Here is a 72,089-nt window from a genome sequence, read left to right as displayed (position 1 = left end):
AATAATTCCAGAAGGTACAATAAGTTAAACCACATTCCCTTGACTGTTCTAATCTTTAAATATAAAGACTTGGAGCAGAAAAATGAAGCAGAATCAGACCTAAGTAGTTAAGTGAGTAAAAAGACTACCTCTTTCATGTTAGAGTCTGGGTCCCTATAACTTAGCACTTTGAGCAGAGAGAATGTTAAATGGGTAGGAGTGACCACACCCGTACAACGCCATAGAAGATCACAGAGGACTGTGACACTGGCAAAATTGTACACATGTAAGCTTCACTCTGTTTCACCCTTCAGTAGCTATTCTAATCATTATGAGACTCGAGTCCTTGCATTTTCATTTGATACGATTTCTTCTTCTAAGAATTCCCATTTTTCATATACTGGAAAAATAAATATTTCAGATAATCAACAGAAATTCCAGTTCTCTTTTAGGGCAAAGAACTGCTTAATATACCACTTTCAAATGGTTAAGGGAGGGAAACAGAATTTAAGTTGATTCATTTTAGATGTGAATAATATGTACAGTGACAAGGACACATTAAGTAGGAGACAGTTCTTGCAAATGTATCACTCCAAAGAGAAGACTCAGAGGCTTAAAGTTAGGCTGCTCTTCAACTGCTTTGCTAAGCCACAGCCACAAATCATAGCATGCATAGTTGCGACCTCTTCACCTTTACATACTGACAGGTTCATGACAGCTTCCTTTTTACAGAGTTTACCACCTTTTCTACCCTCCAGCAAAAAAAAAAAAAAAAAGAAAAAAAAAGAAAAAAGTATAATGGATAAGAGAGAAAAATGATACTGAAACATGAGAAACTTCACTTGGACAAGACTATGGGCTACACTGAATTTTCACAGTGGAGAAGCACATATGGCTTTCACAGGAAAGTGAATTTCTCATTTTGTTTCACCAGTGCTTGATCTATGTGCCTTCTTCCATACATAAATGTACTTTTGTCAAACAGGGCTGCCTTCAGTAGGACCCGACTTATTTTCATCTCAAAGAAGGGGAAAAATGTTTTTTATATGCAGATCATCCTAGCACAGGCCAATTAGAACCTCTAAATAAACCACTTAAAATAACTGAGACTGTCTCCGCAGCTCTGTAGAATCATAGAATATCTCAGGTTGAAAGGGACTGATAAGGATCATCAGTTCCAACTCCCTGGTCCTTAGTTTTACCTAAAACTAAATCAGACAACTAAGACCATTGTCCAGACACTCCTTGAACTCTGACAGGCCTGGTGTTGTGACCACTTCCCTGGGGAGCCTGTTCCAGTAACCGACCACCCTTGTCCTAATGCCCAACCTGAACTTCTCCTTCATGCCATTTCCACATGTCCTATCACTGGTCACCAGAGACAAGAGAGAAGCACCACCACCCCCACCCCACCCCCCTTGAGGAGGTTGCTGAGTGCCCTGAGGTCACCCCTCAGCCTTCTCTTCTCCCAGCTGAACAAACCAATGACCTCAGCTGCTCCTCACGCATCCTTCCCTTGAGACCTTTCACCAGCTTGGTCACCCTCCTCTTGGACTCTGACAGTTTGATGTCCTCCCTGCGCTGGGGTGCCCAAAGCTACACACCGTACTCGAGGTGGGACAGTCGCCCCCCGACTGGCTTGCTGTGCCACACCTGATGCACCCCAGGGCACTCCGGCCCTTTCGGCTGCCAGGGCACACTGTTGACTCCTATTCAACTTGCCATCAACCCAACCCCCCATCCCTTTCCACAGGGCTGCTTTCCAGCCTCCCGCCCCCCAGTCTGTATGTCTAACCACAATTACTCCATCCAAGGTGGAGAACCTGGCATTGTTCTTGGTAAATTTCATACAGTTGGTGACTGCCCAGCTCTCGAGTCTATCCAGATCTGCCTGTAAACCTCTACCTTCAAGAGAGTCCACAGTTCCTCCTAATTTAGTACCATCAATCAATAGTTTATTTCTAGTTCTACTCTATTAGAGCCCTCCTAGCTCCTTGTTATGAGATATATTGTTTGCAATTGCAGTCCACCTGCTCATAAAATGTTAAAAAACAAAAACAAAAAAAAGGAAAAAACCAAAAGATGCACTGAAGTTCTCTATGGACTCATCTCACATGTTCCTCCATCTCTTGCTATGAGAGGTAGATGATGAGGTGGACAATTAATGAGGATTTAGTGAAAATATACTTCCATTGCTAGAACTAAGTTTCCTCACATTTTCTGCATAATAGGTTTTCGTATTCTGTTAACGTGCTGAATCGTTCATTGCCTTACAATTTGATTTCAGCAAGAGAACGCAGAATGGTTGCTCCCCACTATTTATGAGCATGAATAAACAAGCTTGGCAAGGTGGCATGAGGCAGGAACACAAACCTTACATCACAGGCTATGTTATCTTCTGCCTTAACTTGGCCACAGCTTTCCTTTCAGCACAGCTATGCTTCCTACCATGTGACTCCCTCTCTTTGGCCTGTAAATCACACTGTGTCTCTGAATGGAACTTCTATAACCTCTGCACTGCACAGGGTCTTCTGTAGTACAAAGCAGAGTTCAGGATCTGGCCCTTAAAGCTCTGTGCTTCCATTTCCCTTACCTGTAAATTAGATCCAAAGTAGGTGGTTGCTGTGAAATTGAATTTGTTAAGTATTTCCAGTGTGCTTTAAATCTGGCAAAGTTTTTATACTGTCATTTATTTAGTATCCTTGCCAGCCACCAGCGTGCTGTTTTCCAGTAGCCATGCCTTTATGCTCCGTGTAGACACACACGGTAGAAAAAGAAGGCAGTGCTTCACCCACTTCTGAACACCTTGCTGGAGAAATCAGCAATAAGATCATTGTAATGAACCTTCTTCCTCCACCCTCCATTTCTCTGCCAGTGAGCAGTTAAGATTTACTTGGGAGAAGAATTATATTTGTCCTTCATACCCTACAACATGCTAATTTATTTTTTTGTAAATCAAATAACTCACCTTTTACCCTTGAACATTCCCTGGTCCTGACCCAGATAATCTTGCAAAACAGTCCAGTCAACCATGTTCTCCTTCTCGTTGCATAGGGTGGTAGTGAGAGAATAGAAAAACCCTCTGTCACTAAATCCTTTCCACCCACAGGCAAAAAGTCTTCACCCAATTAACTAACACCAGGTGCACACTTGAATGCATCTGAGGTATGTGGAATACGTCTTGGCTCGGTTCCTAGCTTGGCAGACAGGCATGAAACCTGCCCCTGATTAGCCTATTCCGCTGGAGCTGCAGTGAAGGGTGTCTCCCCTCTCAAGACAAAATCTTGGTGTTTCTGTGTAAATAATGAGTGTCTTGACCATGCAAGACCCAGAGTACACCGTGCATTAAAAGGACTATCCTTTTTATGAACCAATTTGTCAAGATGGACAAGTGGCAGCAGTTCACTGCAAAATAAAAACCATTAGAAGTGCCTGACCAGCACTCTGTGCAAATGCTGTATGTGCAGAGCATCCCAGTCCCTCTCCATGGTGGGGTTCCTACCTTTCTGGGTACAGTGATACGTAAAACCCTCTGGTTGAAGTCAGGTTTGCCTTCTCCCACTTATAGCTTGGCTTTGCCACCTGTAGCTAGCAGAGAAAATATTTTTAAATGTCTGTGGCCAAAATCAGTCCAGGCGCATATACATTTCAACCTCTGAATACAAGTGGTGTGGCTTTTAGGGAGCCTGAACCTCCATCAGTTCCATTTTTGACTTAGAGGATTTCAAAACACCAAGCATCCCTGAAAATCAGATGGTATAATTTGTAAACTTAGCCTGAGTACAAAGAAACTGAGACATCCAGTATTTGCAAAAGACTTTAAATATTTTCCCTGGAATGTTCTTGTTCTTTGTTAATATTCCATAAACGAGGTGAAAGCTGACAAAATTTGTGAGGTCCTTGCCTGATTTGTGTGATGGCCAAATTCTTTCATGTTGGTTTATTTTCTTACAGCAAAGCAGCTTAACCTATAACTGCTGCAACAAGCCATATTCAAGGCTTTGCAGTTACTACATATGACTAACACACTTAAATAGCTAAAATCTTGTAACCCAGGGATTCTGCCTAATATTGGTAATACGCACTTTTTTATTCTTCTAAGGCACTTACAGAGTATAGCTAATCAATACATAAACTAGACAAAAAATCAGGGTTTTAAGTGATAAAATGATCACAGCTGTGAAGTTGCATTAAGTTGTCCCATTCTGTGGATACAAAATTATTATGTTATGATCAAGTTATTCTTGGAACTATTTTCTCTGCTACTTTATGATAGCTTGGAACATCTAGGACAAAACACAAGCCAAAATCTTTATTCTTGGATTTGGCCACTTGACAGGGATATGAATCTATACTTGAAGGTAACTTGAGCCTGGCCTTCCTACAGGTCTACCACCTCTCTTAAATCATCAGCTTCCCCTTTTTTCTAACTAGGAGATATTGAGGACTATGTTTTAAAGTCTGAGAGACTTAAATTCACATTTAACGGTCTTTAAAAGAATGTTTTTTTCCAGACAAATTGTGTCTGATACAACCCAGTCTACTGTGCTGTCTGAAATTAAGTACAAAGCACATTGCATGCATATCCGTCCCACTGCAGAGTCTCCTAAAGAGCTGGGATTCAAATCCTGGTCTGTAGAAAAACAGAAGAGCACAGGATCTCAGGTCACAGATCCATTCAGCCTAGAACACCACTAGCCACTGAAGATAGGTGTGTGGCCTCAGGAAAGATATTAGAAATAGGGTGATTATAGAGTAACCCTTCCCTGGCATAAGCTTCCACTCTGTAGAGACCATAATTTCAGAGAGTTGCTGTATAGGAAAGATGCAATGGGATCATCCTATTTAATATAGCCAAGGCTGGGTCTGTTTCCATTAATTTATCTTCTTTTTTTTTTTTTTTTTTTTTTTTTAATAATACGAAAAATCCACAATATTCTTACAAAGAGTTCCACAGTTTAGTTACCTATTTATGTGAAAAAAACCCTCTTCCTTTGTTTTACCTTACATTTGCTGACAAACTAGGCCAGTTTGTGTTCCCTGCACTTTTCCTATTGTGAGATAATGATTTCCCTTGTTTATCTTATCCACACCTTCCTCTTTTTATATGTCTCTATCATATCCTTCTTCATCTTCTTCTATGCCAGGGTGATAAATCTGAACCAGTTCAGTCTTTCCTTTTCTTTAGTGTTGCCCTGGAACTGTGTGTTCACTGTGTCTTTGTTAATTCTTCTGTAGCAGTTTTGAGATGCAGTGGAATTTGGCTTATGTTCCTTAGAAATGAGTTAACAATTCTTCACAAAATAAAATGTTAAATTTTGTATCCAAACATATAATGTCATATTTACTAAGCTTTTTGTTTATCAGCTAGAATGTTTCCACGCATTAAGAGATTTCCACCTATTGTCTGCCTAGGACAGACATGAAGAGATGTTCTTGCTCAGCTATAGAGTAACTACAATTTTTTAATGTCACCACAGTGTTCACCAAGACTGAGACTTTTTAAGGGACATACTCCCTATTACTTAGTATTTGAAAGTGTAAATATTCCTTTTAGTTCTTATCTATCTTCCCTACCATAATCCCATATTGGAATTTGTCCCGATATTACCAAGTGCTTCTGGCCTACAATCAGTATTTGAATCGGCACTGGTCATTTCTGAAAATCTTCACTAGTGTCAGACTTTCTAATATGTGTCTTCTTATTTTGTCTTTAAGAAAAATGAATTGTTATGGGTAACTAGTTGTAACCCGGGCGTAGAGGTTAGGAAAATCCAGAGAAAATATTTTCTCTGAGGTTTGGTTGGCATAATTATTGTCTTAATCTCAACAACCTGCAGTTTTCTAGTTTTTCTCTGTGTAGTGACACAGCCTGAGAGCCGTTAACACAGCTAAGGGCCACAAGCAAGTCCAGAGAATGAATGTTCTCATTCAGTTTATGTTCCAGGGCAACATGAGCTCTATCCCTAAATGACTATTTAAGAATTTTACACCAGGATTAGTTATCCAGGAGCTGGAGAATACATCACAAAATAAAATTATTTTTTCAGCGAGCCACCCTGTAGTGATTTTTGGTGGTGGAGGAAGTGATCATACAGATCAGACAAATGCCAAGTGAAAAGCAGTAATTAAATTTTTGGCCGCATGCTTACTGGTACACATTGTCTTATTTCAGTAAACCCAGGCTAGTTTATACTAAAAGCCATTAGGAATTCAAATGGACACCAAACTCTTCCACCTCCCCCTACAACAACATCCATATGGCTTTCTACATATTGTTGCAAACTCACATCACTGAGGAATTCCATGCAGTGCTTTTATCCTCTCACCTAACAAATCATCTGTAAAGCTAAGTACCCTTCACATGTTATTTGTATTAAGAGGTCATCTACTGTTTTCACAGACAGCTATTTGTTATTGGCATGTTTAGGTTCTGCATATAAATAGCGCAGATTTATAATCAAATATTTTTTTGCGAAGTCAAAACATTTAGAGGAACTGGATGAAAAAGTGACTGGAGGCAAGTCTTTGCCATCTACTTTCCCACTTTTCCATGGCCTCTTCTTAATGGTAGCAGGCCGTCTACAGATTTCTAGGAATTAAGTACACATCTACCCTGCCCGCAGGGCAGATAAATCAGAGTTTATGCAGTGTTGTTTGAAGATTTTTTTATATGCTTATTAGCAGAGGTAGAGGAAACTGAGCGGGAGGGAAGGGATAAAAGCCTGCTGACTCTGCAGGTTCCATCCTGCAAGTTCAGGCAGTTTGCATGACCCACCCCCCCCCACCACCACCACTGCATGTCAAAGGTGACGTCTTTGCAATAGTTAAGAGTACCTTTTTTCTGTGCCTTGTGAAAAACGTTAGTGCAGATGAATGAGTGAACCAGTCAGGGAAAAGATAATTCTAGATTTGTCTCTTAAAATGAACAACAGGAGATGTTTTTGTAAGACTGTAAAAACAGGACAGGCATGTACCAATACTTCCCCCAGTGCTACATCAGATGCCAGCAACCTGGAATTCAAGGATTCTCAGAGCAAGATGCATTTCCATTTTCAATTCAGTTGCTCTCCTTTGAGCTCTGTCACTTTGACCAATGACATTTAGAACCCCTAAACAACTCTTTTCCCCATAACCTCCTAAGGCATGATGCTCTGCTTTTAACCACATGTATGAAGGAGTATCTCCTTTGGCTAACTTCTAATCAGGATTCAGGAAACACATGTAAGCAGATCAAAGAGTAGATTTATCACCTAAAGCCCAAACCCTTGAGTATTAAAATGCTTATCTTCTTCAGAATGCCAAAGGAAGTAAATTCTGACACGGCCTTCAGAGCGTGGGCTACCATTGTACGCTGTTCATTTTCAAATCCATGGCAGTGCTAACAATTATTTCAATGAAAGATTAGTCACCTTTTAATTTCACCCTATTACCTCTAACACTTCTTTGTTCTTTTTCACTATGTAAACTGCATCAAAGCAAAGATATTAAACCTGTTCAGCAGCTTGCTTTGATTTTACTTCCCTGGATAAGAGGCTGACATACATAAACCTTGTCATTAAAGGGCACAGAAAATGAGGAAATCTAGAAAGGCTTCACATATAGATTTGGAGCCATTTCACGTAACAGCAATCCACTTGCAAGGCTGAGTGCTTTTTCCTTAGCTTATGTGACATACCTCTTCTTTTGGGAAGCCATTGAAGATAGCACAACAAGAGTGCTTATAAAAACCCACTGTACTAATGCTTTACGTAACTCAACAGCTACAAGCAGTAAGTGGGGTGGAAGGTCCAGGGCCAAGAGGGAATTCAGTGCTTTCTGATGAGCGCAGAGCTGACAGAATAGGTATGCTCTGGGAATCTGGAGGCCAGGGAGGATGTTCTGCACGGCCGGTGGTGCAAGAGTGCAGGGCTCTGAGCAGATTCTTTTAGATATTCTGCACATGGGGGGGGGTGTTAACCTGTAATACAGGCATTGCTTATTTTAAATTATTTTAAGTTGCATGGCATTTTGATTTAGCAGGGATTCAGGAATGAGTTTGAATCACAGTGCAAGTACAAATTGCACTTAGTGGAGCGCAGCAATTGCAGTATTCGGTTCAATCACAATACAAACAAGAATTTTCTTACTGAGCTCTTAATGCCCTCACCATCATGACACCAGATGTCCCCAGTCACTACGAAGCATACATGGATTAAAACCAGATCAAGCCCTTTGCTCTCCTCAAAGGTCTTTTTGTTGCTCAGTTTGGATTCTCTAAGTGACATACTTTTTGCATTATGTTGATTTTCTAAGGGATGAACAGCTACCAAGCAGCTGATCTAACCATTCACACAGAGCAAAGGCTCCTCTCTGCACCCCTTTGCCATGAGTTCAGTGTCCTTTACAACAGCCATGGTCAGTCACTCCTCATTCCTCCCCAAACTTCATAAGCACATCACCCTTGGCCATCTCTTCTGAGCCTTCCATTGCAAGGTCTCATTCATCAGTTACAGGTGACCATATCAGAGAAGGATAAAGAAAAAAGGAAGAGGTTTACCGAGCAAAGAATACAGAAACGAAACAAAAAAGTGTTCAATTCTACCAGGTAAATACAATCAAAGGCTAGTGAACCAGAATATAATATAAATGAGGATGAAGAAAAGGTCAGAGGAGGTGCAACAGTTGTTCATGCCTTTACGTAGGTGTGGATGAATGAAATATGCAAAAGGCTTTGGATGGTTTGGTTTATCTGTCAGCTTTATATCCCTGTGAGAAAATAACTTATTTCTGAGAGTCCCACTCCACTGCTAGATCCTGACAAGTTAATGAGAAATCTCTGTTATCCTCATACAGCTCAATAAATTCAAAATCATCAGAATTTTTTGCTCAGTTTAAAATAAACCTTTTCTAAAGCTTTAACTAATGTCTCAGACTTACAGAAATGTGCTGATATTCTTGTGAGAATAGAAGGGAATGAAAGTAAAGAGGTTTCTTGGGATAAGGTGGGCATGAGGGGTTATTGTTGTATGCAGACTGATTTCCCCATTTCAGCTCAACAGCATTTTGAAATCTTTGCCATTTGCCCAGCAGCTGTGTTATCTCATAAACACAACAATTTTCACTCAGGGATGTCAGCCTCAACAAAACTATAACAAACAATTTAAAGACAAAGTTTGATTAGCTGCATAAAAGGAACTGCACAATTTGCCCATCTACTCTAACAAACCTTTATCTTTTGTAAGCCCCAGACAATTGCTTATGCCCAGTGATTGCCTACTGTTTAACAACAAAAAGGAAGCATCATGATTGCCAGTCTTTTCAGCGTGAAGTCCTGCACTTAAGACACTTTAAGTAATTGGACAAAATTACAGTATAAAACTTGTCTGGGTATACGACTGATTCACACAATATTATCATTGATATACCAGGTGCATTATAGCCTAGCAGTCCTTGGTTCTTGTTTTGTTTTGCATTTATCCCTCCTTCTCCCTCTTCTCCACGTGGTTAAGTTCTATATAATTTGAAAAAAATTAATTTAGAAATGGCAGCATGTCAAAGCAGTTCTAAATAAACAATGTTTCAATTTAATGTAAATGTTTAGGCTGAGGGGCAAGAGAGACAGCCTGGTTTAGCAGCCAAGACATTGGTGGGGTAGTTACAAGAGACTCATTCCATGTTTAGCTTTCTTGTTTCTCTTTTCAAAGTTCTATAATACACTTCCTTATAATGCCTATTTACACTATAAAATGAACAGGATGGCAATCTCCTAGATTTGTGCTTGTTTAGTGTCTAGTATGATGGAATTCTGAACTCAGAGCCTTGATGTGTTATCATAATGAAAATAATAAAGCTAAGAAATTTATTTAGCAACTTGTGGATCATTTGCCTACTTTGAATGCTTACTTTACTTTTGAAAAACAAAGAAAAAAAAGTTTTTATCACATCTTTTGTCTTATTATGAAAAGAATCAATCTCTGCACTGTGTAGAAAGCTCTCAAAATAGCTTTTACTATCCATGTACCTTAAATGTCACAGAGTACAGTTTTCTCAACACAATATCACATCACATATCCACACATCTCCCTAAAAACTTTTATCCATCCTGAACTCACTCAGAAACACCCAAAACAAGTCCATGCCTTTGCAAAACTCTGATAACTCACAATCCAGATGAGTTATAAGGGAAGAAATATTTCATGGTCACCATACAGAGAAAGACAAATCTACCCAAAAGTGAACTATTGGGAATTTAAAAAGCTTTTAAGCAACATTACCGTTACCAATACTTCAAGCAAGAATTTCCTGGATCTTATTTTAGTGTAACTAGTCTGTATTTAAGTAAAATATCAATGAGAGCAGCCTAAGCATTTAAATATTATTGTGTAGTAAAATATTTCAATAGTAAAATTTTCATAGTTCATTAAAATATATACGACATTTTCCCTCTTCTTTCTTAGTGGTTATGTTTGATGACATCTGATGTAAGAAGCAGACTTGCAAAGTCTTTTCTAAGTAGGAAAAAAGTATACATTTAGAAGTTATTAAATAATCCCTAAAATATAGGAATCCTTGTCAAAGTACTTTATCTATACCTTCTGTCTTCATTAACCCACAAAGCTTAAAAGCGGCATATGATTAATAATTAACAAAATGGGTAAGTCAGTTAAGCACTGTGCTGTCCTATTTGTTTCTTATTGAAGAACACGACCCAAGTTCTGTAAAATTATCCATTTTTCTTTAACATTCAGAAAAAAGTGCAAAATCAAATAATTTTCAAGTAACTGTTATCCAGTGGATTATTCCTGCACAGCAGTCTATTTTCCTATTCACAGTGAATGGATGGACAGCTCAGTCACATGGAACTGTTTCTATTTTGGCTGATTGGCTAAAACTTTCTTAATCACAAGCAAAATACAGTTAAAAAAAAAAAAAAAAAAAGCAACAACATATGTTTTTTCTTACTGTCACAAGGTTATCCATTCATTTTATGAACAAAAATCAACTCAGACATACGTCCAGAAAGAGTCACTGCAGAAAGGTAAACAAAGTTGAAGAGAGAACACCAAACTTCTTGGAATTTAAATGAAAGCTGCTTTCACTGCATTCAGTCAGCAAGATACTGATTTATGAAGTGTTCCCACATTTCGTTATCATTGTCGATTACCAATCTGCTGGATTAACACTGAGTTTGTTGAGACTTCCATAGGGGCTGTGCACCCTCATTGGGAAGCAATTACCAAATAGGAAGCCTGATCAAACCTTGTTACATGTATTAAAAATACTAAGGTGGGATGAAGCCCACCATCAGTCATGCAAAGGTGTTAGAAGATATCTATCCAGATAACCTTTCTATCAAATAATATCATTTGGGCATCTATCCAAATCACCCATCCAAAAACAAAACCAAGGGCCTTTGTGTTCACAGCCATTTATTGATATAGGATGATAAATAAAAACCTGGCCCTTATTTGGAAACAATATCCATAATGTCTATGGGATAAAGGAAGAAATGCATGGAAAGAGAAACATTCCTCTGATGTCTTGGAACAGAAATCCAATCTATCCAGGTGATACTTGGGTCAGCTATGGCCACTTGATTTTTCAATTTGTGTAAGAGTTCTTGAATTAATAAAATGAAATATTAAAAAAAAAAAAAAAAAAAAAAAGAGAGAGAGAGACAGAGAAAAAGAAAAAAAGAAAAGATAAACCAGCAGGTAATTAGGTTCTTAAAGTGGCCATTCTGGGCCTTGCACTGTGGTCCCCCTTGCACTTTATCAGGTTAGATAAAGGTTGTTCACTGCCACTCTGCAAGCACATGCTATAAATTGCTTCATTCCTTGTTTGAAGTACAAACAATTTACTCAACAGTCACAGCAGTAGGAAGTGATATTATTCCAGAATAATATCCTACTCTCCCCCAATAAAAAATACTGAGATGATCCTGAAGGAACTGAAATTTACTATTTTCCTTTTTCAGGATATGGTTATGCTCTCTTCATTTTATTTAGCTTATTCAATTTTCTGAAGGTCTAACTCCAACTTAATAAAAGTTAATAGATTCTTTTAATTAACTTTTCTCTATACTGATTCAGGCCCTAAATCTTATTCCCATAACTCATGTCTTTCAGCTTTAACTCATGCCCTTTTTGGAATTCCAAAAGGAATTCCCTACAACAAAATTTTCCACATCTCTAGCAGAATTTCTATCCTGATACTGTGGATAGATACTGTGCAGTCCCTTTATATTTTCCACAGATTTCAGCCCCTTTTAAAGATATGGAAGCTCATTCCTAATTCAGCCAACTAACTCCATCTAGGACTTTTGACATATCTAGGAAGGAAACTTTCAAATACACAAACAGGAACCAGGCACCTACGTTCCCTTGACAGTTAACAGGGACCGGGCACCTGTGCTTTTTAAAATCTCTCCCCAGTCAATCACGTCTGACAATTATTCATCAACTTTTCCTACCGTTGTACTGAAAACACTGTGAGCTGTCACTTTCAAGACTGTTCCTGTACACAAGAGAGGCCAAATCCATATTGATCAAAGTGACATGTTTGTAGTGCAAAATAAACTGAAACATCTATATAATTTATGGCTTGTTATGTTTGGTGATAAACAGATGCTTTAATTAAGTTGGAGTTTCAGAGCCTTTTAAACCTACTGCCTGAATTTTATTGCCTATAAATAAAGAGGCCTTTGGAAAGAGTAATAGATAAGCATGAGTATTGATTTTGGTTACAGATGTGGACTGAAGTCCCAGAAGTTATGGGAAATAACATACTGCTTGCCTCTTTAAACTCGAGTTACCTGCAGAAAACAGCCTGTTATGTTCGGTTCCAGAGAACAGACGTGTTGAAAACTTCCAACAGCACGTTTTGGCAGGGGAGGAAGTTAAGTAACTGCAAAGAGATGGGGTTTCCAAACAGCATCTGGAAACAGCGGTAACCTTTAACCTTGTCATCATCTATGGGTGTCCCAGGCCCTGTTTATTAGACGTTTTGGTAATTAGATTCTGAAATATAAAAGTACAAATTGCAGGTGATATCACAGGGCAGATGCTGAAATAGATGAGCCCCTCAGTTCCTTTCACAAAGAAAAGCTTTGGAATTCATAGTGCACTTATATCGGCACTTCCAAATATTTCTGCAGGGAATACGAAGTTTGCTTGTGCCTAATTTTGCCTCCTTTTAGATGGATGAAAGTAGAGGTACTATATGCTTATGGGTAGCAATAATGTCCCTTAGACACATAGCTTTTGGGGTGGCTAATCAATATAAGCTTATTCTATACTCCAGGGAGAAAATCAAGCAACTACAGTGAGGATTTCATACTATATATGTATACATGTATACCAAAAGAAATTAATGAATTGCTGTTAGGATGCACCCATGTATCTCTACTGACTCACTCGGACTAGAAGCTTAATTCCTAAAATTTATTACCTAAAATTTGTTTAAGCAGATTGTAACAAACAAAAAAAAAATCCTTTTTTAACTCTTACAGTGATTTACTGGCATAGCTGGACAAAGAATCCTAAATTTGGGTTTACCTTACGGTCTCTGGCCCATCCCTTCATAAAGTCTCTAGTCATGGTATTATTTTAAACAGTTTTCTAGGTTTCAGGGAATGCATGTTTTTGGTATAATTTGCACAAATCTTAGATTAATATAATGCTTAAGATGAGAGAAAGCTATAAGGATAGAGGATTCGTGATCAGTTATTTCAGGGACGTTAATTATTTGTCAGTCTCATAAAAATATCAGACCTCACATCGTTTTAAGTGAGCAGTTGTGTTCACTTTGGGCTGTTGGAGATGTCTAGCTTTCAGATTTCTGTTCCTATTCAGGTCTGGAACTTAACATTAAAAGGGAAACTACTAAACTGCCTTCAAACTGAAAAAAATTTACCAAGTATCATCATAAAAAACCAAGCTTGAAACCCCTAAAATTTACTATGCCTTTCCTTTAAAAGGTGTAGTTTACGGCATCTCTCAAGCTAACTAGCTCTGATACAAACAAGGTAGAAGTGGTGGTAGGTAAGGCTGAGCAGAGAGAGCAAACATTAAAAGAAACAGTTCAGTACAGAAGGCAGAGCTAATGGATCTATCTGGGATCTGTTTGCTGGCTTCCTACTTGCAGACTTTGCTATGGAGACGTAACACCGCCAGCTCAGACACAGGTTATGGGGTTACTATCCACTAACTGGTGACGGGCTTTTGAAGAATATTCCCCCCCTCTGTTCTTTTAGATGATGGAAAAGAATACTCCTTCCCAGAGCATCTTCAGATATAACTCTGTTGTAAAATTTTGAACTGTTTATGTCCACTTCTGAAATGTCAATATTTTAAAATATTAATGTACCAAATGTTACTTAATTCATCTCAGTTTTGATACAGCAATTTTTTCTGAGACCGTAGAGCTAAGCAACTCCTTTAAGTCTACCGCCTAACCTGAACATGTTCATCAAAGCTGAGAGCAAAAAGAACTTTAGTTTATTAACTCTGGCTTGTCATACAAAATACTCCAACATTCATCATGCTTTTAGGTAATTTTGTTATTGCTTTCCAGGTATTGATTACGTAGGCGAACATCTCTCACAATGGTGACAACCCAAGTAAAAAATAATATTAAGTTGGATGCGATAGTTCAATAAAAATTCTGCTCAGTGCAGACAGTTGTGGGTTGTAGGGAAGACCAAAAAGAAGGAGTACTAAAGATTAGAGAAAGATTGTGAAAGTCTTGATTGTTGGTGTATTTTAATTCAGTTATATAAATATATGGCAGGCCCTTACGTTAAAAAGGCACATATTTAATTTTTATCATATGTTAAAAAAAAGGGAAGAGCAGAAGGATTTTTGAGGACATGATGGGAAAAGCATGTGAAATGCAACTTTTCAATGATCCACAGAAATGTTAAGTTCTGGTTATTAAAAAAAAGGAAATAACTAAGAAAGAGAGAGAGAAAGAATCTGTGAAGAGCCCAAAGAATATCAATAATATTACGTGAAAAAAATTTGTTAGCACATTTTCTATTCTTGAAATTGCAAAACCATGGAAATTTAAATTAAAAGTAAAAGGAAACACACTAAAACCCAAACCAAACTAGAAATGATTTTCAAACAAGGAATAAATAACCTGTGGAATTCATTTCCACTTGACATTCTACTACCATGGAATTGATACCATTAAAATACATAAGAATCCATAACATCCAGTTTACAAGGAATAATGTTCCATATGTCACATTAAAGGCATCTTGACAATAAAAGAATGGATACTCAACTAGGATGAAATTCACCTCTTAAAATTCAAAGAAGTCAAGCAAAATATAATAATTTGCCTGAACCGAAGATACGCCAGCTGGAAGAACAAAGCTATTACTTAAACTAGGAATATGCCCTGAAATATTTCTGTTAGAGCAGCTAATTTAGAGCTGAGCTGATAGCAGCTCTTCAGCAGCACAGCTCTGCAGGTCCGCCAAGAGATCTGAACAGTTCAAACACTCTCACTGCAGAGGTCAATGAAAAAGGAACATTTCTTAAGGTGGGAAGTGTGAACTGTCTATTGTTTGCTTTACTTTTAGAACTACCTTGATGTCAGGGTTTAACCCCGGTTGGCAAATCAACCACACGCAGCCGCTCGCTCACTCCTCCTCCCCAGTGGGATGGGAGAGAGAATCAGAAGGGTAAATACGAGAAAACTTGAGGGCTGAGATAAAGACAGTTTCACAGTGAAAGCAAAGGCCATGTGCGAGCAAAGCCAGACCCGGAATTCCTTCCCCGCTGCCCGTGGCAGGGGGTGCTCAGCCATCCCCAGGGCAGCAGGGCTCCAGCACATGTGATGGGGACTGGGGAAGACCAACGCCATCGCCCCGAGCATCCCCCTTCCCTCTCCTCCCCCCGCTGTATGTGCTGAGCGTGAGGCCACAGGGTGTGGGACACCCCTGGGCTCAGCGGGGGCGGCTGTCCCGGCTGTGCCCCCTCCCAGCTCCTGGTGCCCCCCAGCCTGCTCGCCGGTGGGGAGGGGGGAGGGGCAGAGCAGCCCCTGGCGCTGTGTCACCCTGCTCAGCAGGCACCGCAGCACCCCGGGGACCAGCGCTGGTCACAAATCCAACACGTGGCCCCATGCTGGCTACTATGACAAAAATTAACTCTACCCCAGCCAAACCCAGCACAATCCAAAACAGCGTGCAGAACAGATGGGAGCTGAGCCAAAGATTCTACTATGACACAAGTCACCGTGTTAAAAAAGCGTGGATCTATTTGTCTGGCAGAAAGTTCCAGATTTATTTCAATGTCAAGGACTTTTTTCCAAAAGTGCTATGTGATCTGGGGAAGTACTGACTGTTGAAATTCCCTCTTCCATTCTGTTTTCTCTTTTTTCTGTATTTTTTTTTTAAATACTACTGTCCGAAGGCTGAAAAAATGCAGACAATGTTTTTGACAAGGGTGACATCTTAATTAGGCTGAAGAGTTATGCTCGTTATCACAAAAGATTTTAGACCTCCTGTACACAATAGCCAGCATGTTTGTTTACACAGATATGTGTTCCTCTTTCAGCACTGAACCCTTCAGCCTGACTGGGAGAAAGCAAAGAATCTCCATGTTGACTGAATCCATTTAGCTTAACTATAGAGGTAAAGTGCTACATTTCCAATCTTTAAGTATAGTATTCTGGCTTGAGAAAACAGTCTACAGAGTTGCCTATGATCAAACAAAGCACCAAAAACTTTGTGTTGCTTGGTTGGTTTGGGTTTTTTGTTTTGTTTTGTTTTTTCCTAAGGACTGTCATGCAACTAGTTGGCACATAGGATGCAATTATTGAAGAGGAAGTGATTTCAACATATATGTATCTTCTCCATGGTTTACTTAGCTAATTACCTCTTAGTAGAAAACAGACAGATGTTACTGTGAAGAAACCAGCAGTGCTTTTTTCTGACTTTGTAGTGCACTTCATATCTTTGCACTTCATGTAATTATTAACAGCCGTGTTCAAACCTGAAACATCTTACCAGTAACATCTCACTAACTTCCATCTACTTTGGGTGTAAATAAATAAGGTGAAGAGCAGAGAGCTTGGATTAATTATATATTTCACAGTGAGTTACCTACCGTTCACACTATTTCTTGTATAATACAGCAGGAACATCCTTTCCACTTATTATATTGTCCTCTTAGTAGATACTATAGCTACCTAACAGAACCCTTGCAGAAAGTTTAACTCTGTAAAGGAGACATGCAGTCAGTTTTAACATCTCCAAGGTAGTTTTCATGATCCATTCTCATTTGATCCAAAAAGGTTAGCACAGCTGACAGTATAAAATAATTTTACAGGCACTAAAGCTGTCAAAAGAAAGAGCAAATATTCATTCTCTAAAATATTTTGTTTTATTATCCTTGTTGTTTTCTTAGATGAGGATGATTATGATAGCTGTTATTTGCTGATTTAAAAAGATGAGATGACATAGGATAAGTTAAGAAATGTTTTGTACTGGATGTGGCAAAAAGTCTAATATTTTCTAAGACAAGTTGTTCCCACAGTACACCTGGTAGATTTTAGTATCATAGACAAACGACAAATTTAAAACAACGATGCCTCTTAAGAACTAAAACGCAGGGGAACGAGCATGCTGAGCTTCCACTGACCTACCACATATCCACAAGCATGACAAATTTGTTCTAAGTGGAGAACTGTGTGTTATTAAAAGTTTGTGATGCTTTGAGTTTGATCATTTCTTTCTCCTATCTGTAATAGCAACCAGTCATTCAGGAGCAAAAGCTGCTCAATGGTATGAAATTATGTTTAAATGTCCAGGTTTTGTGCATATTACTGTTACTTATCACATTATGCATGAAAAAAGATCTTACCAACTGTATAGTCAAAGCTGTTAGCTTGTAGTTAGATTGAACCTCTTAAATGTCAGACCTGGTGAGTCATTTAAGTTGTATGAATTGTTCAAAGGATTTAAAAATGCAGTCAAGCAATTACTGTGCACTGTTTGTATTAACAATATCAGTTCAAATACGCACATCTATTCCAAACATATATCTGCTCTGTGTATATAGTACATATCTGTATCAAGATAGAAAAGAACAGGGCGAATAACTTCAATGTGATAGTCCTCAGCTTTACAACTGTTTGGAAATCACAGCTTATGTTGGATTAAACAGCAGCAAAAAATGTAGAAGATAAATGTTGCCTTCTGAAATTTTTATTTTGTATTCTTATACAGAATATTAATTATATAGATATATAAAAAGTGTGACTGTACTTCAGTTTAGTCTTTTAATTCTTTAGAATTCATCATTAGTGGATGATTGGATATGTAGGAAGTCTTCATTCTTCCTTTAGAAAAACTATACTATGGACTATAAAGAAAAGGCTAGAAGTAACAACAAAAGAGCATTAGAAGAAAAAAATGAAGCAAGCATTGTGGCTTTGCAGAAACGATGGGAATTTCACATTCCATAACAGTTTTTAAAATCTCCAAATGCTCTTGCGAAAGGGAAAGTACTTTAAAGCACTGTTGAAACTGAATCATGATTCTCATTTGTCACCAATTAGTGCAAATAAATCAAAGGAAATTCAACAAAAAGACAGCCTGTATTATAAACACACACATACAGAGGTTTGTTAAATATACAACAGGCACAGGCTGCTTTCTGGTGCGCTTCCTTTGCTCTGTCTATCCATGCTGGATAATGAGGAAATCCAGTATTCAAAATCCAAATTGCACAGTAGGGCGTTTGAAAGCAAGACCTAGACTGTAATTTGAAATGCCTTACTTAATGACATTCCTTCTCGTAGGTGAGAGTGCTATAATACAGAAAAATGGATTTTTTCTGTATCTCACAGAACAATAATCTTAGGCTTAGAAAAAAAACCTAAAGAATTTTATTTTTTAATTACTGATTCAGAGTCAAAAAATACAACCTGCTTTAAATCATAACACGATCTCCATATCAGAATGCCCAGTCATTCGTACCAAAGATAAATTCAGCATGATCTTGTGGGAAAGTGGTAAAAAATTAACACAGTTATTTAAAGTATTTAAACAGGGTAAATGTAGAAGGATCAGTGTCTTGTAATACGCAGCTCCTGTGACACGGTTTACCTAGAACAGAAGGAGCATACAGGTCCTGCATTGCACATCTGCCCCTGTAAAATCTCTAACCAGCACCCCACTGTAGAAATCTGAGTGGCTGGATGCAAGCGCATTGCCAAAGAGGGGGAAGAGAGTAAGAAAGAATGTAAAAACATCTTGATGAGAGTCAAATCAAATCCAATGAAGGTCTGTAATCTTTATGCCGTGGCTTCTTGAACATAAAAGCCAAAAATAAAGGGACTGCTGTATTGGAGAAGGAGAGGTTCTGCTCTAAAGGGGAGTCAAATATTTGCAAGAAATACAAACAGTGTCTGAATTTGCTTGAACTTCAAGCTAAAAACCTGAAGAGTCAAATCCAAATTGAATTTAGCTATTTGTTCTACCAAGGCCAACGTTCTTTCCTTCCGGTTTGGAGCTTTATTTTGAGTCAAAGAAAGTCTAATTTCATTAAAAGGAAACTTGTTACCCCCCTTTCAAAGGCACCAAAAGCAGTTTGTGTTTTCATACTAAAATTGAGAATGTTTAGCACGGTTTAGCTAATTAATTTGATGGAATGTCTTGATTACAATGGGGTTTTCCTTTGAGGGTTAGAGTAGACTGTTCAGTGAAACTCAGGACATAGGTATTAAACGGAGCAGACAGAAGACTAGAGCTGCTGAGCTGCACACTTTACTTTGCTTATCCTACACTTAAGCCAACAGCAATTTATGTATTTCTCAGTGGGAAGTGTTTTCAAAAGAGGGAAAAGGGAAACTGGAGTGGAGGTGCAGAGTGGGAGGAGCGCTACCTTCGCCTCCTTGGTCTGGCAGCTAACCGCAGCTGTGCCAGCTTGCTCCTATAGCGTGCCACAGTTTGGTACTTTATTGTAAAAGCAGCAAATAGCCCTGGGCGCATGAACTGTGCTGTAAGCTGGAGGAATAAAGAAGTTCTTCAAAGGAAATGATGCAATTTTTTTTTCCCCAAAATGGCGTGAGCTGTTCACATGCATCATTCGACAGATCACTGTACAAACTCCAGTAAACAACACGTGAATAAGCTTGAAATAACCAAAAGGCACAAAGAAATTAAGTTTCTACTCTTCTTGGTGTTGGATCCCACTGGTGTAGATGAAACAGAGATACATTTTTAGCTACATATAATAACAACATTTCTATATATAAGCAAAGACAGGGAAAATGTGTAAGGTGGTGTTAAATGAAGGGAGCATTATCTTTATATTGGGGGAAAATAAAATTAATCAAAAGTCACTCTAAAATAGTATCTTTGAGGTAATAGTTAACTTGAGGCATCTGAGATGCATAAGTGTACATCAATGTTAGATTTTTTTTTTCCTGTCATAAAAGTTTTCCAGAACTGTATATTCAGTGATATATCCATTTTATATTCTCCCTTGTTTAAGAATTGTGTAAGAGCTGGCCCATTTAACAGGCAAAACCATCTCCCAAAGTCATCTTCTTGCATGGTCTATCCAGTCTAACTTTAGAAATCACATCTCTGCATAAGTATATTATAGCAAAGCTCAAGGGAAAGATTCAAGCTGTGACTCCCTTATTATAAATGAAATCTGATGATCAGATAAAGGGTTTAGATCTCTGAAATTAGCTTCACCACTTGATTAAGCAAGCTCAGGTTTGATTACAACTTTATTGTTCATTATACAGACTATCTTTTTTTCTTCTACAGATCTTAGGGAAAAAAAAAATGAATTCTTAAAGATGTCCTGTGCAGAGCGTTATGTTGCATTTAAGTTCTTTAATGTCTGGAGAAACAATCTGTTAGATAATATTTAGGTGAAAATATAATGGATAAAATATAGAAAAAAAATATATGAGTTGCTAGTTATGCATTTTATATGTTGAGGAAATTGGATGGCTACACATGTAGAGTGGACAAATAAAGGTTAGGAAAAGTATGTTATCTACTTTACAAAAAATGACAAATTAAGGATGTAAAACCAGCCACAGTGGATTAGAGATCTATACAGCCCAGCATTCTGTTTCTGACAACCATCAAGTGACAATTAGGAAAGAGAAAAAGGAAAGGGCATGAAAACAATGATTTTCACAAGACTTTTCTGTTTCCAGTGACCCAGGGCTCATAATAGATTTTTCTTCCATTGAGTTGTCCAGTCTTATCTTCAATTTAAATAGCCTTTTACTGTCTACAATGTTCTAGAATGAATTCCACACCATTTAACTACTCTTTGCATGACAGGCCCCTTTCCTTTCACTTTCTTTTGACACGCTCTCTGCTAGCTTCATTTAACGACTCACTATAGATGACCATGGATAGTTATTTCACACTTCTGCACATGCACCAAGTCAAGGCAGAGATGTTAGTGAGTTGAGTTTTTTTGGTCAAGCATACAGTTAAATAAAAGTCAACATACTTCAGAGGAGTTACAGACCAGATTCAGCTCCAGCAATGATTGAGCAATAGATAACTTCTCAAGTTATCTAATCATGCTCTTCCTTGTCTTGTTAGCTCTTTAAAATTGTCATTGGCAACTCAACAAATCATAGCAGATGAAGCATCAGAACTTTTAAAAGTGATGAGTGTAAACACACTGATGAAGATTCAAAGACACTTTGCCAATTTTTATTGAGAAACTAAAATAACCTGATAAATATTTAGTGAATAACTTGCAGTAGAAATCTCGTCATGATTTTCCTCATGAAGTTTTATGCATCTTCTAGCTTTGCTTGGGTAGGAAGCATCATTAAAGCATTTGAAAGTATTCTAACGAGGTGTATGTACTCAGGGGAACACATGCATGTACACATTTGTTGGTACATACAGGCTAATACTGGCCCCTGCTGGACAGTCAAAACTATTCCAAAATTGTCTTGGTGTCATATTTGTGTCAGTTCAATATACTACTGCAATCAACCTGTAGATACCGTGTGTTGTTGGACTATTTCTAACCATTATTCATTTTTTTGAGTTTCCATGTGTTCTAAACATGTAGCATATGGTGCAACAATAGCATACAGTTATTTTTCTACTCCAACAAGAGAAGGTGTGGGTGCCTCCATAAATAACCCATTGAGTAAGAAAAGCTAGAAAAGGAAGATCACTGTTTATTTGAGTTTAATTTATCTTGTTAATTCTATTCATCCAGAAAAATCTAATTGAAGTTTTTGATAATTAATTAAAGTGAAGACTTAGACTTGCTTCTAGTTAGATCTAGAGCATAATATCAAACTTCCTTTAGTCACCCTTAGAATTTCAGGTTTTCATTTGGGCACTGCAGTAGAACAAGAAAAGATGCGGTCACCCCAGCCGTGCTGAAGATATGCAAGTCAAAACTACTGGCACAATCATTAAAAAAAAAAGTTTTAACATCAGTGAGATCTACATGCAATTAATTTTTTTTATATATTGCAAAATTTTAGTACTTTGGCCATTCATCTATTACTTGCTTCCCTCTCCGTAACTGTAACACAATCTTTTAAATAAATATACTGTCACTATTAATATTTCAACACAAATATTACACATTTTTTGTTGTCTTAATATTTTGAGGTTTTTGGTGTGGACATATATTATTTGAAAGTCTGTAACAGATTAGCCAGTTAGAAAACTTGATTTTTTTTTTTTTATAGATTTCAAATAAATCTTAGTTTGAGACTACTTTGAGAGCTGTTTTGAATCTCATTCCAGTGTACCTTGTACAGACGGCTGGAGTGCCTACATACAGTCAGGATTGCCAAATGGCAAGGGGGGAGCCAGATTCCATACTCATGTTAGTCATTTAATATAACCATGATTTCTTCCTATTTCCACAAAATGTAACTAGGAAGTGAATGAGAGATATACAGCCCAGTGTAGGAAGGTAGAGAGTATTGATAAAGGTCAGCAGCAAGTGCCAGTGAGCTGATCCAAGAGGAAAACAGAGACAAGTAATGTCAGCTTGCACCATTCCTTCTCAGGTCTGAGTCTCCTAAGCAATGCCGCGGTGTATACATATGTCACCATACAAATAGCTACATAACCTGAACGTACATATTAAGCATCAAGTACACCCAAACCCAGAAGAAGTAGTATTTTTAGGTAAGCAGGCCTAATCCAAATCTCCAGATGCTGATCACCATCTGCTCAGAGGTGTTTGGATACAACAGGTCACACTGATATTATCAAAACTCAGAATTCTACATAGTTCTACATATTGCAGCACTTCTTTTCTATCTTTAAAACCATTGAAATCCTTTCTCATCCTTAATATCCATTTATTATTTATATATATAAATAGTTGGCCTCTGCTAGCATAAAATTACCAGGCCAAACTCTTAATCAGAGTAGTTTCAGATAAATAGGTGCTTCAAAAGAAGGATTCCTTAAGTGTGCATAGGTGGGGGTGGGGGGAGTAAAAACAAAGAGAAGGAAAACAGCCCATGTAATGTGTCAAATTGTCCCAACTGTGTGTTGTTAGAAGAAGAATTACGTTAAAAAACATTATTTTCAAACAACATATCTTCTTTTTGTTCTATACGTAAGACAAAGGACTTGGTTCTGCTGCCTTGACCACCAGCTTGGCTCTGCTCTGAAGCAGATGAGATTACTGCTATTATAACCCACGGCAGAATGAGGTTTATCTTCTTTATTTAAACATTCATTTAAAGAACAAGTTCTAGATTGGTGATTACATTACATGAACTACAACTGGACCTGTCAAAGGAGGAACTTGCTTTACATTGGATATGAAACATTCTGCAGCTGAAACATTTGGTCTCGTAAGAGAAATACCAGGTCCCTCCACGAACAGATGACAGAGTGTGCTGAGCCTTCACTGTCCAGAAAGACAATATATAAAAGGAATCCTTGCTCTTTCCTCTTGGATGGCTCTCTGCTCATGTCTGTAGTACGGTTTGATATTTTTCTTCTGCAAATCAGTCACTAAATCTTCCGAAAGGCCTGCATTGTTCTCCCCCAGCGGAATGTGCTGAAGGAAGCAATGTGAGCAGTGCACTCTCAACCCTCTCAGTTTCCTGCTGCCCCCAGCTGCCTTGCACATTGTCAGGATATGTAAATAACGCAGACAAAGCAGGCATTACAAACCCCTCTCTTCCCTGCTACATGATGAATACGTTTTAGAAACGGTACCTTGTGCTTTGCTGAACAATCTGTCACTTGTGTCCTCCTCTTAAGCCTCAAGCTGTACAGATGAGGGGACAAATAAGAATAATGTGATAAATCATACCAGGATGCTACAAGGGCTCCGAGCACCCTGTTAGGTTATATTTGTGCACGATGAAGGAAAAGGAGCTCACTTCCCTTATGTGCAGGAAAGAAGAAATGACGGACTGTGGCGGATTTCCATGCTCCCCCCACCTATGATAAGTTTTGCCATTCTGTAACATACAACTGCTTTGAAGCTGTAAATGAACACTCATTTTTTCTCCAGTTCATTCACATAATCCTAATCCAGCTGTCATAACCATCACCAGGAGAAGAATAAAGTCTTTCCTTGATAATATTAACTAGTTTAGCGAGTCCTCTGTGGCTTTTTTGAAAACAGGAATACAGACTTCTTGGACACCAGATGCATATTTGAATAAATCAGCCTAGATAGTATGGATTTATAACAGCCAAATCAAGCTCAGGAGCTAACCTATACTTTCATGAACTCCTGATTCTCATTTAGGCTAAAATGAATTCTACTCACCTGCACTATGGGTTTTACCATTCCCTCCTCAATCTATCAAAAAGTTGTGACAGCACTCGACTCTATGAGCTGGCTGTCCATTCTAAAAGGTTATCCTGCTTTTTGTGATCCATCACAGAGACAAGCAAAGTCTTTGTAACAAGGAGAAACATTTATAATAGACTGCAATGAAACTGGAGTCCAGCGTAAATGGCAAAACAGGGTACAGAATGCAGCCAAACAGAAATCTTTTGCTCATGTAGGTGCCAGTGCAGGTATAGCACAAAAATTTTTAATAGGAATTTACTACAGTAATATGGAAAAATGTCATGACAGGAACACCTTTATAAATAGACTGAATTTGCTAATTATATAAATGCACAGAATCGATTTGGGCTATGTTACTTTGCCAGCCTGCAAAACCTTCATCTGTATATACCAGGCAAAGGAGATGGTGACACAGAACATCCAGAATATAGAGAAAATACGTTGTCTGCTCTGGGATGTTTAGCCCACATTTACAAAACAGAGTTTAAACCATAGACTTGGGTTCCCTGAGTGTTTCTGAAGCAGCTGTTAAAACAATAGATAAATACACTTGCCTGAAATGAATGTACCGGCGAGTGCTTTATACTGTTGTCTCAACAGGGCAGATATGTAGGGTTCTGATGTTTACTGCCTCAGAAAAGGAACAGAGCAAAGCCACCATCTAGATCAGCCAGCAGTGGCTTTGCAAAGAAACAGCCTCAGCATGCAGCCTCCCTCTTGCACCAGGAGAAAAATTTAAAGATAACTTTTGCTAATTTTGAGGGGGTGATGGTGGGATTTTTTTATGTGGATTTTTTTTTTTTTTTTGTAGGAGGATCAGCAAGCTTCTCTCCACCCTGTTGCACCATGCAGTTTTTAGCACAAACAGGAAGCTTTTCCACAAGATTTTACCCTTTTTATTTCTATTAAAAAATGAAAGAGTTGTGACTACAGGTGCCTCTTGATGTTGTATATCCTATAACCAAAGAAATATGCAATACACATATACAAATGTAATCTCAATATTATACCAGTCTCACAGATAATTAGATGCTATCCTCTTCTTTATTCTTGATGTGTTTTCCCCTCAAAATTTGTCCAAAGTGAATACAGAATCTTGTTTACTATCGAGATGTCTAAACATCAACCTTTCTGTTAGCACGTTACAGCATTGTTTCTCAAACTTGCATCAACTGTCAACAAAATAAATATGTTTTTTATATAGTATTCTGTTACTTGTAAGGAGAAGAAAAAAAAAAAAAAGCATTTTAAAACACATATACTGGTCTTGTCCTGTAGACAACAAGTGCGGCCACATCAAAGGCCCATGTAACAGTACTCTGTGGCAATTTGGGTTGGGAATATTTAGGGAAGAGTATGTACCAGAAAGGACATATCTATGCTTTATGCATTTATTCCTCAATATATTGTTCTACTGTCCACTAACTTGCTCTATGGACTTCCTAAAACAGAAGTCATACCATTATATTTACAAATGCTTCATGATTTTTTTTTCTTCTATGACTTTGTCAGCCATTTTTTTCCAAACTTTTATTATCTTTTGGTTTAACTTCATATTGGTAAGTTATTAATTTTTTTGTTTCAGGCTTGCTTTTTGATGCTTCTTACTTTATATGCTACAAGACAGCAAACAATCATTCTCTTTTCACCTCTCCTTTACCTTCATGCTATATAAACTGAACCTGAAGGATGAAACCACACACTATGTAACACAGAACCTTGGAAGTTTCATCCATAAAATATTGCTCATGGTCACATTGATGCAATCCCAATGAGCAGATTGATTTAACTTGATCCTACAATGTATTTTAGCACAGTTTGGCCTCTTACTCAGAGCTTCACAGCAGCATCGAATCTTTTCGTCTACTGCCAAAGATCATATTTTCCCATCCATCTTGGCTCAGAGAAACTTGGCAGAAAATGCAGAAAGTAGTGAGCTATTACAGTTTTCAGGAAATTTAGGAAGATTTGAACACTTTATATTGTGTCAAACCTCATCATTAAAATAGCAAAAATAAATCCAACCTGCAAGGAAGGAGGTGTGTTAAGGGCTAACGCTGAAACCTGGGAGTAACTCGATAACTACGGGATCTTGCTCACACACATACACAAACAAAAGAGTAACTACTTAAATAACTCAGAATTACTTGACATTGCTTAATTCTGGTTTGGCAGGTTTGGTAGTGAACGTAATTGTCTCTGTAACTATGGCATTCTTCAAAGCATTACAAATTTTGAACCATTTAGGTGCAACAAACTACTCAGTCTAAGAAAGCCGTAACAGAGGCAGTTAACAGAGGTGGAAGGGAATTCAAATATAAAATAGCAATCTGTTTCTTTAAGAAACTAATAACAATAATAAAACCAATGAGGAAACGGTGGCATGTCCATTCCTTGTGGAAGTACAGATTCCATTTCCAGGGAAAAGCAAATGAAAATGTAAGACAACAGCCTCTTCTAAGCAAACATGTAACTCAAAGCTAACCTCGTATTCTAGAAATCTTTATAAACTATACCCTATTTAAATCTTTCAGATTTAAAATCTCTTAATAATGAATTAAGTTTTCTAAAAGTAAAAACTAGAAAGTCAATGCCATTTTACAATTTACATAAAGCAAACGAGGTTTAGCTTGAAGAAAAGCAGATCTACATTAAAAGACTTGGTACGGTCTGAAATAGTTAAGGCTAACTTTTTCTTTTTCTATCCATTCTCATACTGGTTATAAAATTACTTCCAGCTCTCCACATTATTGCCTGTAAAATCTTGTGAAAAAATCTTTTCATGCTGATTCTTATCATTCTCACTTACCTTTTGCAAAAAGGATGAATCACAATGTTGGGATTTAATTCAAAAGCACTCTCAGAGTCTCACCTTCACAAAAGGGAACTTGCTTGCTTATCAATTGTTACTTTCACCTACTGGATGCTTTTTCAGAAGTTGTATCTACTTTCAAAGAAAATACATTAATGTTAAATTCAATATAGAAGGTCAAAATGACCATCTGCATTGACAGAAAACTCTTATGGAGCCAGCAGGTAACAAGATCAAAGTGCACATTAAATTCAGCTGGAAGGCTGCATCGGGTTAGTTAATGGTCATCTGTGACAACTGTTTGACTTCGGTAGATTGCTCAAGACTTCTAACAGAGCCTCTGAAAAGCAATGTGACGTGGGAGGTTGTTAAATCACAAATGTGGTCGCTTTCTGTAAGGGACTGTATTACAGCAGCACAGTACTCTACATCTTCACGATGCTACCATCCAAATTTAATGCCTAGCACTAAACTTCACCTTTAATTCAGATGGCATAAGATTTGTTGTCTCTACCAGTCTCTGTTTCAAGGGTCAGGCAGCCTTTTATGAAGGTTATGATACCTCTCTGCCTAATCAGGCAAACCACCTGCCAGTATTTCTGCAATCTCTGTGCAGGTTGCCTTAAGAAGTGAGCAGGGCTAGGAGCGTGTCGGTGCTTGGCTGCTGCCATGCTCACCCTTTCAAGAACAGCATAACAGCAGCTCTAAGTTGGTTATACCAGGCACGATAAAATAAATTATTCATTTAGCAGGTATTGTTGGGACAATATGCATTTCAGATAGTCTGTAATGATACGATTTTTCTAAAGGAATGACTTATGATCTGCTGGCAAAATCCATCAAGATCTATTCAGGGAGCTCTGGGAAGAGTTATTTTTAGTATATCAATGTACCCATGTCTGATTAAGACTCGTAAAGCTGTTGTGACTAATTCATGCCTCAAATCGTATTCTGCACAGGAGTGACATGACCCAACTTTCAAACAAGTTTGCTTTGATTTGAGGATAGGAGAAGGAGTAAGAGATTAATTGAAAAGCTAAGGTACTTGATCCTTTTTTTACCGAGTAGAAAGTGGAGGTGGCTATCTTCATTTTCCTTTGTCCTAGACAATCTCATTAAAACTGGGGAGCTGAGTTCTGGAAAGTTGGAAGGATTTCATTGAAAAGGTTAAGAGCAATTGGATATGATAGGATTTGCACCTCTTTGGAAATGCTTATTGAAAACCTATTAAATCTGTGTAAGGTTGTCTATCTGGGCTGAACTGGGAACTCCTTTTATCACTGCCCTTAATCTTTCAAAGGCTGGCTGAGTGACTATGATTTAAAGAGACACAGCACTGGTTTGAACCCTTCATTTCTTTCGCACTAGATGATGAGAAACAGAAATGGACCAGAGTGTCAATCATAATAGTGTTTTCTTCTATTGCTTTATTACCTGAATTTTTCAAATAATTGTAACTTAATGAAAGCATTGTTGTGGGGGATTTTTTTCCCTAGGTTGCCTTCTGTTATTTTCCCTTTTAGTAACTTGGTGGTTGCTGAGGGGTTTTGTTAATCTACCGATTTGAATTCACCTCCCTCTTAAATAGAAATGCACTTTCATCTGTAGGGACAGATGTGGGAGTTTACACACAGCCGCCGTGGGTTTTGCAGGCCTAGCCGCTGCCCTTTGTTCAGAAATGATGTAGGTGAAGCAGCAGAGGTAATTAACAGCAGTAGAGGCATGAGGCAAGCCTTAAGGAGCAGCTGAACAGCTAGGCTGAGGGAATTTTCCTTAGTGTCAGAGAAAAGGGAGGGACCCAGCGCTGGCCGGCAGTAGGCAAAGCAGCAAAATGCAGCAGGAGAAGAAAGAGCAGAACAGCTAAAAGGCAGGTAGAGAAGTCTGGGCAACAGGGCTACAGCAAGGAAAACGAAGAGTTTGAGTATGAAGCTCAGAGTAAAGCATTGGTATCTAAAGTCTTAGACGCTGTTCCTATTATTTCAATGGGTTTATTCCTTTTTATTTGTATGTTTTATTCTGTGAAAGGATTTCAAAGAAAACCTTTAGGAGCATCTATTTCTTACTCCAACATAAGTAATTTTTAAGTCCAGAAATTTTAGCTGTAATTTTTGCCACTGTCACCATTTTACTGCATTTTTTCACGTTTTACACAAAGCTTTGACTTCTGGAATTCTTACAGGCTTTTTGATATATTGATATTTTTGTAAAGAATTTGCCTTAATATCTGACTGTCACACATTCAAGCCAACAAACGTTCTACCATGCTTTTGATATTTCTTTATATTTTTAAAACAAATTTTAATACAGAGTTTTGCTTGTGTTGTGCAAATGTCAGGTTCATGGCTCCAAGTCCTTGACAACTATATAAAATTATCTGCCTAAATAAAGTAGAAGAAAGCTAGCAGGGTAGAAGTGTGAACTGCAGAGGCATTTCAGATGACAGACCCTTCTCTTGTAAGGTTTCCTCTACACATCACTACAGTCTCAGCTTCTATCATAAGATTTATTTTTTTTTAATGTATTTAAATTTGTTTAATTATTTCCTCTGTTGTTTCACATCCGCTGAGTGAAGAATACTCACTAAAGGTCTGAAATATGGTATTTATCATATCAGGGTACAGCAACAGCTGACTTTGCTGAAATAAAGAACTTCAGACCTTTCAGCCCATTTATGCCCCATAGTATGCTGTAGGTGTAGCATTATGCTAAAAGAGTTGTAATGTTCAAGCAGTGCACTGCTATTTCTGGATAGCATTATTGGTGCTATGCCTGCCTCTTCAGAGCTACCTCAAGGATATTTATCCAGTGACAAAGCCACCCTAACTACATGTAAATTATTATCAGTTACATGAGTAGTACTATAGCATCACATTTCATTTAAGTAGGCATGTATTGTGAAATTTGCACTAGAAATAATTCTGTTCACCTGTTTCCCGTCACTAGAGACTGACCACGTCTATCACGCTGTTGCTATTCCCACGTCAGCTCATGGTAGTGTTACGCTGGCTCCAGCTCATGCCAGTAAACTCCTGAAAGCCCCATGCACTACCATCGGGGGGGAAATTAAAAGAAAGGTTAATGCCATTTTTTATAGTTGACTAGTTCTTTAAAAAGACCAAAGGGAAGGTAGCCTCTGAAGCCTGAAGTATTTATTAGTCTGAGGACCATCAGGGAGTACCAAATACACCTGCCAAAGCAGAGCTTATCATCTTGTGAGGGGGAATTACAAGTGCTTGTTACAGGAGCAGCAAGATCAGCAATACTGCTCTCAAGTTAGCATTGATGGAAGAAAGCTGGTAGCAGAAAACTACATACAGAAGTGAGTAAAATGTAAAATTGAACTGTGGCATAATTTCCAAGCTCAGGACTAACCTTTACAGAATTATTTTTTTTTTCCTCTAAAAATGCATTACAGAAGAAGGGAAACACATTTAGTAAACTTTGTGTGTGTGTGTGCACAGTATAGGAAAATAAATTACCTGTGGTTTGTATCGCTTATCACACAGGGTTTTTACAGATCATGATAAATATATTTACCTCAGTGAAAATTCTTAATTGATAGCTGTACATATTCAGCAGTATCATATTGGTAGAGCAGGAAAACATTTACAGAGTATTAGCCACTAATCACCATTCTTCATATGGAAGGATTATTTTGTTTGCTGGTCATGAATTCATTTTGCATCACATGCTTGAACCTTGGCTTTTCCAAAACTAGGCAAACAAAGTAAAATTGGAAATCACAGGTTACAGTGATGACATTGCCTGGTTTGGGGGTTGCATTTCCAGATTGGGAGGGTTCACTTTAATTTTATTAGATAACTAAAATGAGTAGTGAGTTGAGCCAGTAACTACAGATGTCAGGATACCATTTCCTTATGTCCCAAGCACTTTCTGTCCTAAACAGTCTACAATATTGAAGAAGTTGTGATTGGGAGATGAAGGAGTTACCAATAAGAAAATGAGAACAGATAATTAAAGTAAGTCACCAAAGTTTAATGAACTAGAGCAACACAGTGAATTTAAGTCTTCTGCATAGGGCCACAACCAAATTGCCATGGAAATCTATAGAGATTTTGACCGACCACTGCTGTGTGATGAGATTGGCCAGGTCTGAGCCAGCAGTCACTAAGCATGAAGGATGCCCTGCTGTACTATCAATGTTCTGCAAACTGCATCAATAAAACCCCCAAAATAATTAGCATAAATCTTGCCAATATTAGATTGCTGCACATTATAAAATAAGAGAAAAAGGAGTCTTGTACTATGACTTTACTAAGTTGTGTGTATATACACATTCTATTGGTGATTGCATAAAGTTCATTGATTTGTTTGTGCTTTGGATATTTGCTTCTGTAATAAACTGGTGTTTTATGAATTGACCTGATATATGCAAGGAATATTGGTTGGTGTATAGATCTAAACTCAGAGAAATATAGTCTCTGTGGACATATGAACCATGCTATTTTGACATTTAATAAATTGGATTAGAGGGTACGTGTATTTGGGCAATAATTCCATTTGTAAGCTGTATTTCTAAACACATGTGTAACCCACTAAACTTTCTGGCTGATGATCTGTAAGATCCTTTGATGTGTATGGTATTATGAATTCTGTTTACTGAAAACTGTAAAGATAACTACCAGGCAACTGTGTAGGTGGGTTGACTGTTTATCTGATAAATTACAACTACAGAAGGCTGTATCTGTTTTTCTTTACATCCTTCCACTCAGATATAGAGTAGGTTATGGGAGATCTATACAGTAAGTACCCCTTAAATGTATCTCCTAACTGCTTAAAACATCTATTATTCAATTTATGGACTTGCCAAGACCTTGGGGTCCCCACCCACACATAATTTGTCCACCGGTCCAAATGCTGCGTTTAAATTCAGGCTTTTTTCCTTGCCTGAGCTACGCTGTAGGTACCTTGTGTTTTACCTTGCTGCCCTTGTCCTACTGCTTCGCGAGTGTGGATGTGCCCAGTGCCTGCTGTCACTGGACCTGTCCTGCCCGTTTTGCTCAGGTACGGTGGGACTGCTCCCTTGTGCTCACCCCTCTGCTGCCTTGCTGTTGTTAATTCCTGGGCTGCTTTCTCTTGCAGAGCAGTGTGCTCTTGCCAGTTTTGATACTTTTCTATGGTATAATTAAACAAGGCTCTTTCCAGGGTAGTGATATTGTAAAACAAAGTGCACCCACAAACTCTGCACATGCAAGCACAAGTTTGTTCTGACTTCAGATCTCAAAGCTTTGGAAGACAGGAAAATGTCTTCTTTTTTTTTTTTTCCCTTTTTCTACACAGCTTTTAACTCCACTTCAAAATGGGCCTTTCTGCACTCTGAGTATTACATTGAACTGTACTGAAGTAACCTGCAAGTGGTGTTTGTTATACTTCTTTGATCTTACTATGTGGGAGCATTTCTGGTTTGAATTACATTAAAAAAAAAAATATACATACCAGTACTTCCTCTGTATTAGGAGAGCTAGTTTTCTTTTAAGAGTAAGTAGAAGATTTTAAGGAAGCCTTTAACTAAGCCTAATGTACAAACTGTACTGTTGTGGGAATAGGGAACATATTGCACTGCTGCCTGGCAGAGAGGGGGAAAAAAAAATAAAATCCATGACTGGCTCCCTTAATTTCATTATTATTAAATTATGCTTTCCAAATGAATATTGAAGTGCAACTAACTTGCTCTAAGGCACATTTACTGACCGAAACACAAACAGTGAAGCTGATCAGCAGCTGAGTGCCTCAGATGAGAAAGAGGCCAAGGGTTTTTTTGGAAAGCAAAAGCAGTACCAGACCTGTCAATGCACTGGGCGTGCCTGTCCTGCTTGGTTTCTTCTGGAATGATGAATAGAGGTGCATTGACAGTAGTGCAGTACCCCAGAACAAAGTTATCTTGCTAATGGGTTAGTGGCAGAAAGATGAGGTGTGAAGCTGGATTTAAAATAAAAATACTGGAGTTTAAGAACAAGGTAGAGATAACAGTTTCTTAGCTAACTTAACACCTCAGAGTCATAGGGGTCAGTTTGTCATCTATGGGAACTAGGAAGATATGGTTAAATCTTGTTTGTACTTCTTTCTTCCTTTTGTTAAACTTTGTCTGGTGACTGTGTCTGCCTGATTTTAGCCTGTAAATCATCTAGGGCAAGGAACTAGAGCCAGTAAGGGTAATCTTGCCACATATCATCTTGCAACCTTGTTCAGTTTCCATCACACTGTAAATACAAGATAGGGAACATAGTTAAAACTTTCAAATTCCAGTTCTTATCTAGTTTTCTATGTGGATGCTACCTGTTTGTCTTCACTTGTGCAGTTCAGCAAGGCTTAGATTTCAAGTTATATGGCTTGCCCATGATTTCTGTTTGAAATGAACCAACAACAAATTTATTGATAAGGCTGGCTCTTGTGCAGATCTCCAAAGATGGAAAACAGCAGTAACACTGTCAACAACCTCACCCTGCCTTGCCCTTGTAGTGTCTGGCCAAGTGATGAGATACAGCACACTCAGTGATTTGCCCCATTAATGCCTTTAAGGAGGTGAATTTGTTTACACTTGTTCCTGTATGATAGAAATTAGTGATCCTGTAACTTTTTTGCCCTCAAGAAGTAGATGGTTTCCTTAGCAAAGGGTGATCTGAGGCAGTGAAGGAAATACAGAAACACTTGCAATCGTAAATGTTAAGGTTAATATAGGACAGTTAGACAATTCAAATATTAGGGGCAGATACAGGCCTGACTTGAAAGGGACAAGCTGAGTGATGAGAGGGTGGGCAGGCTGTGAAGCTTTATGACTGCAAGAAAATTGCTTGTATAGCCAAATGCAGGCGTTAAGATGGGCATGCATGCCATGTGGTGCTGTTGGCAGGAAGGGTCTGAACCTTTGTCTTTTCTCCTACGATAAATTTCATGCCACTATGAAGCCATTTTTACTCCTTTATTCCATATCAACTCAGCTGAGTGCCTAACCCACTCCGGCAGGGTGCTCCTGGGGCATTTCCCCTCATCCCATCTGTAGACTTCAACAAGACCGTGCCCTGCCTCCCATGTGAGAGCCTTGCCTGAGTTTTAGTTGTCCTGACCAAAGAGGAACATTCTTCCGCCATAAATGCGTGCATGGTAGGGCAGTTTAATGTGTTTAGGAAATAATTCTCACTCTTCTGTAAAAATGTTACCGCGTGTAATGGAAGAAATACCAGCCTAGGAGCAGGGTGTGTTGAGGGAAAAACAGTAGGCTGCAGGAAATGGTGAGAAAGGAGAGCACAGCCAATGTTCTGCTATTTACTTGGTACTCTGTCCAGTTACAAGAAGTAAAACTTCTTGTATTTTTGGCATTTTGGTTTATCTAACTGCTATAGTAATTAGATATTTGTATGTTGATCCCTTGTAATGTCTATATGTCATCTTCATGAAATGATAATAATGATAAAATGATAAAAAATGCTGATAAGCACCCAGAAATGATTTCTAGTGTATTATGCTATGATGAGAAGATATTCTGCAACGGACCGTAGCTTTAGCAGGGAGTGGATGTTACTGCACTGTCTGTAGTCACACTTTTGGGAGAGATGTCTGACAGTAGAAACTCTTCTTTTAAGGCTTATGAACAACTGCGGTAGACTTCCCCACCCCCACCCCCACCCCCCACCCCCCCCCGCCCCGCCAGATAATTAGATAGTTATGTGATTTTACTTGGACTACGAAGTGGGCTTTTTTTCCACTTCTAGAGTTTTCCTACTACAAAGTGCTGATAAAAGGTAGGGCCTTGCACTGCACTGACACGAGGTCTTCTAGTAATAACTGGTGGCTAGTTATATCCCTTCAGACTTCACTCAATTCCTGCTAAGGAAGGGTTAAACATTGCATGAAAAAAGGCAGGAAACCAGCTGCTGGAATGTATCCCTCAGATTACTTGGGAGCTGGTTCAGGCTCTCCATGCTGTTTCCGCAGCACATGCTCCACAACAGCAACAGCAAGTGGGCAGAGCCAGGCTGCCAGCACTGGACCTGCCCCAGGCCAGAGGGAGCACTGATTTTCACCAGCAATTTGAAGTGGTAAGCTGAGAAACCATGCATTTATTATGTTAGAACTTTCGCCCAAGCATATTATAGTGTAGGTCAGGCTTATCTTCTAAGAACTGCAACACTGTGGTACTGTAGAGCTGCATCAGTTCATACTGTAGAGCTGCATCAGTTCAATGCAGAACTTGCGTGAAAATAAGTGGATTTTTCTATACAGTGTGCATCCTGTTAGTGGAAGCATATTCACAAAGACTCTAACAACTACGAACAGGATTTCTTAAGTCCTGTATGGTGCTTGTGCTTAACTTTTTGATTATGGGCAGAAAAAACCAATTGTAAAATAGAGTATTTTTACAAGACTAATGTATTCACCCCTGACATACTGCAGAATTCTTTATTGAAATGCTGAAGCTCTTTAACATTTGCTCTGTTTTCTCTTGGGACAATTAGTTGGATAATGTTTTAAATAATTTTAAATTATTAATGAAATACCTAATGAAGTAGATCAGTACAAAGATTTTCAAAACCCTCATTTTTGAGAACATCTGAAACATTTTTGCTACTAACTCTATCCTAAAGTCAACATACGGATAAACCATACAAGAGAGGCCAGTTATGAAACACGGTTCAGTAGGTTTTTTCACTAGACAGGGATCCACTTCTCTGTCCTTTCCACCTGCTGAGAAAAGACTCACAAAGATGATCAAGAACATATAGGCGTGGTTGGATTTCTGTTCTTATACCTAAAGATAATGCTTCAACACTGTTTGAAGTAGTGAAAGAAGGTGTCTGCTCTCTCTGCAGCAACAGGATTAAATTACTTCAGTTATCAAACTGCCTTTTTTCCAAATTTAAACTTACTCTATTTAAGCCCATAATACTTAAAGTTACTGTTCAAGAAACTGCCATGTAAAAGAAAATCTCTTTCGGTGCCCTCTGCTAAGCGACTCTGATCTGACGGCCATGGGTGTACATTAAACCATACCAATTATGTTCAGAAATCATCCACATAGCCACAGCAGCTAGGCACAACTTTCAGACATTTGTTTTAATTTGCATACCTTATGTGAATGTAGAAACGTTGTGAGTGACAGGACACTGACAATAAAACTAAGCAGGAACAAAGTGTTTTGCCACCACCACAGCATGGTCAGCTGCAAGTGGAAAATATGATTTCCTGAACAAGAATATCTGTCACTGTTGTCCTAGCAGACTCTAAAAGGCAACAGCTACTCTTGATGACACTGACACAGGTTATGCTTATGCAGCAAGTTTGTGTTGTTTGCTGTAATTATTGTAAAACATTTGACTGGGTCATGAAACCAGACAATGTCAATTAGTGCTCTGCCTGCAGTTCCAGGGGATTAAGCGCTGAGGTGGAGTGCTCAAGAGATGTAAGGGATGCATTATTGCATTACAGAACTGTGAAATGTATAAACCAAATGGCAATTTCAGTGTATGAGGTGTCTCGCTACACTTTTCTCAAGGTCCTACAGTAAACTGCACACTTTGAAGTGCAGTAAAAATAGCAAACAAATGTAAACACCAAAAATGCAAGTATATATGTATAGGTGACTCTGTGTATATAATTATATGCTTATAAACCATACCATTTCATCAGCAAATATAAATTGCTCTTAATTTAGGCAGCTAACGATACTTCTGCTTATTCGAACATGGGTTAACGGACAGAATACTCAAGCATTGACTAAGATATTTCTGAAGCATTAAACAGGAGCATCCAAGTGTCCGTGCACGTAGATGTTATCACACCTTCTCATAGTTAAAGCTACTAGCACTTGAGACTTTCTTCTCTATCTTTTTAGAAAAGGCAAGCTGAGCTCTTTCTTCCTTCTGGAAACTTATGAAAATGCCAGATAAGTACTTCCAAGCAAAATCTAGAGCTTTTGCTTGCTCTTTCTGTAATTTCTCAGATGCTTTTGACATGATTGCTTTTGAAGCACTGCTGAAGGAAAGGTCTGGCTGCAGTTGCAGCCTCTACCATGATGCAAATTTGTTGCACAATAGATCAAGAAACACCTTATGGAAACACTTCAGCATCAGCAACGCTGCCACTATGAAGATCTCAAGCATTTTATACACTAATACTAAGCTTCACAATCCCCTTCTGGAATATTCATATTCTGCCAGATCTTTTTGTGATAGGTGCAATAAATTTGTTTTTACTTTTGTTTTTTAATCAACCTGCACAGCAAGGCATTGGAAAGTCAGCAGTAGAAGCAAGCAGTACTAAGGCATGTGTTCCAGTTCCTAGATACTTTCTATAGCAATCAGCAGGAGTTACGGTCTCACTCTGGCTAATTGGAAGCTGAGCAGAAAATGTTTGCTGCTGCATGCAACTTAATAACGAATGCGTGGAACAAGTTACACATAAATTGCTTCTGATATTTAATTGCTGTAGCATAGCAGGGAAGATGTACAGACTGGTATTTCTTTTAAAGAGAGAAAAGGTTGGGTAACATAATATTGTAAACTGGATGGGTTGTTGTGTGGTGGTGGTGGTTGTTTTGTTTTGTTTTTTTTCAAAAAAATGAAGCATGCATGAACATCTCTGCTTAAGTACCAGCATATGCTGTCTCAATTGCATCAGCTTTGCTAGAGGAAGCCTTTGCAACCACCCTACAGCTGTATGGAGATACAAGTAAACATGCTCACCTGAAAAGATATAATAAATGAAGTGTGAATATTTTTCAGAATGCCTTGGGTTCCCTGCACTCCCACTTACCTCACCTCTGTACTTCATCTCCCATCAATGCCACCTCAGAAAAATGTATCCTTCCCCCAAACAGATGTTATACTACTTTGAGCTTCATATAAGAAAAAAAAAATATCTCCAAATTATACAAAAAAACCCTGATAAACTTACTATCTAATCATTCACAGATGTAAAACATTATTGATAACATTGAAAGTTATGTTTCATGTAAAGACCTTGTATATCCTTGGGCAGAAATTTCATACCAAAACCTAGATCAGAAAGCTATAACCAAAGTATGGCCTCCATAGGAGGGCATGCCATATGTTTCCCTAACTAATTTAAGATCCTGCTTAACAGAATGGCTATTGTCTAAGATGACTCTGGGAAAGAAAAGTCTTTCAGGGAGAACAGAAGCATGCTTGTTTAATGGCTGTGTACAGCAGAAGTGTTTAAAAATGGTTTGTTTCCACGCTAAATTATTATTTTCAGTGTGAGTATAGCAGACAATTTTGGTGAAGAGAAACTCTGCTTACGTGCAAAGTGTGGATAAAGGTGAAGCTCGCAATGCAACGGAAAACATGAACCTGTGTCTTCTCTTGCAGTCAGTTATTTGGTGCCTTGGTTTACACTGTCAGTAGGTTCATACAACTTTTAAAGTTGAAAATCTTTTTTTATCTTTGGAAGTTTAAATATGAGATTTAATTATCTAAAAGGAATTAATTAATTACTTCTCAGTTTCATGTTAGACATGGAATAACATTTCCCCTGCAGAATCTTTCACAGACATTCCCACGATTTTTATCATATCACTTTTTTCTAAGTACAGACACACCCCCACAGTTCCCCTCTCTTCAGCAAAATAACTTGGCAAGTCTTGCCACATCTAGAATAAAAGAAAGACACCAGTTTCTACCCATCATTTTTACCCACAACTATATTCTCTTTCTCATATAATTAATATATTATATTAATATAATAACTATATTAAGGGTTTAAAGCCCCTTAAACGATGGAGCTTGACAGCAGGAAAGCTTGCACTGCTGCAGCTACTGCTGCCCATTTCGGATAGCTGTTTTCCCATTTCATTGCACTACTATTCTGTATTTTGAAAGTCATGAAGAACTGAGATTTTTATTGTAAAATCATGGTAATTCTCACAAAATCATTGAGGCAAGTTTGAAGTTTCTGCAACTGTTATGTCCTGTGTGCTTTTCAGACTGGATCAACAGCTCACTAAATTAATTCTCACGCAAAGTACAGGGACCTAAGAAACAGATTCTAGTCATGTATTTTACTGTATTGAATTATTACGAATGCTGAATGCATAAAAACTTAACCAAGAACAACGCTTCTTTTTATAGCTTCTCCCTTTATCCCTTTTCTCAATATATCTGAATCTATTTCTGGCAGCTCTAATGAGCTTTCAGATTCTTTATGAATTCCAGCCAAGGGGTTAGGATTTAATACATGCTGGACTTAGAGATGTTCCTCCCTTTGGAAGAGCAGAAGGCCTAAAATGAGATCGAGCATCTGAAGCTGTTAAAAGAAGGAAAATTGGCTAAAGTAAAGAAGCTGTGGTGAGAAAGCCTCCTGTTCTAGGGAGTTGTGTAGTGTTTTGCATTGCACTCTTGCCAGCAAGGTGGGGAATAGGTGCAGGTTACAGGAATACCTGTAGGTTACAGGAATACCTGTTTTCTCAAGCTGTTGCACCATTTGGAGTTTCCATAAGAACTATGGCTGGAACAGGGTGAATCTTTTGTAATTAAACCCTCAGCTGGAGCTTAGTTTTGGGATTTTATCACAATTCTGAATTTCACAGGTAACTGTCACAAATATCGTGGCACGCTTGGGGCTGAATTTTAACATTGTTCAAAGTGTAAAAAGCAACCAGAACCTTCTGTGAGAGCTGTAAAAAGCGGGAGTGAGACAGCTAAAATGCTTTATTTGTCTTATGTATAAGAAGACTGAGATATGATTGTATTGTAGTTTATAACTAACTTTTTTGTACTTATTTATTGAAATACCACATGCTAAAATACCAAATTCTAAAGGGATATTTAACCCGGAAACAAAAACCATGGACTTTATTAATGGCTTGAAAATTAGTTAGAAGATTGTAAGGCCCTGCATAATTGAAAAGCGAAGTAAGGGAGATTTTAGACATTTTTTTTTTAATGTGATTAAGCCTTAATTTAGCTGCTGGTTTTGATATTTTTTTTTCCCCCAAAAGGACAGGTAAACAAAATCCAGAATAATACATGTAGCTTGCAGACAATTAGGTCCTTCTGTCAATAGTGTTGAGTGAGACAGAAAAGTTGCTTAAGCTGTGATGTATAAGTAGTAAATTATGGAAGCTGGCAAATAACTGAGTAGTTAAAAAGTCAATAAGAATAGTTTGGGGACTCTGGATTAGGTCTGCAATTGAAAAACTGTTTAAATGACCATGAAGTCATATAAAAAGACAGATTGATTATCTGGGAACAATCATTTTGTGTGAGAAATTGGATAATGGGAATCTGAATTTACATGCGTGAAGAGAACTGGAAAGACTCCCAGGACAGAAAGAGCCTCTTCTAAATTGTTCCACAACAACTTCTTTTAATCCATGTATGAGGTTTTTAAACTCTCACACTTCAGGAAAGCAGAAAAAAAAGTTGGGTTATCTTTGTGGTATGTAAGATGCTTTTTATTTTCTGGTGGCTTGAGGCCATGCAATTCAGTTGGGGAGTATCTAAATGGAGTTAAGATTCCATGCTGTTATTGATGGATATTTGTATCTTGTGTTTAGTTTTGTCACTGTTTTGGTTTGGGATTTTTTAAAGTACTTTTCTGGCAGGCAACAATTCCACTGCTTTCTAACCGTTGCCTGAACTTTTATGTTCCTGTTTTATGGATAGGGTAATCAAGATCATTTAAGATAGAAGTAGGCTGTCAGTAAAAATGTAAGGGAGGGGGGGAAATAAAATTAATGATCGGGGCTTATGACTTGTGTGACTTAAATTGAATTTAAGTTCTATCACATTATGTGAAAAGCTTTCTTAATTTTCTACGTATTCCTCTATTTTGGCTAGGTTTGTGCAGCTTTTTCACATTCACTTATGCATGCTGAAATGGCTATAGATGTGAGCACGTAATGTAATTAGATTAATTCAAATAAGTTTTGTGATAAAAGTTCCTTTTTATTACTGGAAGGTGTCCCACATGTATGACAAGCAAACTTCAAATTTCTGTATTAGCTAGCATTGAAGTATGCATTCAAACATGTATGTTTTGGAGGTGTTTGAAATGAAAGTGTTAGCTAATCTAATGCAACCTGAACTAATCTCTATAGCTCTGCATGTCTTTTCCCTTTCTGATCTTGGTTCTTGATTCCAAACACTCCTAACTTCTAATTCGCTGTCACTAGTTAAAAAGGAAATTTCTGTTTGTTTTAGTAAGCCAATTGAATCTGAACCAAGGATTTTAACGTTCATATGACGTATGGTAAAAAACAGCTCCAGGTTTTGGGTTCATACTCTGTCCAGGTTCTGAGTACATATTAAATTGGGCACATGTTGTCCTGTGCATCCATATGAAGAAAAATGAAGAAAATCCTTGATGTAATCAGAAAGGAGATGCAGGATACTCCTGTGGTGTGGGTAACCGAGGAATTAGAATTGCAAGAATTAACACCTCAGAACACGTGTCCCACAGTATGGCTTTATCTGTTGTCTAATAGCATGTATATTGATAATTATTGGTTTAAATTCTGTCTATATTCATTAACTAGAGACAAAAGAGGTATTTGCTTAATGCACCCAATCAATTTAGATGCAAAAATCCACTTGCAAGAGTGATTCAGGCCCCCAAAGCTAAATGCTATGAAGAAGCTAGAAGCCATCTACTATTGCTATGCTCATACTGTAGTGATATACCATATCCTATAGATCCAAACTGAACTCTGGTCTTAGTTTGTAAACTTTTGGAAGGGGAGGGAGTGCAGAGCAGAGTCTCTGGTTCTGATTTTTAGTCCCAGAACTGAATCTGTATTTTACAGTAAAGCTGATAGATCCAACTGGAGCCAGTCTCTGGACCACTATAGTGAAGTACCAAACATTGTGTAAAACGTGCAAACCACCAAGTCAAGGAATCACAGCTCTTCTGTGGTCTCTCCTAAAGGGTGCATTCTTGCCCGCATAATGGCTTTGGAAAAGTTGACTGAAAAATCCACTGCAAGTTCCCAGTGTTTTCCCCACTGAAAACAAAGTTGTAATGGGAGTCGCTGGGGTGACATGAGGGGGTGATTTCAGCCTGTTCTCATATAGATAAGCATTTTTGCACCTTGTATGACCTTGATTGTCTGACAGCTGAACAGATACCGCAGTAAGTTTCTGCTCATTTGAAACAATTCTGTACAGATGTTTTCATAGGATAAGAAAGCTGATCAGAAGGCACTTGAAATCCAGGAAAAGATAAATATAATATATGAAATAAACAAATGCAACTGACACTACTTGGACTTTTAATTGATGTCTTGTGCTGTCAGCAATGCTGAACATTTAAATGTTTTGCTCTAGATGGAAAGTGGAAACCTTAACCCCTGGAAAGCGTAGTCATGGGAATTGCTGCACAGGTTTTCTCACAGTAATTTTTGTTTCAAAACAAAATTAAAAATTAGTGGAGTAATTCAAAATAAATACCATCCAGCCAAGAGATTTTAATCTGAACCTTTCTTTAGGGTCAGGCAAGCCAAGATAGTGTTTGTAAAAGATTTTGTGATTTCTAGTCTGGTCTCTGAAGGAAATGAGATCATGGTTTGTCATCTCCTGCTCTGTACCTGTCCATCAACTCCCACCTCTGTATGACAATGTTTAAATCTATTGGCTAAAGGGACTACTTGGAAAGAGGTAGAAGGGCTTCAAATACTTATTTAACAGAAATTACTGTGAAAAATAATAATAAAAAAAACTATGGCAAAGATTTGCCTTGATTTGCTTTGTGATTTAATTTTATTTGTCTTGATAAAATAGTTCAGAACTTCAACTGGGAAACATCACCTGGAATGTTCTAAGTATGGAATAAGCTTCAAGTAGGTCTTGTGTTCGATCAGGTACCAATAAAACCTAAGTGTGAGAGACCAGACTTCAACAATTCTACTGTTTATGATTCTGTTTATTGTATTTCTGGTTACTACAAAGGTAGGAAATGCCTTCCTATGACTGCACGTTCATTGTCATTCAACTTTTCTTGTCTGCTGTTGGGAACGTGAGATGACATCTTCCCTTGTACAGCCATACAGACTGACTGGGCTTTATGAAGTCCTTTCCTCTGCACTCAGTATTGTATCCTAGTCCTCAAAGTTTGCTTCACTGTTTGCTTGAGCCATTTCCTGCCCTTTCTTTCTCTGAGTGCTAATTAAATATGCTATCCATGAAAAATCTTGGATACACACTGCTGTTTCAAATGTCTCCTTCACTCTTCTGCGCTGTCACAAACTGGAACCATAACTTTGGAAACAGTTTGTTCTTTCTGGAGCATTCAGTTTACTCCAATCTTTATTTCAGATTGAAAACTTTCCAGAACACAACCCATCTTCTTTTTATACATTCTCAAGCACACAAGGCTCTCAGAAAATAACAAATACTAATATTAAACACAAATATACAAGAAGGGTTTTAAATTTAGTGCATGAGATTGCTTGAATCTTAATGACATAAATTTGGTTCTTTACATGGCTATTGTCTTTGAGCTTTAATATATGCAACAATACACGTTATGCCTTCAAGAAAAATATTGTGTGTGTATATAATACATATATATATATATATATATAAAAATGTGTTCACTAGGAAAATAGAACATAAGTATACAGAAATCCTATGTGTTGGTAAGTTCCAAAATTAACAGTACAAACAAAAGCTGCATGGATAGAGATCTGTTTACTGAAGGGAAATGAAAAAAATAAATAAAATCACACCTCGATCAGAGGGCCAAATTCTCTGTAGATAAACTGGCACTTATTTTCTTCGCTAACTTGGCTTGGAGGTTTCAGGTTTAGCTCTGGACTGCTCTCCATTTCTTGTATTGCTGTAGATTTTAGGTCTGGTGGCTGTAAGGAATGAGGGAGAAAAATTAGATAAAAGACCACTCATGCCTTTTTTTCTTTTGTGAGGTCTAACGCTAGAAAAATTGTAACTACTCCAGTGATTGCATCACAGTGATTGTTTTTTTGTTAGGGGGGGTGGCAGTGGTAGTGGAGAATGATGGGGGGGGCGGGGGGGGAGTTATACACGCTGAATTTTGCCATTTTCTCATCCACCAGATCTCCAAGAACTCCCAGAGCCCAGTCAGCCAGCAGCAGCACTATCTGAGTCAGACTGAGCACAACATTGCAGAAACAACCCCCCAGCCTGGTCTGCTCAACAAAAGAACTCTGACCGCTGTTGTGCAGGCAATGCAGGTGTCCAAATGATCGGCCATTTGGCATTTTTATGGAATCAGTTAACAAAACCAGTTCAAAGCACTTTTCAAACAAGAAAATTAAGCCCATTCTGCGTCACAAGAAGCTTTCTTAGGGAAACTGAGGCAAGGGAGCCTAAACACAGTTTCTCAATATTCAGGTTTTCATTCCATGTAAGGGAAATTGTTTCTTTCTGTGTCTTCATTTTACTGCATGATTGTTTTGTTGTCTGTTCCCAGTTATAAGTTATGCTTCAAGTCCTGTGGGATTCAGACCTCAGGTTTCACCAGCTCTTCCTATGTCTTACTTTTTCATATAAGAAGCGCTGCTGAATTCCTCTTGCCATTCTAGTCAGCAGAGTGTTAACACTGGTTTATGTGAGGTTGAGGGATGTTATGTTTTTTTCTCTTTCTGTACCTGTCAATGTACGCAACTCAGAAATTTAAATAACAAAGCTTATTACACAATCAAGACAAGTACAAATGATTTAAAATCATGTTTAAAACAAATCTTTACTACTAAATTGTGATGTGTATACAAAAACATTTAGAACTGTTTTCATAACTTTCTGTCAGGTGTTTTTTTCTCAGTTCTGTTAAGAACAGAAATAGCAAAAAGATCATTTGAACCTTGGAAGATGGGCTGAGATTCTGGCGCTGTTGTCATCAAACCCCATTGAAGGAAATGGCACCTTTCTTAAATTCGGATGATGATGTTATTAATCTTTTTTTCCAAACTGAAGTGAAGAAGGAAATAAGTGTTTGTCTATAAGAACAACAACAACTAAAAAGCCTTTTGCTTGAAAATTTCTAATCAGTTATGAAAACTGTTTTTGTGGGACATATAAATGTTTATGTATATTATTCTGCATGTGATTTGTTTGGTAAATTCTCTTTGGCGTTCAACCATCTTAGTGTACTTTGAAGAAAAAATGGAAGTTTTTTGTGTAAGTGGGAAATGATGAAACCTAATTGAGACCAGTGGTATAAATATCAGATGAAAAACTTTGAGTTAAAAAGGCTACTTCAGACATTTAATTGCATGTCCATCACTAGTTATAGGCATTGCAATCATGAAATGAACAGTACTTTATTGCATCTATTGTTTTAGGCTTTAAGAAAAAAAAACCAAACCAAACAAACTATAAAAATAATTAGAACTTCCTGGTCACGAGGCTTATTTCCTAATCCATTGTCTACAGCCAGCCAGGAAATCACTTGACATCAGTCACTGGGAAGGCCACAGGTAATTGTGCCAGCTTTATCACTTCCTGAGCTAACGCTTGTAGGAAGCGGACATGAAAACAATAACGTTTTCAGTTAGGGTTCATTTACCATTTAAAAATAGAAAACTAACACGAGTTTAACACTTGACTGTTACCTCAGGCTTGAAATCAACCATATGAAGGGACAACTGGCAGCCAGAGCTATTGACCTGTACTACTTTCTTTAGAGCTTTAGTAAACAACTAACCACCCCTAAGTACCAACTTTGACAGCTTCTCTTGTTCCCAGCTATGTATTCCAATGTATTGGTAAAATATTCATTACTAAGATTTGTGACAAAGGCAACACTGTCAGATTACAGGCTCAAATATAATCCAAATATAATTAAATAGCTGTACTCATAAATAGCACTTTTCCATGTATGAAAAAAAAAAAAATTAAGACCTACTTTGATCTTTTCCAGAATTCAATAGAGCTGTACTATAGATTCAATACATTTTTTTAATTATTATTATTACTAGCAGCAACATTTGAAAGTCAACATAAGTTATGAAGAGATATGGCTGAATCTGGAACTTTAAAATAACCAATAAACTTTTAGAAGCAAAGCAGTTACTACTATTGCCCTTTCCAGGTGAAAATTCTGGGTATCTATCTAAAACTGGATTAGAGCAAAGAATAAACTCCTAAGTGAAGAACACTTATTTGATATGGAATCACTCACTGAAAATTGCTCTTTGTTTTATCCATGGGTTTTTTTTACATTTAAAATGTACATATACATATGTTTATATTTTGAGTGATTTGTGGTACTGACAGGAATGTAGGAACTTTCTGAAGCTGTTCCTTGACAGATTCAGAAGAAAGAAGCAATCTACTGTATGCATCAGGAAGTATGCACTGACAGATTATGAAGCAGAAATTTTATGCAGTGCAAAGTGTATTGTATTTGCTTTATTTTTATAGGTATAAATAAATATAGCGTGAAGTAACACCCACATATTTTTTTGAATTAATATTTGAAGTGTGAAGTTAAGCATTTGAAATTCATTAGAAAGTACAAGAATCAGGCCACCTTGATGATTTGTTTTTGTGGTCTAACTTCAATGAAAAAAAAATTATCATTGCCAACATTTTCTATTTTATTTCATCAGTTTCATTTCTGCAGACTTTTGTTTCTCTCATGTACATCCTTTTGCAAGACAGTCTTTTATTGCAAAGATGTGGATGTGTCTCTTGACACTTGGGTTGAATTTGTATCAGTTCTAGACATTAACAACAGGAATTTGCAACACTTTGGGGCAATGAATAGCCAGGCACATTAGTCTGCACGTAATAATTATAATTTTTAAAAAAGACACGAAGAATTAAAATACTTGAACTTAGCATTTAACGTGGCACTGAATGTTCCATGTCGGTTATCTTATTAGCTCTTAACCAAGTGTCTAATATCTCTCATTGATTAAAGAATGATAAATTTATGTAACTGTTATTTTCCAAAAGGAAAAAATGGCCCCAGATAGAGCCTGGCTGCTTCTGTCTGTGCCATGCAGAATTAGCTGAGCTTCTCACCGGCTCTGAGGGTCTGCAAATAGTGTTGCTAAATTCACACTTTGAAAACACTCAACCCTCTGAAAAACAGATCTTATATTTGGTCTGGAATAAGAAGCTTTCACTGCCATCTTGTTCAGCAAGAATCACAGTATCTTCCTTTGTAGGTTAACAATGTTGACACTGATTAGCATGGAGAGGACAAAAGAAATGTAATGTGTTTGGTTCTGTTGTTGAGGGGTTTATTTTAATTCCTCTGAAAAGACTTCTCAGTTCCTGTAATTCCATTCTAGAGGAACAGTGTAATAATGAAAACTGGTCTATAAGTCCATTCTAGGCTAAGGAATTAAAGCAAATTTAAGAGTTTTTAATTTAAATCCTGAAAAAGTAATGCTTCTACTTGGAATTAAGACAGGTTGTTCATCAGATGCAATGTGGCTGTTGCTGTGCAAATTTGCAAACTTTCAGGTTTTTGCTTTGAGAAACTAGCTCTTTTTATACCTATGACTCAAAAGCTTGGGAAATGTTCAGTACATCTACATGAAAATTAGAGTAAAACTACTGCCATCTTGTTTGAAAGGTACAGCTGAGGGTTTTCTATAGTTTTAATAATTACATTTTAATACGGAGCATATGTACAAGTGATCTATACCAGCGTTTAAAATTCTCTGTGCTCTTGTTTTCTGTTTTACCTTTGTGATAGTTATACCAACTAACTGAGGAAAAAGACTTTGGTATTGTTATGACTTGCTTCTGTTAGTACAGTTTTAGCTCCAGATAGAATGAATTTACAAATAGTAAAGATCTTTGCATCATTTTTGCCAATCCTCCTATGTAATTAATAAAACTGGAAAAAATGTGCCCTTTTTTTTTTAAGTTCTCTAGAAGAGAAAAAAAACCCAACAAGCTAACGATGAAAGAAGGATGATGGAATCAGTGTGGTGATGAAGGAGCTGCTGATACTGGAAAAATCACAGAAACGGTCATTCTTCTTTTCCAAGAAGGCAGCAGGGAGGGGAGTGCACAGGGGAGGGAAGGATACCATGTCTTTCAGTTCTTCCTAATCACCTTCTTGACCCAGAACTCCTTCTGTTCTCTTATTTCAGGTCAAGGCCCCTAATTAGCTGTTAAGCATGCTGTGTTGGCTTTACAAAGCTGGTTGGAAGGGTAAGAGTAAGAGCCTAGGAAATAGAGACCTTTTCAATTTGGTCTAAGGTGAGTCTAATGCAGTAAGTCTTTAAACTGCAAGCTTCTTCAACTCCAGATCAAAGCAAATTATTGTGTAGTGTTCAATATCTCTTTCAACTCTCACTCAAAATGCAAACATATACTACTGTACTTTATATACAACATACCTGGAGAAGCATATCTGATCCCTTGCTTTTAGTGAGTAGCAACTTAGCCCATGTTAATGTCACAAAGTATTGTGCAGGGCTCCTTCTTTGTAGAGGAAAGTATTTTACACAGCGAGTAAAGGAGGAAAGGATTATGTTTTGTGATAATTATCACCATTCTCAGGATGCTCTTAAATGCATATTAAACATTTGTACAGGAACATAAGTTTTGAAAATACATCAGTATAAAATAATCTTCCTGACACATTAAAGAAAATTATAAAGGAATACCACTGTTCCTTGATAATCTGACAGAAATCATTTCAATCTAACACTGGAGAACAAAAGCTGAAAGCAAATGTTGCAGCCATAGGGGTTATGTGAGTATAAGGCTGCCACATACATTAAAAGTAAGCTTCAATGCAAGGGAAAGTAATTTTTCATACTTGTGTAAAATTTTGGCTGTCTTTTATTGCACAGAATTTCTGAGTTGAAGGTGAAGAGAAAAATCTTCCAGGTCAATGTTGCAGGCTGTCTGCTGGTGCTCAGAGTACGTCTTGCTGACCGTATTAATGTGATTCACCTAAACTAAAAGACAGAATGTAGCTGAACTTTAAAATGATACAACACAATAAAAAGGTAAGATTTTATGTCCATTGCATTTTTTCTACAACACTTGAAATCACTGATATGCTTTTAAAAATTGGGGCAAAAGAAATTAGTTTAGTAATATAGATTAAAGCTTGTGAAAAATACATTGAAGTGAGTACACTGCTTAGCCTGTTTTCAGAGCATGACCAGCTCATGGACCTGCATGTTTTTTATTTGTATTAATCTTCTCTTCTCTCTTGGCTCTCAACCTCAGGTACAAGCTCTAGGAAAGAAGTTCCGTGCTTGATCATCAAGGCCACCACATTACACTATGAACAGTGATAATATTCTTGTGAAATGTAACCACCAGAACCTTGTGCATCCTTTGTTAACACATTTAACATGTTAAGACCACCTGACACAGTTCAACAGCTGAAGGCACTCAGAACCTCAGTCCTCTTGCTTCCTTCCAGGTAAGACCTCTTAAGTTCTCCAATTCATTGTTTTCCATTATTTTCCTTTCTGAACAAATAGTATTCTTGGTTTTGTGGCTGTCTAATCATCACCAGCCATGCTTCCAAGCTACTGAAGATGGTGTGTATGTGTACACTTTACATTGGCCAGAGTTCTGAAAATATTCATAATTTCTGTGGAACTTCATTATGACATTATAGATGGACTTTTTCACAAACCCCAGACAATTAAATGTAACAATGAAGCCACCCAGCAACTCTGGATTTCTTCCTTAACATCTATCTTGGGGATGCAGACAATGAATGATAGAATAAACTTCTGCAAACTAGTTTAAAATAATTTTTTTATAAAAACCTGCCACCAAGGCTGCAGTCTTTATATTTGTTGTTCCATTAAACCTCACTGCACTTAAATGAAATAAAAACCTGGCATACCTTGGGTTCATCATTCAAACATTTGATACCTTCCAACTAATCATGTGCTTCTTCATTCCTCACATGGGTTCATCAAGAACCAAACCCTTCCTTCAACTCCCTACCTCACTTCTCAGCTTCATCAGAAGCTAATTGGGACGATCACAACAGGAAATGGCATGAATCTCCAAAGTGACCTTTCTCCTTTTTCTTTTATGAGGGGTTTCAGCTTTCTATCAGATCAATTAGTTAATTGGTCATCACTCCCCTAAACACATCTCACTTACAAAAAAGCCCTCACCTTAAATAAACAGCCACACTCCTTCATTTCAGGTTGAAGGCTGGAAGCTCATTATAATTGGGTTCTGCTGCTGTTTCTTTGAGCACTCTTATCTGCTGATCAAGCTACACGTAATGCAATCTTCTTCCACATGAACAAGAATGTTATCAAAATAAACCTTTTTTTGCTGCCCCTCTCCTTCTGTTTTCCTTGCAATAATGCTAAATGAAATAGTAGGCTATTAGTAGACTATTAGACTAATAGTAGAGAATAGTAGAATAGAGCAAGATCGAAAGGGAATTTTATATTCACATGGTATTTTAACTTAAATGTTGTTATTGAATCCTGCATTCAATTACATTGCAGTTGTACTGTTAATGATCCCCTATATAAATATACAATATCATACTAGCAGGGAAGTATAAGGTGGTTATAAAGAGGTCACACTGTTTAAAAAAACAGATATGATGTAGCTGAGAGCCTTTTAGAACCCTTGTCCAACCTACTTTTCCCTGCTCTTTCAGATACATTTTGACTTAATCCTCTCCTTTAGTATCCTATTTTTTGGTTAGTCAAGATTCCTAGCAACAAAGTAATCCGAAAGAAAATGAGGACTAAATAACTAAATATCCCATGGTTTATGGAGTATTACTGCAGCTGTAATATATATACTTTATTTAAAGAGACAGCACACATTTTCATATACTGTTAAATATTTTTTTTTCTTTTTCTGTGTGTGTGCTCTTAGGTCTGTTATGCAGGACCAGTCCATAAATTGTGAAAATTACTTTTTCCTAAACACGAACAGGGCAAACACATGAGATTATTGTGAAACACAAGCATTGCACAAGAGAGTGCCATTTCTCTCTGTGACAATGGGATTGCTCCCAGAAGTCTTCCAGATTTGAAGCTGACCTTTGAGACTGAAAGATAATAGACACCTTAAGAACAGCTGCTCTGATGGGCAAAAAAAAGGCTCCTGTAAAAAGTATCTGAAAGCTATGACCAACTGTACAAATGAATTTGTTTATTGTAGTGGTCTGCTTTAAAATTAATATCAAGTTTAACGTCTCAGAGTAAGAGACGTATGAGACACAAAATGAGGCATTTCCAATGCTTAGGAACTCATTCCCAAGCTCTTTAATAGTAATGATCAAAAATATGTATCCAGAATCTTTTTCATTCATCACTGAAAAAGATCTCTGTCCAAAATCAAATGTGGCTGCTGTTTAGGAGTACATGGCAACACTAAACAAATGTTTAGACAAGGGGATGAAAAATATTATATGAAAAATTATACTTCAGTAAGATTTATTTACAGAAAGCAATGTAGGAAGAATTGTTTTAAATGTTTAACATGTTTTCTAGACATAAGCTTTGGCTCCTGAAAGATACCAGCATTCCAGTGATTACTAATATAATGGACTTAAATGTTTTGCTATACTAATGTTAATAGAGTTGCATCCTTATCAATACCATACAGAGAATTTTTCCTGAACTAAATATATCCTATATATAAGGATTGTTTATAAAGATTCTACACCAATGATTAATGTTTTTCACTATGTTTAGTAAATCAGGTGTGTCATTGTGGTCAAGTGCTCTTTCACCATTAATTTAGGGTACAGAAGGTAAGCAAAAGTTGTAGTGGTCTGCAGCTGTATCAGCAATTATATATGTGGGCATCACAAACGATACCTTTGGAATATCAAAACCCATAGATTTAGAGAAAGAATTGGAGCACAATGCTGATTGTTATGATATTTGCGGTTGTATCTCCCAAGGAATGAAAAAAGAAAAGTGTGTGTGTATGGGAAGTTGCTGAATGTTGTGCTTTAGTGTAAAAATATGTGTACTAAGGATCAGGAAGGAACTGTGCTGCTGTTTTTGAACTGAGAAGGTATTTTAGAAATAGGCAGTGTTTGTAGGAGAAGGGTGTCTGTTGTGGGCTAATGACACCTTTATTTTGATGTAGCTAGGTCTAGATTTCTTGAATAATTCAAGACGTGTACTTAATTGCCAATAAAGTATACAGAGTGTTAAGACATCCATATTGTCTTGCAAAAAAGGCTGCGAGAGAATGAAAATGTGTTTAAGTAAGTAAAGCTTAAACCAGTGCAGGATGAAGGTTTTAATATAATCAAGAAGTGAGAATTAGAAACCCCGGGGAAGGAATTTGTATGAGTAAACCTCAACACAGCACTACCCTCTTCGTGTTTAGCTATGTATGGCTTTCATTTACTTTTGACAAAGTGAGATGATAAGAACAAAGTCAGGACACAGGTGTCAAAAGTCATTTTTGACATAAGCAAACACAAGTAAATGGTAAGTAGATATTTATGCAGTGGACTCAGACAATAACAAATCATTTATGTAAGATTTTAAGCATTCTAATTGTGTGGTGATATATGATATGATGTTCAAGCAGCCAGAGAAAAACATTAGGGAGGAGGTGGGACAGAAAGCAAAAGGATGGTTCTAGTAACGTATGTGACAAGTAATAGTCAGTCTTGGCTAACCTTTTCCCTGAGACTGGAAGGACACTCCTGGTGGATCTAGGGGCTTTAGTTCACTGATGTTTGCTGGTGAACATCATATGTTAAGGTATGGAGGACAGCTAAACAGATAACACTGTTACAAAACTTTTGCATATACAACACTAGTTAAGAATCACATTTAACAAAGGGAACCTAACTAAAAACTTCCCACTAATCGTAATTGGAATATAACATCGGTCTGTTTATAAGCATAGAGGCAAGACCCCATCTCTGGGGGAGGGAGATGGATTGACCTTAGTCACTGGGTGGATTACAGTGATGCACTTCTCCCCCTTCTCCGGGCTGTTCTATGACCCTAGGAGCTGCTGACTAGTCCTTGGTGCCTTGAGCAATGAGTCAGGCAGTTAAGCAGCCCTTGACTGTACCAGTAACTGTTACTTTGCTCAGGCACAGAAGAGCACTGTCCGTACTGGAGCTCTCATTGACTGATCAAAGCAAGGAATGAGAATGGACACAACCTGCTGTTCCCCGACAGCCCTGGAAAGCTGCTACCTGGACTGCAGCCTGCGTTGTAACCTGAGTGGAACGGTACCATTGCTCCTGGCATTTTTGAAAAAATTATGAACTCAGGTTGCAGCCAGGATGGAATTTACTAACTAAATGGTGACTAAAGCCGATCATCTCACAGCCTTAGAAACAGCAGCCCTCAAGCGAGACCTTTGTGAGCTCTCCTGGGCCGCAGCAGGCACGTGAGCAGCATCTCCCCCTGAGCAGGACACCGCTCCGAGCTCCAAACCACCAAGTCTGCGATACCAGGGGACTGTTGTGGAAAGCTGTGCTGATACCCCAGCTCCTCAAGGCTCAACCCGTCACCCTTTGAGGAATGCAAAAGGCATTAGACAAAGGCATTCACTGAACTCAAGGGGAACTTTTAACAGGTATAACTTTTTCATAATATGCATTGCAAGCTTGAAGTAATCTACGTTATTTTTGTCATTTAAAACAAATTGTACTGGTTTGCTGCTAAAATCCTATACATAAAATCTTGAATTGTGAGAAAACTCTTTCTCCCCCTTAGACATAAACCATTGTCCAAGTGTGAACTAGGAATAGACAGCTGCACCTAAACTCTGTGAGTTTAGAAACAAGGGCACCTACTCTAAACCTCATGACTCGACAGAATAGTCTCCTTTATTCTACACCCCACTCTATATCCCTCCCATTAGGCATAAACCCTTGACCAAGTCTGAGACTAAGATTGGATCTGGCTGCACCTAAACTCTGTTTGAGTACAGAAAGCAAGGGGGTCCACATTAAATCTTGTGACTCATGTGTAGATCACCTTTACCCTCTTATGCCCTTGACCTTTATAAACTATGCCCACCTCTATTCTGACTTGATTTCTACTTGATTTGTCTCTGTGCATTTACCCCATGTAATCAGTAATAGAGTGAACCTTGCCATCACATCTTGTGCAGTCACATTATTAAACCTGTTTCATTCAAACTCTTTTGGTGGTGATCTTTAAGTGATCTGACCTAAACCACTCCTTTTGCAGCACAGCAGCTTGTTAAAAATGAAAGAAAGAGCTTCTAAATCACTTTTGAAAAGAGATTAAGGAAGGGTCAGATTCTGCAAGCATTAGTCCTGCTGATGAGCACTTAACAGCTGTAAATTCTATTGTCATGTTGGCCTTAAATAGGATTTCTTGGATGGGTTATGCCTAGTCTATTATACTCTGCCCTAACTGGAGCTTTTTTTTTTTTTTTTTTTTTTTTTTTTTTTTTTTTTTTTTTTAACAAAGAATGATCTCTTAGGTCTAAGAACAGTGTTTCCCCTAGTAAAGAAGAAAGACAGAATTGCAGATTAGTTCGATAATCAAGAAAACCATGGAAGTTTCCTCAGTGACCTGAATAGACTTTTTCCTCTATGGCACTTTAGGAAAGTCTACCTTATTTTAAATAAGTTTATGTTTTGGTATAATACTGAGCTGAACGTTAACATTGTGGATTTTGAGTCTGATCTACTTCGTAGCATTTGGGTATTTTGGGATGTGGCGATTTGGCTGAAATCCGAATCTGCCCTACAAAGATTTTTATTTTGCCACCTCAAATGCCAGAGCTGTCTTTTTTGCTGCTGCCTACTTTGGGGCAGAAGCCCAGGAATGTTTGGCAGGCTAGGGCTCTAAAGAGGGACTGGCCACCCGAAGTTCTGACAAAGTGAGCACAGGTGGTACCATCTGCAGTTTACAGTAAGGGCAGCATGGTTTTCAGAAAGGAAGAAAAAGTGTCAGGAAGATAATTTTCAGAGGTGGAAACAATTTTAAGAACAATTTTAACCACAGGTTCAAGAACTAGCTGTGATCTCAACAGCTGTTCAGCTGAATCAAATCACCTCAAACTCTAACAAATACCTTGCAAACAGTAACAAGTGAGTAACTTTTTTGGTGGGTGCCCATTTGGAATACTCACGTATCAACAACCAAAAGATTTTGTGAAGTGCCTGCACTCTAAATACATTTGCCTAGCTAACCTATCACCTTGTTGAGGTGCTGGATGATTGCTTTATAGCAGGTGTGGATGTTTACTTTCCTCTAAGAAATGGTCAGTAACAGACCCGGTAACAGGCCTTTTAAAACTCAAATACGATATAAAATACTGTCCCAAATGTACAATATAAAATGAAGTACTTGAAGATGCAAACTGCTGCAAACAGCTTCTCTAAGAAGTTGGATGACTTGGTCTAACAGTTCTAATTTCCTGTAGGCTTACCTAAATAAATGAAGAAAAAAATGCTCAAACTCAGTTATTACAGAAAAAAGATCACAGGATCTCCTTGCAATTTCAAACCCAAAACATCTAAATTTATACTTCTGGAGTCAGAATTCCTTGCAGAAATAAATGTGTTGTACTGGGCGAGTCATTCATTGACCAATAGATAAGAAAACCTTACCACCTCAGAAAAATGCTTTTTTATGAGAAATGTATACAAACCCAGCTATGTCTTATGTCTTATTGACCTATCATTTGCTATCCACCAGGGTTGATTTGGACACTCATTGGTTTGGTATAAAGAAAAAAGATGTTTTTCTTGTTTATAGCTCTAAAATTTGAGAATAACTTTTCCTGAAAGGCTCAGCAATTATTTCAAGAAACTGAAGAAATGTATTTAAGTGTGCAAGTACTTGATCTTGTTTCCAGCAGTGATATTTTCTGATCTTCAGTAGTAAACATAACACAAATATTAGCATTCAGACAATTTTTGTAGTTTTTCATAACTAACAGAAGTGCAGTCCTCTCTAATTGTAACTGGAAACTGAGACAAATTGATAATGTTTTAGCCATAAGTTTGATTAAGCTTTGCTCTTAGTTCTGTGTCTTTAACTACCAGCCTATTTTTGCTCTAATAGAGCAGTAAAATCCAGTACTTGAACGTAAAGGTAATGCTGCAGGAGAAAAGAAATTTTCAAAATCACAAAGATAAATGCACAGAATTAGATGATGAAGAGTAATGTCAGGTTCACTGTGTCACTTTAACTTCCCAAAAGCATTGATAGAAAGAATTAAGTCTTTAGTGGGTTTGTGGTGTTCATGGTGAATGGTTGGATGCTCTTGGATAAATCATGTTTTTAAAAGGTATGATGTTCTGAGAAAGCTGTCTATAAGCTTTTCATTCTTGCATTAAACTGAGTCCTAAATCTACTGATTGCAAAACCCAAATATATCCAAGAGGGGTGGAAATTAGAACATTTTTTCAGTTTATCATGCAAATATATCAATATTATACATTGTGCACATATATACACACATAGTTTATTTATATGATGTATTAATAAGCTTTTTTTTTCCAATGAAAAATGCTGCAATCAATGTTTGAGGAGGAAAGTGTAATCAAACTGCAGAACCACAAAGTCTTCTGAGAAAACCTGTTGCCTTATGGTGATGTGGTGATATTATTTACATCTTATAAACACAGTCACTGATTTGTAGCTCCTGTCAGGGATCCTTAGTGTTATCTTGCTGCTCATCCTGTCATACATGAATGCCTACCTTTGAACCCTGCTTCTGGGTGGTTGAGCCCCCTCCTGGAATTTATGCTGTTTGTTTTGAACCTTTCATGGAAGAGAAAAAGGCTGACATATACTCAGTCAAGCATAATATGAAGACCTAAGCTGAAAGCAAGCTGGTTTCACTTATGCCTTTTTCCCCAATACGATGGTAAAACCATCACATCTTCTGTTCCATTGTCTATAGCATTGGTGCGTGTGTACTGACATCCACCAATTTTAAAAGCATAGCTCTTTATTTGATGCAATTGATTTTCCATCTCAACAGACTATATTGAGCTGCCATTTGACCAGTGTCTAAGTAAAAGAGTGAGCAGGTGAAGGGAAGTATAGAAACAACAATATTGATCAGCTAAAGAGAGACAGAACATTTTTAAGAGCATAAAAACATAAACATCCTTTCCATCAGTGACTGCATAATTTATGAACATCATCCTGTCAGACCACGCACTGTTTGCATCTGGTTTTCTGTCAGATTCACCCGAAATCTGTCTCATATTATATTTGACTGTGACAACAGTAGTACTGCATAAAGTTCACCACTGCATAAAACTCACACACAGACACAAAAAGTTATCACTGGGCAAGTACAAGGTTCAGTTGTACCTGTGCTTGACTAGTTTCTCTGTCTTTTTTTTTTTTTTTTTTTTTAACTGTCTTCTCACAACATTTTTTTTTATGGCTTTAGGCTTTGTAAATATTTTTTTAGCAAATGAAGGTGTTTCACCAAATGATTTTCACAAGCTTAACTTGTTTTAATGCAGCCTTCAACCTTTGTCACATGACAGTTCAGTAAAAAGTGCCCCAAGTTTCAAGCAGCCTGGTTTTCAAACTTTATATTTGTGACTTACTCAGGTCTGTTCTTTGTGAATATCTACTTTGTTCTAGGGATTGCTATAAATCAAAGCAGTCCCATCCAGCTGGCTTATCTCAGCAACTCTGAATTTCAAAAATCAGTAAAATAGGTCATCCACTACGCTGAGGCACCAGTGAGCTCAATTCACACCAGCATCTTCTGGGATGAAATTCTAGTCCAGGATCCACGCTCTGCCCAGTTCTTAGCTTTCCAGAGTAGACTTGGTAACTCCTGGTGGATAGTTTAGTCCTGTGAGACCTGGGAAAGTGAAAGAGAACTGTATTGTCAGCTACTGCAGAAGCATCAGAAGATCTCATGGCACGGGGAGTGGGGTATTGGTGTACTATAGTTTAGTCAGAGAATCCTCTTGAAAATCACAGAAGCTGTCAGTTCAGATGGAGCAATATGCAGGTTAGGGGTTTCCTGGCCTAGAATATGTGTCTATATCGCTTTGGTTTTATACATTTTTGTTGGAACCATTAGTTTTCCTCCTCTGACATCTTGCATTGTGGTCATAGACTTGAGATGGATCTGCTTCCATCTTTTCCTTTGGTGAGCATGCTAAAAAGATCAAAATTACTTTGAATATCAAACCTAGTTTTTTGGGGCATACAAAGAAGGAACTTTTTAAAGAGGATATGCAGTAATATTGTGTCCAGCAGATATTTAGAAAAAAAAATAAAATTTGAAAAACATGATGCCCTGTGTCCTTTTCTACAGGGTCATATGTTTACGATGCATCACTGGATTTCTTTATTGCAATAGGATCTACTGTTGTGGGTTGACGTGAGCCAACATCTCCTGGAGTGGAGAAAGCAGTGTTGTATTGCTCACTACCTTTGGGTCCAAGCAAGAAGTCTCTGCTGCAAAAGGTGCATTGCTGGAGGAGGTTCCAGAGCAAAAGAAAGACCTTTATATTTCCCAAAAAATGTTTTGCCTTCTCTTGCCTGTGCTAAAAGTTGATTGATCACACTCCATTCAACAAGAACTTTGCACACTTTAGAATTATTTTATATGGAACTATAATTATAATTTGTGATTAATTCTACCTAGACTGGAAAGCTGCATTATCTTCTACCAAAAGTTGTTTAAAGTAACTGCATCACATGCATTTATAATGTGATTTGACAAATGTGAAGGCTGAGGGTGGAAAAAAGGGGTAGGAAGAAGAAATGTAGGCTAAGAACTCTCTGCTGTTTGAAGGGTATCTGAAGAGACTGCATGGGAGTAATGAGAACCATTTATTTTCTGAGAGACAATCCTGATGAGCACTAAATACATTCAAATCCAGTTATCTGCAGATATCTTGGCAAGGGCTGATTTTTTCTATCCTACTAAAAGCAGTAACACATTTGTATTCAGTATACAGGTGATCCTCAGATCATCCTTGCAACATACAGGGGGAAAGAAAGAGAGGAAATTTTGAGAAATTATACATGTAATTTTTCTCCATATTCCTTTTTCTACGCAAAAGATGTAAAAGAGGGGAAAGGTGCAGTTTCTTAATTTTCAATGAGTACAAGAGTGTCTGAAAAAAATTAAACTATTCTAGCTGTGACACTAAAATTTTCAAATTTGCACAATTTGACCTTTGGGAACTCTAGAGCTGAAAAAGCATGAACTGTAATTGATGCTGTTCTGTCACTCCACCACACTGACTGCTGTGGTGTTTTAAGTGGGAAGCATATCTATGCTATTTCTGACTTTTGTTTTGCCAAGACAACCTCCTGACCACATAAAAATAACTCATTCTAACGTTTGTTAGCAAATCTCCTTCAAAATATTGCTGAAACCCTTATAGGGTACATTTAAGCTGTCTTAGAATTTCTCTACTGGTTCCAAAAGTTGCAGCATATCCTCTTATTTTAGTTTAATTTTGCTTTCAGGAAGGACACTGTTTATCTGAATGCTTTGAACACCAGGGTGTTCAATTACTCAAAGTTGGATGTATCTGGTAAATTCATGAGAAACTATTCTGTGGCTTGCTTCTAAACAGTGAAAAACACTCCTACCATGGGAGACAATTCAGCTGTAAGGCCTGCTTGTGTACCTAAAAATAGTAAAAAGGAAATTCTCATATACTGTAAATATTCGTTTATTGAAATGATCTTTAAAAAAATCTGGAATAGGTGCACTATGATTAATAATTCTATGTCATAAAGGACTATTCCTTGAATCTTCTGTAAGGTCATTATCAGTTTAATCAGTTTGCATTGCTAAAGACCTCAAAAGACCTTACTTTGTAGAATAATTTTGGAAAATAAAAATGAAACCCTATGATCTATTCTAAAATAAGTCTATGTGGATGTAATTTTTTTTTTCTTCTCACTGTGAATTACGAATATATCCCATACTGCTGCAACATTTTAATAACGATGTTATCATTTTGCCTAGACAAGAAAAACCCAGAGATTTATGCTAATGACAGCAATTATGTATGAAATAAGCATATGTCAACAATATGTAGTCTTTGGTTTCACTGGGATACATGTGAGGAAAACAGTGGGTTTACTATGAACTTATAGTGATGTACTCATCAGAAGTTTGACTACATTTTTCAAAGCTGTTCAGCATATGTGTTTATTTTCCCAGCCTTCTTGAGAAAATTCTGTCCATGGCAAATTATGGTTAAGAATAGTTCACTAGGATAATACACTTACCAGGTCTCATAAATGATCGGTCCTACTGAGTATTTAAAGATTGAGGTTTCTTTCTGGGCCAGTGCATGAGGGACCTTCAGAACAGTTGTAACTTGGCTTGAGAGCCAAGACAGAGATAAGGCTGTAACTGAATAACCTTGTCATCATACTAGGACATGCAAGTTGGATCTTCTCCATCGGTATAATTCTTGCAACCATTGCCAGCTCCAAGTGACATGGTAAGTATGGAGAAAATCACAGGACTGATAAATTAGCCCCTGCTCTCTGTTCTACTTCCCGCCCCCCCCCCCCCCCCCCAGTTTGCATTTTTCTGGAAACCTAATTTTCTCTCCCACCATACAGTTATTATCACATGGCCAAAATACACATAGCTGCTCTAACATGAGGAGTTCATTTTAGTGTTTTCACAGAAGAAGGTATGCTTGTTAGATCAAATATTCACATATCTGAATGACTGAAGGTGTAACAAAGAGGGACCAATATGGTTGTAGACAAGTTTCATGTGTTAGAGGTGGTAGGATTTGTTCTGGCCCCCAAAGTTAAACAATACTGCTTGCAGGTCATCGCAGGGAGAAATATACATTTATGGGTAGCCTACAAACACAGAGATGTACTTCTTAGGCTAGTTAATATGACAGTTGCAGCCAGCAGATGTTTCAGGTGAACTATGGCAGGACATGGCTGATTTACTATCAAAAGAATTATTTACTGCTGTAAGTACCTTTCTTTTCTGAGCAGAATATACAAGCATTTAAGGTAAGAGTTTCCAAAGGTTGCTGCCCCATAGGCCATATAGGAAAAAGCATGTGAAATTAACCTTAAATTCACTCGTAACAAGTTATATTTATTTAATTTTTTTTACCTTGCAGAAAATGTATAAAATCTTCCACAACTCAACAGTGACTGCACATCTGTTTCTCCCCTCACCTTCACAGTTCAGTTTTTAGCCATAGTTAAAATGGCTACAATGTTAACGTTTTTCTATCCAGTTTTTAAAACTAAAATACAGCCTCAAAAGTTTTGTGAAAAAAGAAAAGAAACTGTTTCTTAACCTATAATTGATTTAATTTTCTGAAGGATAATATCTCAAGGTAGAGCATGACAATAATAATGAATATTTTCTCACGTTGCTGCTGCTCTGTGCTCATTAGTCTTCAATGTCTTTTAAACTATAAATATTTTTAAATAGAGTGCTTACAAAAAGGACAAGTCTTCATCAAGTACCTACACTGTTTTGAGGTAGGAAGGGCCAATTTATGTGGTTTATTTAATTTTCTTCATGGGAAAGCCTTATCTGTTCATTGTATCTGTCTTCACCACTTAAATTATTTTCTCTTACTGTCTTAAGGGTACTTATCTTCACTAATCTACAGAACTAAAGTTAACATCCATGTTTCATACGTGCAGAACCAAAATGGAAATAATAATTGGCTTCCCAAGCTCACACAGACTTTGGGCAGAATTGCCCAAGTCCAAGACTAATCCTATATTCACCATAAGTATTCTGATCTTTGTCAAAGCATTGAACCTAGGGGAGCTCATAGCCGGACAGTATGTCAAAGGGCAAAGAACAGCATGTCCAGGCTGGACAAGGCGAGGCTGATAAATTCTGTATTACCAACATCTGAAATATTTAAGACAGTATTCTTCAGTTACACCATGAGTTTGAAATCAGTACAATGAGGAATGTATGTTGTAGCTCCCACTGGATCAAACTACTTTTGTAAGCTTCATGAAATTTTAGCTGTTGAAATCTGTGTAAAGACCTAGATTGTATGGAATAATTTGGGAGCCTGCAGTAATCCAACCTGGGTAGTACAGAGGAACAGATAAAGAAGATAAAGGGCTGTGACCTATTGATCAGAGTGGCATTACAATGGTTTCAGTTTTTATAACATAGATGTCATGAAAGAAATATTAAAATTCAAAAGAACGTGATGCTTCTAGGGTTCCATTTTATTAACCCAAAAGAAACGGTCTTATAAAAAACCTATTGCTTTTCCTCTGAGAAGAAGGAAAAATCTCAGTTTAGCCACAAAAAGTATGCAAAACTCACAATCATGTAAGAAAGGGGCTTAAAGAAAACACAGCCATAGCAAATATCCACTACTTTCATACTGCTCATCTGCCAGAGCTTCTAACAAGGCTGACAAAAGCAGTTTTAAACCCTGAGAGACACTTTTTCTTTAAATACGTGTATGATGCTGTATCCATGGACCAAGCAACTAATCAGGGTGGCAGATAGCTGTTATTTTGATGACTTCCCTTTAAATATTTTTATATTGGATAAGGAAAAGTCTCAGCTGTAACTGAGAATGATTAAATCACAGTTCTGTACCTGGTGTTATATCATGACTGGACCACCGGGGTGAAGGAATGACAAGATCACAGGCAATCCCAAAGATGCAAATAATCCAAAAGCCACAAAAGTGAAAAGCTTGAAAATAGACTTTTCTGCTACCCCTTCCACTGCCTACCCTTGTCCTTTTTTCCCCAGTCACCTTGCACTACTAAATAAAGAGCTCCGTCTGAATGGGTTCCTTCCTTAAACAAGAAATCTGTAAACCCTTTGCACAAACCTGCATACTTCATTTTCCCTTCCCTTACAGTCCACACCTTAATTATGCAGAGAAGCATGCAAGATGGAAAAGTATATCTTGGAATTATTCTTGAATAAAAAAAATATATCTGGAAAAGAAAGTTCCTTAAGCAATTTCTGTGTTTTACTTAGAGACCTCTCATATTACTTTTTCTCACACGGACAATTTTTTTACTACAAACCCAGTAAGACAAAGATAAACTGGATTCCACTATGGTTCTTTCATCATTAACAAAATAATAATTTGCATTCTAACTGCAAGTACTTTATTATTCATGACCAATCAGAAGGAACACTGACAATTTTCAAAACCTCAATTAAATTTCAAAGCTCATGATGTGAAGGGAATGGGGGGTGGGTGGGTGTAACCCCCTTGATTTTTCCCTAAAATACATGAGCAAATTTGATAGCAGAGACAGAAAGAACCCCCACTGGGGCATTTTATGAAGCATTTTTCCTGATTCTTTTGTGCTGTCAGTCTCTGGATTAGAGAAATAACCTTACTGCCCTCTACCAGAAACACATAGCAGATCAAAGCTTAATTAAAAGTTAACTTTTAATGGCAACTTCAAGAAATGCAATTGCAAGCTGTATAGTCTTAGTAGGCATGATTTCTTATCAGATATTCCTCACGATTTGCAACATACATCACATGTAGATTGGAATATATGCATCTATAAACATTTCTTTGTCTTTGAAGGGACAAATGTCTAACCCAGTTTCTCTCTGGGATTTCCATTGACTGATGTGATACCTTTAGCAGGGGCAAAACTGGTCAACCTGAAAGATCCCTGCTGAACTCAGTCAACAGGCTGAACATGACCTTGGCAGCTGTTTCTGCTTTCAAGGTCACTACAAACCTTATAAACTGTTTTCCTTTCCATCCCTCATAGGATTAAACAGCAATATGGTCAAAAATAACTAACTTAAATATAAATCTCAAGAGAAAGTAAAAAAAAACCAATAAATACATCCAATGGGGAGATATAAGGTACAGGAAAAGGTCCATTCAGGGTCATATCCAAGGTCTGTGGCTCCTATTCTGCTGCAGTTTGCTACACCTCTTGCTGAAGGCAGGCTGTTACACTGCACAGTTCAAACCTCTGCACCACCACCCACTGCCTTTCTTTTTGGCAGAACATGCTTCTTATAGGATTAAATGGATCAGATAGGGAAGAAGGCATTATGTCTTTAATGTTCTGAACTGGAGATGTTCAGCCTCCAGCCTAGGCACTATGAATTAAGACAGTGAGAAAGAAAGGATTTCTTTCTTTCTTCCATTACAAGATTAGAACCCCCAGCCTGAGCATGGTGGGAACATGGATAGCGATAAAGAAACGTGTTTTCTTACTAGTCACTGAGGGCACACTAGAGGCTGAGAGTAAAAAATAGAAACTGTGACTCAAGCATATGTTTGTCCCTACCTAGGGTTAAGTGAATTGGGAATTATTTTGTTATGTAGCAGTTATTGGCAAAGAATCTCTGGGAACAGGTGAAGCAAAATGTGCCATACTTTCACTTTCCCCATAGCCGTTTAGTCTCCTGTACGCAGGAGGGGAAAAGAGTCCTGGCAGGTAGTAGGCTGAAATTCAGGACTACGGCACAGCAGGGAAATTCCCAAGTGGTAATTTATGAGAGGTTTCTGATTACTTTCACCATGTGTACAGTTCTAGTAGAGTCAAGCTGCTGAGGGAACCTTTTCCAAGGACCTACTTTTGTTTTCAAAACAGCATATGTGTTCATGGAAGTAAACACGGACACACTGACTGTTCAGCGTATTACATGACAAATACGTCCGAGCATACCTCTGCCAACTGTTCTCCCATACTTTCAGCAGGTAGGATCCAGAGCATGTTCCAGAATGCATGGGCATGTGGATATTCTTTGGGTATTCCTCTTCTCTCCTCGTCCAGTCCCCTTATGGAGAAATAAACAGAAGTGTTAAAAACTGTACAAAAGACCTGTTCTCTTCAAATTGCTAGATTAGTTTTGAAGACTCAGATTTTTCCTTCTTCCTGATGGGATGGAAGTGTTGACTTTACAGTTGCTTTGACCTGCCAGAATGGCCCTAAGCAGTCATAGGAAGGCTAAGAATCTGAACCAGAAAGTTTGGAATGGCTTCAGAAAATCATCCCAAATTTCCTATGCTATACCAGCTCATGTTGCCAAAGGACTAACATCCGCCGCTTTGGTGCTGTGCAGCGCAGCTGTGTGACTATTCAAAAGTACATTTGAAAACTGCAATATCAGCAGGCTTCATTTGCATGCAGTTCTGGACTCTCAAATAGGTCTAATTTAGCAAATACCCCACAGGAATAGGAAACACTATGAACATATTGAGATAATTGAGAAAATTCAGGGGAAAAATGCAGGGAGTTATTATGTACACTAATCATTATTTCTCTACTTATTTGTTTCGCCAGTTTTTTTTTTTTAACTGTTCCTTTTTCCTTCTTATATTTTTCCCTCTACTCTGTTAACCTATGACACAATGGCTTATGAGATACAATTAAAAAAGAACTTGTCAAATTTATTTTAATATAAGAACTATGTGTTGGTATTGTATTTTTGGTGGCATTTGCAATTACACATTATGATAAAGCCTTTAAGGATTATGAATCTTCCTATTTTAAAATTATTGTCATACACTGTTAGGAAGATTTTTTCCCTCTATAGAGGATACTGTATAGCACATTAGGTGTGTAAAAAGGATTTTATGCCTCTGCCTGAAACATTGGGTTAGGTATTTATTTATTCATTTATTCATCAGTTCATTCTATTTCAGTAATACTTTAGGAGCCCAATCAGGGGAACTATTGTGCTAGGCACTGAACAAATGAAATCCAAAAAGTCCTTGATCCAGAATATTTACAATGAATGATGCAACTGTAGAATTAAATATTCTCTTTCTATTCAGTGTCTAAACAGACAATTAACCTTTTCTCAGCATGGTAATTCTTGAGGCTTGCCGCAGGTCAGCGAAGTAACAGTGAAGGAAAAGATGAAGTGCAACAATAAGCTCAGCTTGTAAATTGACAGAATTCTTTTTGCAGTTGCTTCTAAATGTTCCACAGTTACAATGAAAGAACTCTAGTCCCTACGCAGTCACCCAGCACTTGATTGTATGCTCAACTCAACATTCCATGTTAAGCAATAAAGAGCTCAAAAACATCAGTTCTGGCAGGTGATACCTGTGAAGATGGCTGCCAGCAAAGTGGTCGTGAAATACTGCCGTCACTCATACTCAAAGTAATACCCACTCCTCTGTGGAAAAAGCAGTTGTTCTACATACTTGCATATAAAGATACTCTTTAGGTTCTCTTTGCGCCCTATTTATAGTCAGAATTGATCTGATTAACGGTCTTCTCGCTTCCTGGGTGCACCCAGTTTCCCCCTTCTGTTAGTTGGCACTGCCACCCAAAGCAGCTCTGCATCCTCCCTGAGGGAGAGCCTGAGGGTTCATGTCACAGGGGAGTCCACATAACCGACTTCTTCAGCCCTCTGCTTGCGTATCATTCTTGGAGAGATTGATGTGGAGACAGAAGGAGGCACTATTGCATGTGAACAAAATTTCCTAAATTTCATAAGCCCCTAGAAAACCCTGGAATAATTATAGTAGTACCACTGTTGAAGTGATTTACATTTCGAACCAAAGAAAACCACCAACAGGTCTTCTCCTAGATTCAATAAAAAAATTACTTCCTCATTTTTGCGTAGCTATACCACAACACTCAACATTCCCATGTCTTTTGCCTCCATGGTTCCCCTGCCTTTGCATGTTATTTTTCTCTAATAATATTGTCCTTCACCAGCCCTTCAAGTCATGTTTTTTCCAAGACGTTAACTAAAAACTACCGTTCTACATTTTAATAGATGATTCTACAGCATGCAAAAATGGGCAACAGGATAGCAACACAGAAATAATCAGTTAAGGGCTGGAAGGGGAGAAGAGATAGCAAACAAACCATGTTTGTCCTGGTCAGCAGAAAACCTTTTGCTCTCTTATGGGTCTTTCTTTTAAAGCCTTACTCTCCAATATTCACATACAATACAGAAAGCAGATAAAAGTAGATAAAAGACACTCATTCATGCATAAAACACAGAAAAAAAGCATTGCTGAGTACATGAGGTATTTTTCTGTGCTTTTGGGGTTTTTTGGGGAGGTTTTTTGAGTTGTTGCATCTTGTTTTCTGTTTGTTTTTTTGTTGGTTTGTGGGGGGTTTTTTGTTTGGTTTTTTGGTTTGGTTTTTTTTTTTTTTTTTCTGGCTGCAGGCTGTTGCCTGGGTCCATTTCCAAAGAACTAAACATATAATTATATAACGTGTAATTACTCAGCTTTCCAATTATATACAGCAGGGTCAGAAATTCCCTGCATTTGAATGACAGGATTAATGAAATGGGTCTCAACACCTGGTCCTTGCTTGAGGAAAATAAATTTATTGAATGAAATCCAAGGGTAAAAAAATTGCATTAGTGTTTTGTATTCTCTTTTTTGCCAACAGTTTTGCTTTCTTAATTAAATGAGTACAATGCAGTAGAATTAAGCTGGAAGTCTCAGAAGTCCTGAGTCTCTTGATCCTTCTAAGAATAGGTCAGATACTTAAGGCAGCAAAGAATTAGAATTACTTTCCTAACTCTCCCAAGCCACCAATACAGCTGCAGCCTGGCATATCCCATTATAGAAGTCTATTACAGGGTATATCCAAAAGAGAAAAACAGATAGCCTGTTCCCCCCAAAAGACTATATATATTTTCTAAACAGATGTATTCACCTTATTAGCATCTACACTTTTTTCACCAAATACTAAGCAGGTCTCCATCAGGGATCCTAGAACAAAAGCCAGGTCTTTTAGATTCCTTTATCAAAAGGTCCTGGTGTAAATTTTAAGACCACTGGCATTAATAGAATTCTTAAGTAGTCTCAGTATGATCATGTTTTCACCAAAGATCTTTTCAAACTTTAGTCAACAAGGTTCCATAAATTTTTATGAGGTTAAAAAAAAATTAAAGTATCCATCCATTGCTTAGAAAACACTGTGACATTTTCGTACGGAGCGGAGCAGCCAGTCATCATTCTATTCATGTGGAATGCCATCCACAGCTATTTGATTCATTGCCAGCTTGCATCAGAAAGAAATGCATCACCTAAAGGCAAAAACCCCTTTGCCCTTTTGTTGAGCAGTAATATGAGTCAGCACGGTCTTTGAACCAGCAAACATTTGTCATATATCCCACAAATTCAAAGCCAAGTCTTGGAGATGGGGCAAAAAGACGGTTCCAGGTTTTCTGAAGATTTTAGCCTTTTTTATGCTGAATCCTTCAGAGTGTAACATTAAAGCCTGGCAGGTGTAGTGAAATTTGCCATTGTTGGCAAAGTCCTCAAGGTTGCTCTACGTATAAAGATGATCAGAATGAAACTCAGAACACAAAGGAAGGAAACACATAATGCAGCCAAAAAATTTAGCAGGCATAAGTCTAGCTGATATCTACCCTTTGAAATTTGTTTGCCTACCTTCACCCTTGAGTTGGGTGATTCCATGTGAAACTATAGTTTTCACAAAGATTTAGATTTGTAGGCTTTGTCTTTCATGCTTTACTTAAAAAAGAAAAAAATTGTGAAAGGAGGATTTTTGTAAACTGACTTGCTACAGTTACATGAATTCTACCAAATGGGTGGTTTATTTGCCTAGTTTTTTCTTTCAGTCTGGATCTTTGTTATCACCAGCTCAGAAACAATTATCATAATACAAATATGGGAAACACAGTTCTACTCATGGGAAAAAAAAATTAAATAAAGTAAGCTTCAAATATGGCACGTGTAGGCAAATAGCTACAGTAACAGACTACTGAGATGGCTAACGGAGCTGCACTGATTTGTAACAGCTGAAATCTAGTGCGGTACACTCAGTCTAGTGATACCATGAGTCACTGCCCATGAGGGTTATTCATTTGACCCTTCGCACTTTTGAGGTGTACGAATTATTATTAGCAACATCTGTTCCTGAAAGCGTGTCACTTAGCCCTAAACCCCTAAGCCAGTAACTGAGCCCCACAGGACACTGAGCAATTTAATCTCAAGGCCCTTGTTTTATTAAAGCTTCTTTCCAATAGTCCATTGCTGTCTTTAGCAGCCTCCCCTAGTGTAGGTTTCTTAATGAAATTTACCTTTTCCAAGTTATTTCAGTTCCAATCTTCCTTCCCTGTAATTTTCAGGTCTGTCTTATGTACCTGTAGTGATTAGTCTTTTTTTTACCCATCACTCCACATCTCACATCATTGGCACTTAGAACTATTAAACCACTTGTCCCTCCCAAATGTCTGTTTTCCATGAAAGAAAGAGACCGCCTCAAGTTTAACTCATTAATATTGTTAATACATTTTCATGTTTTCATTCCCATCATATCATTCATGTTACTTAAGCTAATACTACTTGAAGTACAATTCTGGCTGGAATATGGACATGTTTCAACCTAGTTCATCTGCACCTGGTTGAATATGTGTTAGGATGTTTTCTGCTCTTATTTAACTGATGAAGGGCAGTAACACAGGCAGCTCCTGCCCCCAGTATGCTGCTTTGAGGCACTTACTCCTCTCAGTCACATAAGCACATCTTATTTTTAATGTATTTCATATACTTAGATTAAAAAGAACTTACATGTAGTCATGTTCCAGGCTGATATCAGTTTCTTCCTTCTGTGGTCATAGTTACATTAAGATTGTTATACTAGTTTAGATTATCCCAGCTTTTTGTCTGCTGCAAAGTTTGATATTCAGGCCATATCAACTTTTACAGGATTTAAAATCAACCTTAGAATTCCTGTTTTCATCCCTTTTCAGGTTAAATAATCCTGGCCGTATATTGAGCAGAATGCTAGAGCTATTTAGAAACTCCTCGTCCATCTGATTCACTCCTCCCACAATACATTCTTCTTCTGCTTTCCCTTATGCATTTTCCATCTTTAACAAAGACGTTTGTCACATCAATACTCACTCTAAACTCTAAGGAGGTTGCCTCAGATTTTGGAAATAAACTCACAAACATGTTCTAATTGCCACATACCTGGCATTACATTCAACGAGTGATCCAAAACCTTTTGTAAGACACATCAAGAAATCACAGATACTTTGATCATACCTTGAAAACGTAACAAAAAAGTGATAAAGGATTGAAAATGATGCATTTTCAGTGCTTTCAATATAATACTGGAATATAATATACAAACTGAAGGAGAATTTGTGAACTGGGGGGGGGGGGGGTGTTTAGAAACAGGTGAGAATTTAAAAATACTCACACAATACATACCCAAACCACAGGAGGAAATATGGAATCATTTAATGCTGTTACAGCAACTTCCTCAAACCAACGTTTTCCTAGGAATAGTCATGTAGAGTCTTTATGCTTTTGCAGTCCAGAAAAAGAAAAGATAAAACCTGAGATCTAGCAAGATTTTGGAAAGTTATAAGCTGTTCATGTGTTGGATGCTATTGTAGTCAGAGCTAGGCATGTCTGAAAATAACCATATTTATCTCGACTTTTGGACAAATCTGCTAAGCTCACTTGTTTCACTAATCTCTTAGAGCTAGTATACATCTAAATGGGTCTGTCAGAAGGAGAACAGCTTTTCTGAACTCTTCAGGAGGTCTGTAAGACTTTTAAGCCATTTATTCAAAATTTATCTTAAAAAGGTAGTCACATTACTTTTTCCAAAGTCATGTTCCCATTAAAAGTTTTGAGGGAAGATATGTAAAAGAGAAAGAATTTAAAAAAAAAAAAATCTTCCTAACTACATTTATATAACAGTACAAAGTTCAGTATATTTTATACAGCAAAGACCTGTCAAATTGAGAAACAATTGCTTTCACTGAAAAGAAAATTAAAAAAAAAAAAAAAAAAAGAAGGAAAAATCTGCCAAAGAACACATGATGGACCCAATGTCTTCTAACATATTTAAAAATGCTCACATCTCAAGCCATGATAAATCTTACAAAAACCTCTACTGCTGTGAAGTGGCTGCTTTTATGTAAAGACCCAGAAAGACTCTACAGAGACCAAATATCAGCTCCAATTTTATCATGCTCTGAACTACAGAGAACAAACTGCAGAGGAGTACCCTTAAGATTACTGGGACTCAGGTTTCTGCAGAATGTAGCACTAGCAAAGTCATAGAATTTTTAACCAAAATATCTAATTTCTTCAATGCAAAGAATCTGCTTCACGAGGCTTCAGTGGGGATGCACTTATTTATCTCTATGACTTCAACCGCAACTTCTGAATCCAGAGGTAGATGTCTCTTCTTTTTCTCTGTATTTTTTGCACTGAGCTAAATTGAGAATACTGGCTCAGGTCCCTGTAGATCAAATTAAAAAGAAAATATAATATCTCCACTTTTTTTATGAACGTTCATACCTTTGATGATTTAATGGAGACTCATCCTCCTCTCCCCTCTTCAGCAAACAATGGTGTGATAATCACCTAATAGCCATCTTCAGTCACGGAGTTGTAATTACAGAAACAACCTAATAATACCCCGTAGCTTGCTATTTTTTAGCATCAGTATAAGGTATCTTTCCAGATGACTATAGAATAGCGCTAGGCAGTAGTGTTTCAGTTTCAAAACTAGGTTGTGGAAGAAAACTAACATAAAGAAAAAAGTATGATCACCTTTTACTTCTGGGAAATAAAGAAACATTTAGAAGAGTGGGAAAAGTTTTTTCTTCTCCATTTTACTTGAAAGAAGAAACTGTTTTATGATCAACTATTACTTTTTAAAGATGAGGCAGAGA

At 37.6% G+C, this 72,089-nt stretch overlaps 1 long non-coding RNA gene across 3 annotated transcripts; it reads left to right on the top strand.

Moving 5' to 3' along the window:
* The first annotated feature begins 35,515 nt into the window (after positions 1-35,515).
* Positions 35,516-63,334, top strand: LOC119151596. Of its 3 annotated transcripts, XR_005105471.1 has the most exons (6): positions 35,516-35,633; positions 48,641-48,749; positions 49,349-49,507; positions 49,734-49,932; positions 53,572-54,062; positions 60,859-63,334. It is a non-coding gene; the product is annotated as an uncharacterized LOC119151596 (long non-coding RNA). The 3 variants fall into 3 exon arrangements; XR_005105470.1 differs by lacking the exon at positions 60,859-63,334 and having other exon boundaries at positions 53,572-54,892; XR_005105472.1 differs by lacking the exons at positions 53,572-54,062; positions 60,859-63,334 and adding an exon at positions 50,680-50,822.
* Positions 63,335-72,089: the final 8,755 nt, after the last annotated feature.

The sequence above is a fragment of the Falco rusticolus genome, chromosome 7, assembly GCF_015220075.1.
Source record: "Falco rusticolus isolate bFalRus1 chromosome 7, bFalRus1.pri, whole genome shotgun sequence".
Taxonomy (NCBI): domain Eukaryota; kingdom Metazoa; phylum Chordata; class Aves; order Falconiformes; family Falconidae; genus Falco; species Falco rusticolus.
This window is presented reverse-complemented; position numbering and strand designations above follow the sequence as displayed.